This window comes from Diachasmimorpha longicaudata, chromosome 2 (assembly GCF_034640455.1).
Source record: "Diachasmimorpha longicaudata isolate KC_UGA_2023 chromosome 2, iyDiaLong2, whole genome shotgun sequence".
NCBI classification, from domain to species: domain Eukaryota; kingdom Metazoa; phylum Arthropoda; class Insecta; order Hymenoptera; family Braconidae; genus Diachasmimorpha; species Diachasmimorpha longicaudata.
This window is the reverse complement of record NC_087226.1, coordinates 4,814,257-4,876,160: the sequence shown is the minus strand read 5'-3', so window position 1 is coordinate 4,876,160 and position 61,904 is coordinate 4,814,257. Positions and strand designations below refer to the sequence as shown.

General features: G+C 37.4%; 1 protein-coding gene across 2 annotated transcripts; it reads right to left on the bottom strand.

Annotated features, from left to right (window-relative positions):
• Nucleotides 1-3,798: 3,798 nt before the first annotated feature.
• On the bottom strand, nt 3,799-59,124 carry LOC135172630 (homeobox protein abdominal-A homolog). 2 transcript variants are annotated; one of them, XM_064138803.1, is made up of 3 exons: nt 56,456-59,124; nt 52,557-52,589; nt 3,799-12,264 (listed from the first exon to the last, which is right to left on the bottom strand). In XM_064138803.1, the coding sequence occupies exons 1-3, from the start codon at nt 57,201-57,203 to the stop codon at nt 11,873-11,875; spliced, it is 1,173 nt and encodes a 390-aa protein (XP_063994873.1). In that variant the 5' UTR covers nt 57,204-59,124; the 3' UTR covers nt 3,799-11,872. The 2 variants fall into 2 exon arrangements, with proteins under 2 accessions (XP_063994873.1, XP_063994872.1); XM_064138802.1 differs by having other exon boundaries at nt 3,799-12,282; nt 56,456-59,123.
• Nucleotides 59,125-61,904: the final 2,780 nt, after the last annotated feature.

The following is a 61,904-nucleotide window of genomic DNA, read 5'->3' as shown; positions in this document are numbered from 1 at the left end:
GAAGTGATGGAGCATGGGATTTTTTCGCTCCTTTTAGGGGATACTGAGACGCTTGTGACCGGGTTCGCATCATGTGATGAAGGAAAAGTCTGGGCTCGTTGAAGCGTCAATTTATGGGACTTGATTAAGACCGCTACTGGAAATTTATTTACCAAATGCCATACAGATGTGATATTATGTCTTCAAGGAAGGGAGAAACATTGCGAAATTATTACGATTGCAAGAATCAATCGATTGTTGTATCAATTGTGCTATTGCCAGAATCGTAAAATCCACAACAGAATTATTCAGTAGAAAATCAATTCTATCGTTTGAAAGCCACATCAAGTAATAGCGGAACGAACTCTAGTTTCAGAAGGAAAAATTGGGAAAAATTCTAGTGTTTGTAGATTGATAGAACGGATTAGTTGTTATTACCAAATGGATTTTAGGTGTGGATGAGGGTTCTTTTTAGTGCTACAAAACGTTCACTTGTTAATTACGAACTAATCGCATTTGGAATAAATTAATCTGTCCATTCGTCTATTTGAATAAAAATAAAAATCGAAGTTCTAAATCAAAACAGAAATTATTTATATGTTGCTGTAAATTGACGGTCATTTTGCACGTTTCCTGCTACCTCTGCGCGAGGGTACGAGAAGAATTTTAAAACTAATGCCAGAATTTTTTTGGGAGTTCTATAGATACTTCAATAGCGAAGAAATAAAACGAAATAAGCGACTGTTGACTGTCGATTATTTTTTGATAAATATCTCGAAATCTAGGGGAGACAACAAAATTTTCATCATAACTTTTTTTATCGAGCTAATTGGGTACTACACCAAATGTTATTACAAAAATTCCGCTATCTGACTTAGATTCGGAGTTATTAATCAAAAACTAGCCCCAGAGATAAGTCAACTCGTCCCGCTTTACCACTTCGCTACTGAATCCTCAGAACATGTTAATTAATTTGTGAAAATGTGCGAAAATCTTCGTACGTGTCCGCTGTACATCGGCAATGTTCGCCAGGCCGAAGGAAGACGAACAGCAGTCCGATATCCGTACTTGACAGTTATAAATTCGCTCCGAATGTCAATAATCCAATAATGCAATCCCAATAGTAATTTCAATCAGTCACTTTTAATTTGCTCGATTAATACCTTTAATTCACTCCATTCTTGATTCTTCCCCGATCAAAGTCTGTCAAAAGACTGATAAAAATAGCGAGAGAAGGAGTCACCAACTACCGAACCATTTTGACCCCACAACAAAATGTATCGGCATTTTGCGATAACAATCATCCCAGTCGTGACAGCAATACGAGACATTTATATCCTGTTTAGGTTATTAAATGCATCGCCGAGTATACCACAAAGAGATAGAGAAAGAGTTTGACTCGAAAAAATGAGAGGTAGATACACACATACACACACACACGTAGGTGTATGTGGAGCTGAGGAAGCGCCACCCCGTACACCACAGGAATGCCTGATAGTGCAGATATTACCTCTCGGCACGCCATGCCAATTTTAACTTCTTCCATCTTTATTCTCCTTCCTCTTCGTACCTCCTCACGTAGGATGTACTCCTTCATCGCTGTACAGAGGGGCTTGATCCTCATCGTGACGTTAATTACTCCTGCCTCTTGCACGAACGCAGGGGGAAGAAAAAATTGAGTAAGTGAAGGGTGATTTATTGAAAATTATACTTTACACGCTCCAGGAAATGTTCTTCGCAGAAAATATTTTTTTCACGCACAAAACGATTGTCATGGAAATGAAAAATAGGACAGGAATTTTTTTTAAAAGAAAAATTGTGGTACGATATTTTAGAAATTTTTTCAGGTTCAAAATAATTACGTAAATATTAAGAGGGGAATGCCTGATGTTTTTGTCAATATAATATATTTTTTTAAATAGTAATAAACGATTTTCTAGACGATTGGATTTTATTGTCCGAAAAAAGTATTATATTGAAATGAATATTGATATGTAAAATGAATTTATGAATATATTTATGCAAAGTTGATATATAAATATATTATATTGATATGAATATGGATTTTTTACACGACTCCGAACTTTTTTGGTTTACACATAAAGAAAAAATGCAGGAATCGCCCAAGAATTCTTTCAAAAATCACTCCCCCCATTTCCTCCCAATTGTCTCTCCACACGAGAGAAAAACCGGAAAAGTTGGAACGCGAATATAAAAGTATTCGAGTCACGATAGAGTATTTGTAAACTATTATCGACGTGCTTTGAGTCTTTCATCACCCACTCCAACGATCGTAAATTCCACGGAACAACCTCCCCAAGGCACTGCACTGTGCGCTTAACACTGTAATTTCGTGGTATTTTTCATACCGAACTTATGTGGAATGAATATGTGGTGCTTTTTGCGCATATCGTTTCTCTCAACTCGCCTTTTCATTTCCATCTCAGTTTCTTTTATTGCTGGTAATTTTTGCCCATAAAAATAAAATTCATAAAAATATGAAATGTGTGATGAAAACACCAGTTTACCAGTTAGATTGACATTATCTCATCCATTAATTTTATTATTCAATATTATTATTATTTATCTAATAGCGAGGAATCGTATCTTTTTATCGGAGGCATAACTTCTTCATTTTATTGTACGTGCAATTTTATTTTTTAAAGATTAATGTTTAGCAATCGATTTTCCAAACGTCATTATTTAACTGTCTGATGGGATTCATCAATCAATTGACTAATTATTTATTGACTTGGCGTTTCATTCTTCCAGAAATCGTTTTTGCAAAAAAGAAACCATTTTCCTCGCTTGAGAAATATCGCTGAATTTATTTGTTTTCTTTCACGAAAGATTTTTTTAAGCCAGTTTTACGCACATTGGGGCTGAAGGTAATAACCCGAAGAGGCTACTGCAGTGTTACGACATACCCCAACCTACCCTGGAACGACACCAGCATGAAATCCACATAACCAGATACGGTTATACCAGAAATATCCGCAAAGACCATCCGGCGATCGGTGTGACGTTTCCATTTCAATGTTCCGCCCGTCCGAGTGTGAAAGTGGTGAAAATGTGACTTTTCTTTTTGTTTTCGCCGTGAGAGAGGATAACATGGGGTTGGGCCACCGGGGGATGATTCAGAAATGCACGTGCATTGTCGTCAGCGAGGGATTTTTCATAAATGGACGGAGATCAGGCGGATGCCTCACTCAGTTTTCCCAGGTGCGTATCGTGATTGGGAAGGATTTTCAGGAAAAAGGTGGAGATCGGTAGGGGGTGCATCGACCTTCTGTGATCACAGTACTTTAGAGGGGGGAAGTTCAGTTGAATGGAGGGAAAACAATTTTTTTGACGACCGAATCGAATAAACAAAATCATTTTTCGCAATTTTCTAGAAGTTTTGAAGTAATTTATTTCATTACATTTTCGTGAACGCTATTTTATCTTCAGGGGACATCATAAGGGTTGTTTACCCCCCAGAAAATTCGGATCATCCTCATTTGGTAGGGACAAAGTAATTCGACCTTTGTAAGCGGCGATTAGTCTTCTCCTGACCCTTGCAAAGGTCCTCAAAATATTATTCAACGCACACGAAATTCAGGAATTTATTTATTTATCAAAACAAAAGAGAGAAATTAATGAACTCGTGACCAAACTTCGTCACGATTTTTTTTAATTTTTTCAGTCGCTCGGTGATCATCATCCAAGAAAGACATGCCGTCCATTTGTCAAGATTAATTAAAGATAATAATTAATAAGTGACGTAAACATTTATTTTCACCACCTCGGAAATTCAAATAAAACTCAATAACAAGTCAATTAATTTATGGTACGTTTTTATTTCGTTCTTGTATATCATAGATATAGCTTATGAGTATAATTCTACATCAAGTTTTCGAAAAAATGGATACATTTACATTCATTGTCAATGGGTTTTACTCGTCATCGTTACCTCGCACATAACACCTCCCTTATCACTCATTAACTTTTAAAACTCATAGAGATAATACTAATTTTTTTTTTCAATAAGTCAGCAGATACGAGATTCATCGTTTTTCCCCCTCTCAACTGTTGTCTATTTAGTTTCACCCTCGTAATCTCCACAATCATTTGCTACTCCGTTATATTTACGACTTAACGCGGTATGGTATTGTAGAACAGCTACGGGTTTTCCTCTTAAAAGTAAATTGCATTACATTTAATTAGGTTTTTTTTTTAAATCGTGGACTTGTGAGGTGGAAATATTTCAAGGTAGTTTTTGTTTCACATCACTAAACGACCCTTTGTTTCCATTCGCAACACCACATTATCGTTTTTAATAGTACGTAATGTCAATATTTACACCGAGAATTATGAAGTTACACGGGGCCTCGTCCGTCTAGTTTAGGTACAGCAAAGACAAACACGTAAGACGAATCCACGTTTGGACAGAAATATTTCATTGCTTATGTTGTTTTAAATTTTTTTTTTTTCATTACTCCTATACTTGTGTTCTCGTTTGAATCTGTTTATTTGCATAGCAAATTTTATATCGAGGGTAGTTGTTTCATCATCATTCATCTAACATACGCTACATTTTTTCTTAGATCTCTCCCACCGAATATTTTGTCACTGAAGTCAATGATTAAATCTACTATAATTTATTGAGCTGCTCACTTTTCAGTACGGGAGGAACAAATTTTTATTATTTAAAAATATGCATGGGATTTTAATTTTTTTTCGATTAAAGCGAGATAATCTAGCGATCGAAGAAAAAGCCAAGCAAATTAATAGATCTCATGTGTTATTATCTCATTTTTTTTCTCGTAATTCCTGTGTAATTCGCTATCAACGAACAGCTGCCTAGTCAAATGATAATTAACTAAATATAACACTCGCTTCACGCATTCTCACTAACGAAATGTTTATTTTACAACCGGGATGATTTTGGCAAGAAACGATGAAAGTTTTCGTATCGTTTGCGAGAACAATGGACAATTAAATTAATATCTCAATTAACAATGACGAGTTTTAGTTACGTATATGGTATGTTTGTTTTTAATTACTTGTTTTTATAAATTTTATTTATAATGATTTATCGTCGCCTCGAAATATCGAATTTAACAGATTACTTAACTACCTGATTTCACAAAAATCATATTGAAATAACGAACACGAAATACAGTCACTGGTTCTTTCCTATTTTTTAAAAAATATTAAAGGTTTTTCTTCCATAAACAATACTTGATTAATTTTCAAGTTGAATAGCTCACACTAACACTCGAAGGAAAGTAAATCACTCATCATTTTTCACAATCTCACACATTTTATCGTAACAAAAGTAAATAAAACAAATACGACAAAAATAATACGTAAATAAACAGTTTTCATAAATAAACAATTATCTATAAGTAATGAAATAAAAATATAACAAACAATTTTTCATCGATCGAGCGCTCCGTGAGACGGATTTCGACTATTAAAATTTCTAATTGTTATAAATTACAGGGTTTTCTATACATTATCTTGGATAGAGATAGTTCACTGGATTGATGACGTATTCTTTTGTTTTAAATCTATATTTATAGTACGCATCGACAGCTAATGTGCTCCGATTCAATTTTTTCCGCATTATAATGAGAAAAATGAACAGTTTTTTGAACGAGTTTAGTTTGAACCAAAAATTGCACATTGAAAATTCTAAAGATGGATAATATTACAGCAGATGAAGCTTTTTGTATGAAAATATCTCTCATAAACACGTCAGAAATAAAGAAAAATGTCGTTTCTTGTGACTTTGGAAAATCCACGAAGCAAGTTGAACTTTATCTGAAGAAAATAAATAATTATATCAAGTGTCTCAAAAGTGACTGACGTCTGTGGGCGCGGCCATTGTAATTGAAGGCCCTCGCCCTCTACCGCAAGGGGCGGAAAAGATGGCGGCCCACCCATCTCGCCTTTTTGAACATTTTTAAAAATTATTTATTTTCGGCAAAATCCTTTCAACTCGCTTCACTCGGTTTCTGTAGAATGAACAAATTTTTTAAGCCATTTTGTGTGCTTTTCCGTCCATTTTTGGTCCAGAATTCGTGATATAAAATTTTGATAATTTCTTTTTGTACTTCCGACGCCTTTAAATCGCGAAATATTTTGATTTTAAGCCACAGAATTATGATTATTTCGCTATTATTGGTTTTGTTCAAATAAGACTCGTTCAACAACACGTTTTTCTTTCTCTCAATGTATAATCCATTTACGCTCAATATTGATCACCTGTTTATCAGTTTTATCGGTTATTTGTATTTACTGCTAGCTCAATTACCTTTAATTCGAATGAGAGAAGTTCTCGCGTCACCTCCAACTACTCGAGTATTAATAATAAACTCTTTTAGCTGTGAGTCACGAGGTTTGGCAAGTCGGGCACGTTGTACTATATTAAACGCATCTCGCTGGGTCTTTTCTCGCAGTTAATTACTTAAATTTACATGTTTATATCCAGGTTGATATAATACATTCATTATATGGGATAAAAGGTTAGAGCGAAGATTAAATTTTTTTTTTTATTCTGGGAGTTGGTTTGAATTTTAATGAAAAGTGAGGGGATGAAATTGTAATTTAGGTGTCTGAGAATTTCGGAGAAATGATATGGTTAGTGCGATGCTTTTAACGATTTACTTTGAAAAACTCGATTTATTTTTTGTCTCGGGTGATTTTCAGGACTGAACGGGCCAATTGAAAGTTCAAATGTGGACGGCGCCCGCTTCATTAATTTTTTATGAAAGAATCGTTTGAAGATGTTGATGTTTTTCTGAAGGAATTTAGGGGGAGAACGGTTCACTGATCCATTAATTTGACCATCGAATTGTAATTTCGTTAACATAATCAATATGAATCAATTTTAACGCGTCGATAGTTCACTAAAAATCGATTGTCAAAATAATTTTAAAATATTTGACAGAAAAACACGATAATTTTTGCCCTTTTGAATACACAAATCCAATAGAATGAATGAGTCACCTGTAATTGAATCGTTCGATTCTCATTATTTGTGAAAATACAGAAATTAAATTGATGATTGAACTCATTTTCGTAATAATAAATCATTAGTTTTACAAAATCGTCAGGGATGCAGTTTTGTGCTTCAGCCTCGTTGGGCGTTAATTGACAATGTGAAAAATAATTTTTCATCTAAAAGTCTCAAATGGGAATGGAACAAAGTAATGATTATGTCGAAGAATTTGATTTCCTAATTTTGTTCCTCGTGAACAGCGAAATTGTAACCGATTTTGAGACAACGTCACGAAAATTGACGTTTACTGAGTAAATGACGAAATTTAGAGGAAACCAGCTGCACAAATAGAACTCTTATTTGAGTTTTAGTCCCCTAGGGGCATATTAAAAAATAACTACTCATTTTTCCGATGCTTCGTCATTCAACTCAATAAATAAAAAACCAAACACTTAATTTTGGCGGAAAGAAAACGTCGGGGATTGTCCCCATTGTGAAGTCTTTCAATTAAGGTCTATTTTGGTAACCCTAATTAATTCCTAAATTTGAAAATCCTCCGCTCCCCCAAACAAAGAGAAAATCCGAAAACATCAGACCCAAAAGTCAACGCTGCATCTCATCATCATTATTTCACGTGTATTTTTCCTAAAAATGGCATAACATCAAACGTAACGTCAATAATTGATCATAATACATTATCGATATACAAAGCTTCCTAGAAATAGTGGTAGTATCTAATATCAGCCCTCAACCCCTCGTAACAAACTATTCCTCCTGGTTAGAATTTGACCTGTCTAGTGTTTTTTAAAAGAAATTTTAGTGGAAATTTCTTCAAGATCTTTACATCAATTTATTGACAGTCGTGCAATTTTCATCGGCATTTATTCAGTGGCTCGGCCCTCAAGACACATTAAAAAATGATTGAAAACTCTTTAACAAATTCAGAAAACTTGAATCCATTCCCAGTCGTAAATTTCCTAATTTAATTGTCATTTCGAATGATTTAAAACATCATTCGAAAGATCGCTGCAAAGTTCTTTAGTTTAAACAATGAATGTTCATCTGATTTGATGAATTATCGCTCGTAACTTCTATAAATAAATATCTTCTGAAAAAAACACCGAAAATTGCACAATGTCGATCGGAATTAATCCTCGAAATCACTAGAATCCCACGAAATTCCACCAGCAATTCCAGTTCTCAACGAAACAGCCAGGATTTTCGCAAATTGTATTGAACTCGTCACAATCGCTCAATTCGATTAAAGCCGTATACATTTTAGAGTGGGTCAGGCAGGCGCGATCACACTTTTTGACACTTCGAAAATTTCGAATTGATGAAATGCAACTGAAAAAACTGAATAAAAAAATGACATCTCATCTCCAACTATACATTTTCACGCTTACCATTAACTGATAGAGTGCGCAGAGCAGAATCGATATTTCCTCATCATACTACAGTAATAATTATGCAATAGTAATTTAATCACTATATTTATACGTACGCGATCAACCGGGTATGTAGCAGATACTCAGAGGAAATTTCCATGTCCCTTAGTTTATTTTTGTTACTTCATTCATTCAATTAATTTAATTCGTCCCATTGTCTCTGTCAAACCCGTTGATTACGCTTATTCTCTCGTCTATGGTAATTATTTGAGTATATCGTGCGGAAATGACACGCGCAGCTTAATTACATTAGGGATTAATTTATTAATTAATAACAGTTATGGTTTACGATCACTCGGGTGAGTGATTTATTTCGAAGGATACTCAAGAACACAATGTTCTTTTATGGATACTTTTTTTTCATGGTATATGCAAATATTTTTAACCTCACATGGAGAAAAAATATTACGAAAAATTACTGCATAATTTGAGTAATTGCCGAGCAAGATTGTGTTTTAAGATTTTTTTTTTTAAAGAAAAATTAGTGAAAGGACATATTTTTTGCTTTGCAGTATTTTTTTAGTAATGATTAGTGCATTTTTAAAAATTATTCTTGGAAATTGTTGTTTAATCTTCACTCGTTACATCAATTTTCTCATAATTTTTCGCTCATTTTTTCTCCGTTCACTTTCCTCGCTTCGGTTCATACTGTATCAGCACGAATTACCGTGTTTAATTTTTTTTCGTTTTTCTTGTAATATAAGTGTTATCTATTATTTAGTTCATAATATTCTTATACCGGCAAATGTTGTATCTCAAAACGCGATTGAATCAATTTATGGTAATTGTTGAAACGGCAGAACTGCTGCTTGTAATCAGTGGATTATTTTATAAAAGCTCATAAAATAGTATTTATTTATTTTTCTATTATAAAAATGATCTCCAATAAATCTAAATTTTGCTCAAGAATTATTTCTTTGCCAAGATAAAAATTTTATCTCTTGAAAGTCGCTATTTTTGAATGAGTAAATCAAATAAATAAGTTGGACCGAATCGAGTGGAATATTTAATTTGGAATTTCAATTTCAATAATTATTTCCGCTGAATTTTCATGGAATAGGGCCCAGGTTCCGAGTTTTTCTAATTATTATTCAAGATTTTGAATTTTGGATAATAATTTTGCTTTCAATAGATCTTATCTTCTATTTCATTACGAAATAATTAATTCAAAAGCTGTTGAGATACACCTCTTGCTCTTATGCCGAAAAATAGATAATGATTTCATTAGAATTCGAAATGTCTCCATTAAATTTGTATCTCATCACTGAATCGTAAATCGTTAATTATCAATAACAGGCTCTCTATGACTACTGAAAAGGTCTACCCTGACACCAAATTACGTATTTAATGTACTAAGAGTAAATATACTCGTCCGGTATTTTTTTTTGTGCCACGTCGGTTCAAGTTAATGCAATGGATATCCAAGTGCTCAAGCGTGGGAAGTGAGAGTCCAATAGTGCAGAACCGTTTGGAAAATAATGAACTTGTAATAATCAAGATAATTAACTTCTACAAAGAAAAATAATAAAGAAGCTGTGCGTGTTACAAACCCCAAATTTTCTCAAACAATTGTAAATCAACGGGTTTTCAACAAAAACTACAACCAATTCATCTAATAAACAAAATAAAACTTGAACACAATAATTCTCTCGGTAACAATATCATCCAAAAAATTAACAATCGTTGCAAAAGAAATTTAAAACAGAAACAAAATTGGAATTTTTTTTTGCTATGAGAAGGAAAAATTTGTGCCCGCGCGCACACGGAAAAAACAGTCCATTGAATGCAGGGAAAACTGACGTCATGAATTCGCAGTCGAAAGTGCATGAAAAAAATTGTAACGATGACTTGAAGTATTTGTTCACTTGAAAGGAACTGAATTGAAAAAGTTGCACGTAGTCTGGAACGAATTCACTGTTTTTTCAGTATTTAAAAATACGAGGTGGAGACGCCGCCATTTTTGGAGGTTGGAGTGACCGAGGGAAGAAGCATCCAGTCAAGATGGCGACCCCTACTGTTCTCCGTCACCGCGTACGTACTTTTGAACATTTTTTAAAATCAGTAATTGAATGTGAAACCATTTATTTAATAATAATATCCCGTCATTTCTCAGAATTTAAGGTAGGTAGCGAAATTTTCGTAAATATATTTTTAGACCCGGTTCAGAGATTTAGATATTAACACATAGGCAACAGTTCAAATGGCCTCAAACCGTTTGACTCCTGAAATGATTTATCCTTTCAAAAACTTCAAGTCATTTCGTCAAATACGCAGAGTTGTCCCCACATTCTAATAATCTTCAAAATCAAACTGTTCAGGACTCTTCGTAAAAAGTGTCTTAATTTAAGACACACTTCATCCCTGTGCGGACGGAACTCCATTCAAATATATTTCAACATAAATTGAAGACTCATTTCAATCATATTTTACGCATAATCATAATTGCGGATGACGATTTTTTCTGCATTCATCAAAAAATACGTGTGAAACATTTCCCGTAAATTCCCTAACACAAAAGCAAAACGAGCTTTTCTTGCAATTGAATAAAAAAAAAATTCAAAATACACCCGAAAGAACATGGAGGGATTGTGTCGTGTAATACAAATCGATGTATCGTGTGATATAATTCTTCCCTCATTGGCACGCTTATCAATGACTCCTTAGTCTCTCAAAAATCTTCCAGTGATTTTTCGTTATTCTCCATGTGTACACGTTCCCCCCGATGCAGGCGATATCGATGTCAGTTCTCTGGATGTCAAAGAAGCGGCCCACCTTGAAAGTCGACGTTTACACACCACGAGAACTCGCGTAATCGATACGACCTTCGAGATTCATGTCCACCTCCCCTCCTTCCACCCCCTCCCCACCTTCTCCCACATTTGTTTTTCGTCTTTCCATTTCTGTACACATGTATGGTCACGAAAAAAAAAAACATATACACACACTGAATCGTCAATCCATTGGACATTGCCGAGGAAATTGGCCGGAGAACACTTCCAGAGGTGTTTTTTTAGGGGTTTGGGGGCGAAAAAAAAGAGAGGAAATTGTTTTCCAGACACGTGACACGTCGCGACGTCGCACTAGCCACTGCATCGCACTCATTAGGGCGTCGCAGTAGCCACGGCGTCGCAGTAGTCACAGCGTCGCACTGATTTCTCCACTAGCCCTAGTGTCACTCTCATCGGCGCCGTGATCCATTCAGTACGCGATGCATTCGTTTATCTGGATTTATCATTTGTCAATGAAACTCTCCACTCTTTCTTATTTTTCGATTAAAAAATACATTCTAAGAATCAGTCAGGCGTGGCTGTCAGCCTTTTTATCGAAACAATTAACAGTGGATTTGTCTCGAACTGAACAGCCAGGTAAGTACGTAGATCGAGGATTTACTCAGCTTGCGATTTGGATCGGCATTGAGGAGTTATATCGCTGCCATTGTCAGTTGTCAACTTGACACCTATGTCTGAACTTTGCTGACAGCTTTAAGGAGATCACTCTGCGCTTTGTCAAGACCAGACACGTGATGCTGTTGATGCTGAAGGGCACTCTGTTGCTCCTGCATTTTTGCTTGTTTCTCAGCTTGTTGTTTCTTCATCATGTCCTGCTCCTCCCGCTCTCTTCTCGCTTGTTCGTTAATCTCTTTCACAGCACGCAGTTCTTTTTTCAACTTCATTCGTCGATTTTGAAACCATATTTTAATTTGTCTTTCTGTTAGACACAGGGCGTGCGCTATTTCTATTCGCCGCCGTCTCGTAAGGTAATGGTTGAAGTGGAATTCCTTCTCCAATTCGAGAGTTTGAAATCGCGTGTAGGTCTGTCTACCTCGGCGTCTCGGACATCCGTTTGGACCTGGAAGGAAATTATCAGCTATTATTCTTAAGTCAGACACGTGTTTGTTTTGGAAAGGCTGTAGGGGTTGGGCTTCCCCGTTTTTCGAGTCTTCGTTCTTATTTTTGAATAGGACAATATTTTTTGAGAGGAATTTCTGGACTTTTTCGAGTTTAGTTTACACTAATTTCAGCAACATCAATGTGAAGTATTCCCTTCATGGCTTGGGAGCTTTGTGATCTTTACGAGACCAAATTTTTTATGAAAAAATATCTGATCTGATTACTCATCGCTCAAATTTTATTCTAAATGACATGCCATTGAATTATAAATCAATAGATTCAATGAGTTTTTGCTGCAAATTTTCGCTGAATCAGGATTTTTCTTCATCGTAGACGGTGATTTTGAGAAAGATTTTTTAAAAGTCAAGAGGTGCCACGGGCTTCTCTTATTTTGAAAAGGGAAAATATTTTTTTAGAGCCATTTTGAATTTTAATTTACAAAAAATTTTACAAAATTAATGTGGACTACTCGCTTTATATTGTGAGGGCTTTATGACCTCCAAAAAGACCATCACAAGACCTAATTTTATATAAAAAAAAAAATTAGTATCTGATCGGATTCCTTATCGCTCAAATTTTATTCTGAATCACGTGCAATTCAATTATAAGTAATGGATAGATTCACCGGATTTTCCCTCAAATTTTCTCCGATTCAGAATTTTTTTTCATCGCAAAGGTTGATTTTTCTGGGAAAGATTTTTTTAAGCCCAAGCGGAAGTGCCACGGATTTCTCCTTTTAACCAAGGCACCCCTTGATGAGTGTCACAAATCTTGCGCATTTTTTGTCATGCCCTGGGCCCTTTAACTTTCTCTCGAACAAAAGAGTAATTCCGACGGGTCAGTTTTATTGCAGGGGTTGAGAGAGTTTGGCCGAGTGCCTTCCGAGTGCAGTGGTAAAAAAAGGGAAAAAAAGAAAGTTTTCTCTGTAGCCGGTCGGAAAAAAAGGTTGACCATTACACGGCTCTAGTGAACCCTTTCCAAAAAATGCAACGTTCCTGGGAGGAAAACTTTCACTACAGGGTATAGCTATAAGAACGAGGGGAGGGGGAGGGTAGTCATAAATGGACAGTCGACTAAGTTTATACGCACGGACGACGTTTTTATGGTATTTGGGTGACAAGCAGAGGTAAACACGAGGAAACTATGGATTCAGGTAAAAAATTGTGTATCTAGGGATATCGCCTGCAATTGCTCAAAATTCAGGTGGTAATTATTGAAGGGATGTTAACAATATTCGTGAGATTTTCAGTCGACTCGACTGTATTGAGGAATTATTATCGAAAAATATTTTTAAAGTCAATGAAAACAATTATGGAGATTTGAACAAATAAATATTATAATTTATTAAATAAATATTAAATATTGACTTTCTTTTAATTTGTTTATAGTAAAGAAAAATTTAAAAATCCTAAAACATTCATTATTTCAGAATCCGATTTTTTTTGTAATTTCTTAATTTGAAAGGAATCTTTAAAATTTAACTGAATTTAATATTTTATGGCACGTCATGTTTTTTTTTCATTGAAATTTAGTAGAACTCACATGGAATAGAACAAAGTTTATTTTATAAACTTATTTCTACACTGAATCCAAAAGTTAATTTAATTAAATTATTGATTTTTCTCGGCTATATTTTAGCGCTATTTTTTTTCTGGACAAAATAAGGGTGGAAGGGATGTGGTGAGGGAAACAGAAAGTCCAGGGATTTTTTACTGGATTTAGCCAAGTCAATGATTTTTTGAAAAAAAATACTGAAAAAAAAATAAAACACAACTTCCTCCGTGCAATTACATTTTCTCTGTTTCATTTTGCTTTTCGCCTCCTCCAGTAATTTTCGTTGAGAACAAAAGAGCGAGGGGGAAAGCCAAGATCCGCGCCATTTCGTTTCTCTTGCGGCGAGTTAACGCCCGTTTCATTCTTTCCCTCCACGAAAAACCGGTTTTCGTCTTATTTATTTTTTTTTTGTTTTCTACTCTTTCGTTCATTTCTTTAGCTGGATGGTAGATGGGTGCCACACAATGGCGCAGGGAGAGAACGAAAACATCTCGGGGATTTTGATCCCCATTGTTCTGAGTATTTGGGATGAAACAAAAGGCGTGCCACAAGAATTATCACAATTTGTGGAGTTTTTTTAACCCCGAGAAATTATTAACTGATAATTAATGCAGAGCTGACATTCCATTGTTGATCATTATTATCTATTTATCAAACAGTTCAAGTTTTAGTGCATTGACAACATTCAATTTTATTTAACAAAACCTAACAGATTTCAAGATCTCGATATAACTGAAAAATTCATGAAATATTAAGTTTCTCTTCTAATTACAATGACAATAATTTCAAATGATTTACCAGCAAAATAATAATAATTGATAATAATGAATGGGTGTAAACTTTTCATGGAAATTCGTAAAAATTCCAAATTATATTCATCGAATGAGAAATTTTATTATTTCTTTCTTATTTAATTTCATATTTATCCATCAATTATTATTATTATTATTATTATTATTATTATTATTATTATTATTATTATTCTGAATGTATCAGTTGGGTGATAATTTTTAAAATCGAATTCTAATGATCTGTGGATTAATCTATAATATCTACAATTGTCATTATCGCTATTAATTGTCATCACTCATTTTTCTTTGAATATATTTTAAAAAATTGTGGATTTTTTTTTCACCGTGTGAAATACCTCAAATCGGTTGAGTTGTACGACAGCTTCAAAGGACTCCATCAACGAATCCAACAAAGACATTACCATAAAGGAATTCTATTTTAAACCAAAAAAAAAATGGCAGAATTCTAAGTAACGTTTATGCGACTCGTTCAATATCGAGCGTTGACGATGGAGGGAATAACGTTGAAGATGTAAATTGTGAATGATAATGGTCTTCCGGAGTGTCAGGACAACCATTACGACAGGCAGGTGATGAGAATTGCTTCCAAGACTTCCCAGACATGTTTTTATTGTTCATTTTTTAATGGAGAGAAATTCTCAATATCATTGAAGTGGTTCTCAATGAATAAACGCGGAGAGAAGTAATTAGTTATATCGAAGAATTATATTTTTCTCTGAGGAGATATTTGTCGTTCTAAATCGGTTTATTTGCGGAAAAAGTTAACGGTTTCAGGAGAATATGAGATGTTTAGTTGGGGAGTAAATGTTGTCGTTAGATATTTACATTTTTTGAGTAAATGCATACATTTTTGGTTAATTAACAGTGATTTTTATGAAACAAAAGATAATTTTAGGAGGAAATGCAAATTTTCTGACTTAAATCGGTTGTTGAGGAAATTAAATAATTTCGAGGGGATAATATTCGATGTATTCATCTCTCTCTAATCAATTAATTGTCATGAGATTGATTTTTTAAATTTACGGTTATTGTTATTTTGATTACATAAATTTATTTTTTAAGGATGGGAATAATTTTTTTTAATTCGCGCAGTCATTCGCCATTTTCATAAATTTGGCGTCTGTTATCACAATCGCATTAACAAAAATATATAAATCATGGATTTCCATTTCGTTCTGAAATTAATGACCTCATTTCCATTTAATGTGAACGTTTTTTTTAATTTGTGAGCGCAACATTCTGCTCATCTGAATTTATAAATTGGCAGCTGCGACTGCATTGACACGTGAATTTGAGGATTGGGGGTACGAATGCGAGGATCATTTCCATGGAAATTGGCAGAATTAATTGAAATTTTTGGAATATTGTTGCAGTGGATTCATTTAAGGACATAAATGTCCAATTGAGGAATTACAGGAAAGGGAAAAAAATTACAAAAACTAACAAATGCAAGCTGTCATTGACGGAAAAAAATGCAATGGTCACATATACCATATAAAGGGAAGTAATTATACTATACAAAGGAACAAAATCTTAGTCGCCAAATCGACGACACAAAGAAAAGATATATACTTCTCTCAAGTAAATTAATATTTTGCAAAAAGATTTGTCTCTCAATATACACAACCAGAACATTTGTTATTCCTCATGTAAATATCAACATGAAAAATTCTCTGCGCAGTTTTATAATGGTTCCTAATATACATATAATCATATGCAATAACCGTTAACTATTGCAGTGCTGTAGACTAAAATTTGAACAGGAAAAATTTCCGTCAGAATAAATTTTTCTCCCATAGTTAAAAATAAATCCAGCGTAAAGAATAAAATTCACTAAAAATGACCCAATCATTCAGCAATCGTACCGTATTTTGACCGTTCGTTACAAACTACCCTGCCACTAGATAAGATTTAATGGTGCCTTAAACAATTACACTATTTACTCCCTAAAAAAAACCCAAACTCCGCAATAAAATTTTTTGTCCACTCAATAAATATCTCCCAAGTGTAGTAATTTTTACCGAACCATTTCCCCGTCTCCATTTCCCAGGTACAAAACATGAAGCACCCAGTGCTGGTCCAGTGCTCTCAGTCTTGCCCCAACGCTCCGCCAGCTGTATGCCAACACTGGCCCGTTCCTCACACCCACTGTTACCGATTTTCACCGAAAAACCGCGATCCGACACACAAAAACCGCATATTCCAACGAAACCGGAAAAAACTACTAAATTTTTTTTCCGCCATTGTTCTCTCCACATCCCCATTCATCCTTTTCCCAACAAAATCCATTTCACCCGCGCCCATAGAAAGGTCAGTTACATTCACCATTCGTCGGATCACCCTAGGAAACATCAAACTTCACGGTGCTCTGGCCATTTCCATATCACCTAGTCTCTCCGTATTAACGAGTGCCAGGATCGCTGAACGATGGCCCTCAGAGCGAAAGAGAGAGAGAGAGAGAGGAAGAGAAAAAAAATCATCCGGAATTCGCAGAATGCCGATATTGAATTCAACATGGCCGTACCCTGGAGTAACATGTACACTGGGATTACACGGTTCGTGGGCTTTTCCCCCGCGAGTGAATGTGTATTCGTGTATTTCGGTACATTTGTATTGGTAATACGTAGATGTAATGGGGTGCGCTGCCCTCGGATCCGGGGGAATGCCATAGTGGGGTGGTTTGTGCTAGTGGAAAGGGTGAACGGTTGCCCTGGCAACCCAAGGGGAAGCCATTTCGTACTGCTGACGGTGTATCACGGGGTTGCGAGGATGAAAATGGTGAGAGTGAGGGGGAGAGAGATAGAGAGAGATGTCCCGTGAGGGTGTGCTCCTCCTGGTGTCTCACCCGACTTCAAGAGCTTCCTCACAGCAGTCTCTTAATACTCTCGTAAATATTACCGTGAGTTGGCATATCATTGCACCAAACATGTAATACTCATCCCCAGTGCCATGTGTATTCACGAAAATTAGCCTAATGCCAGATTTATAATACGAAGAAGGTTGTAAGGTCTTTCAAGATTCACCCCAAGGGCTTCCCCGAACAAAGCCATTTTAGAGTGTAATGAGAATGAATTGTCATTGTTGAGAGCTTAATGGCCAAGGGTAATGAGATTTTTATTTGATTGGAGTTTCATTCGGGTTTGAAAGTAGCAATTTTTTTTGGATATGGAAATTTATCGTGCGCGAAGAAAATTGGATTTTTAAACAATTTTTTGAATTACTTGTGGATAAAGGAAACGTTTACGCACAGTCTTTGGGGTTTCTATACGTTGGGAGGAGAAATAGGGTGTGACAGGTGTGAAAAAAGGGACTTCCATTTGGAAGGAAAGACTACACACATTTTTTAATGGATAAAAAGATTCATTTTACGCACTCGTTGGAGAATGGACTATTTTTCAAGAAATATTAAATTTGGAAGACTCGCAAATTTATCGCAGGGTAGCAGATGGTTGTGGATATGATTGATATTCACTGACAATGATGTTTGGAGCGTTCTTAGAATGTAACATTTTCCGCACTTGTACGCAATGAAGAAATACTTTTCAAGCGACTGTTTCGAAAAATTAATGTCCATCAAACAATACATATATCCAAATGATTCGTGCCATGGTTTCCAGTGATTTTCTATTACAATACTACCGCGTAATGAAGAGATTATATTACTAGTCCGTAAAGTATTCTTTTGCCTCCCACACACACCGAAGTATTTGCGAGAATATATTACGGATGAAGGATTTTTTTGCATATTTTTTCATCACTGCATTGAGTTTTTCAGCAATACCTCCGAATCCAAGAGAGATAGCAAATTTTTTGTTATGACACTTTTTGTAGAACTCAATTCGCTCCATAAAAAAGATAATAACAAAAATTTTGCTACCTCCCCTAGATTTCGAGATATTCGTAAAAATCCAAACAGTAGTCCCGAGTGACTTATCTCGTTTTACAACTTCGGTACTGACATGTGATGCATCGGATTAATAATTCTCCAAGAAAATTAACGATGCATTATTTACCATCGTCCATGTGCATCCTCTCGAAAAATCATACAAGTAAAAATCAACTATATGCGAGATTTATGGAAGGGCGAGGGGCAACCCCCAATGGACACCGACAACAACCCCCCACAAGCAGGCTGTTTCGCTACGCGCTCTTCCTACCCTTCAACACACCCGCCCCCATTTTTTTCGCCGACACACACCAATAGAGAGACCTGCGACGTCTCTTCCATCGTTGAAAATATCCAACGGAGGACTCCCAAGATGATTTCCCCTCGCTGTCTGAGATTTATATCAGCGCAGGCTCTTTTCATCCGGATACCTTCGACCCCTCGATGTATCTCGCTCTTGAATTTTTTTCTTCAAAAACATGAAACATGGGGAAGCTCTTCGTTTTTCTCCACTATCTCGTTAAGAACAAAATTTATTGACTGGGTGAGAGGGAATATTCCTTTTATTAATGTTCTATTCATTTTTTTTAGCACTTATTCATTTTATTTAGTGACGACTGATTAATTATTCGTATATTGTCCAGTCAATAAGATTCACGGTGACAAAAAATAACACGAACATTTTCTTATCGTACGTGGAATACCAAAAAAACTATTTTTTCGGAAGACCATTGTTGGTCCTTTGGTCACTTTTGGTGAAGAAGTGAATTTATTTAAAATATAAAATATTTGAAAAGGCAATTTAATTCAGATTCACATCTTCTGACATTAAAAATCGTCATTCAAAGATCTGCCGAAGAATTTTTTTGAATCATCGAAGAGATCATGCGAAAATCTCTCGATGATTGGTATGAAAATTTCGGGAAAATCTTCACGAGACAAATATTCTTCTACGTGGGAGGTAGGGAAACTCCTCCATATGATTTTCCAGCTGAATTAATAGTTCTCACAGTGTAAATTTTCCATGACGAAAATTATCAGACAATTTCTCGAAAATGTTCCAATTTCTCAACAATTTAATGACTCAAAATCTGAACTTGCTTTCCCAATTGCCAAAGTTTCCTCACGCCTCAAATAACTGCAGCACGACTAAAGTTCCACCCTGCGGTTGAGAGCCAACCCCCTTCACTCCGAGCGTATAGGTACCCCAAGAGATAGCGATAAATCGCTCGTCGAGTGCTTAACGTCCCGGACAGCCCAGCAGTCGCTGCCCCTCGGCCATGTTCCGCCCATGTACACCATCCACTGTACGTACATATGTGAGGGTCACTATATTCACCGGATGCTGCATCGAAAACAGCCATATCTAGCGCGGAAAACCCACACCCTCGGCTATGGCCATAATTTTAGATGGGTGAAACCCTCGCAGATATACTCAGGATTTCCGAATATTCGGACAGACAGAAAATGCCGAAGCGGAATTATTACCTTCCATCATCAAGAATTCCATTATAACGTATGATATATTACGTGATGGGCCTTTCAATATCATTATTCGGTCTATTATAAATAAATCGAACGGAATCGATCGAATTTACTTCTTGAAAAATCTCTGGTTTCAAATATTTTACGAGAGCTAATGAAATTACAAATATCTTTTTCACTAAAAAACATTAACCAACGTGTGACATAAATTATTGTTATAGTTTGGCTATCGAATATTCAAGAATTCCATGAAAATATTGAGAAAATAATTTTGAATATGAAATCAGCCTTTTTTCTACAATTTTCTTGGTGGAGATGATTTTTTAAAATCAGAATCATTAGTTGTCATCCCCCTATGACAATAAACATCATGAGAGACGGTCTGAAGTGGCTATCCCTGTCTAATTAATGTTAATATCGATGACTAGATAAAAAATAACTATTCTTTACGGGTGTTCAATCCTTTATGTGGTTAAGCGGCTGGTCACGAGTTAGACTAACTCACAAATCTCCATTAAAACTTGCGGGAGAAATTCAGAGTCATAAAATACTTCCGCGTAATTCGTTTAGAAACAACATAGACGTCTATTTGTAGATTTCGTTTACAACAAAAGTTGAACTGATGGTTATAATAATACATATTGTGTAGTGCAAGATCGTAAATGTATTCATAAACTGATTGTCAGAATTGACATTTATAAAGAAAAAAATTTAAAGTCACGAACTCATACTGTTTGTTTCTGTTTTTTCAATCTCAATTTTTTAAATAAATATTTCAAAATGTAGGAGACACAGCCAAATGTTCAGAAAAATCTTTTTGATCGCCCCCAGATCATGAACAAAAAAAAATCAAAAAATCTCGCCCCCCCCCCCAGACCCAGAGTTATATCATGACAAAATTCAAAACAAATTCGTAATAAAAAACTTCGTAGTAGTGTAAAAAAAGAAAAGTTTTCTGCAAAGAATTCAGAGATTTTATTTCGACGATTAAATTGACAGCTAAAATTATTGAGGACAATAGAAAAATAAAAAAATGTTCCAATAGATTTTTCCACATTAAAAAAACTGCTGACACTGGAATATTCGTTGACACCATAACTTACAAAATAAATGTACAATATCAATTATTCGTTGGCGAAGAATTCAGGGACATTTGTGGTGTGCTCATGTCCCTGGATATATTGTCCACAGTACGTAAACGCGCGACGATAGGGCCATGGGGTAGAGTGCACAGTCGTAAATCTCCTCGAGGGCGATTAAACGTCGGGTACCATGGCCTCCCCCTCACAGCCGGGTGAGAACCGCTTCTCCCATCACGATTTTGGTTTTCGTACGATGTATCTCCTCATTCCTCCGGTACGTGAGTATGTGTGCGGTCAGAAACAATAACGCGATTTTAAAGGCCATTTAGAGCCATTCGTGTGGACGTTTATAAACTGATGTTTTATTGGCGATTCTGTTGGACGAGAAACCAAATATCCGGTCGCGATTGTGGGAAGCACTTGAGTTGCGATAAAAGCTGGTCTCTTTAATCAATTTAAGACGTCGGAGACGAAGAACTCTGTCGATTTTTGGATTTAGATATTTATGGGGCGTGAAAAAATGAGAACGTTGATATGGAAAAAAGTTTCTATCGGTTCGATGTGGTGGGGATAGGACCGCCTTCAGGATAATCGAGCGAGGACGAAATGTAGGAGATGAGGCACAAGTTAATCTACTATATTTCTTATGAAAACTATTCTAGGAATAAAATAATTTCTTCCTAAACGTGAGGACGAAATTATTCAAGAATAATTCCGTCTCTTTTCGGTAATTCTGGAGCGAAAGTGCAAGTGAAAGTTCTATTAATTCATTTTATTGTTTTAGGAAGTTCTGAGTGTAGTACTAAATTTTTCATGAATCGAAGAATCCGCAAGTGACAGAAAAATATAAATATAAATCCAAAAACATTCAAAATGTCTTAAAATACGAAATGATTTTTGATCACCTTAAGTGTAAAATATTGAACCAAATCCCTCAAAACTTATAGAATTATCAAATACTAATTTAAAATGCCGAATTATCTCTTTTAAATGCCTTGAAATTCAAATTTTAAAACGTCTTAAATTGAGACATTATTATTAAAAAATTATTTTACTAAAATGTTTGAATTTGTCAAATATCTTTATCAATCAAAGAATTTTTATGCAAATAATGATGTCATAATAATTGTGACAGACCAAAATTCTTCATTTTAAGACGTCTTAAATTGAGCCACTAATTTTCGCAATGATCAACCAATAATCGTAAAAATCCCAGAAAAGTTGTAAATAAGTCAAGTGTCTCAATCGGAGAAATGATCCTTCCCACTGAAACTGCCTCAATAAATTTCAAAACCACTGAATAAATCGATTGCCCATATTCCCAACTAACGGTTAATCTGACAGTGAAATTTACTCCCTACATTCGCCGCTACGATTGCAAAGCATAATTCAATCGAGCATTAAGGATAACGTAACTACCCGTACTTTTTCCCGCGGCCTAGTCCTCGCAACCAAGGAGGCACATGAACAACTCTTATCTGGTACATCTCACACTTAAGTAGCGATTCGATTTAATCGTGTGCACCATTCCACGTGTAGATTATCCTTGCTAAAATATAATTACCCGCAAGCGCATAAACGCGGTACAATTGTCGCTAATGAACCCTTCCATACCGCGCACAGCGGAAAAAGAAATTCGATTGCAGTTGAATTTCCCTAATTATTATCTGTCCGATGTCGCAGTTTTTTTTGCTGCGCAATTCATTTCATCGTGAGTTTACGTCTTTAATTGCTCTGGAACTTAATTTTTCGTGAATTTTTATTAGCGTCGGCGATACCAAGCTGAAAAACATTGTAAAAATTACTCTGATGCGAATGAGCAGAGAAAAAACAAGTTCTAGGCTCCAGGCAGAATTCTTCGGTCTTAAAGTGTCTTAAATTGCTTCGATCCGGTGATGATTAGATTATGGTCTCGAAGCAATTAATATAATGAGGATGGGTTCGATTAAACTAATTATCTCACGAAAATTTGAGGAAGATGTAAAAAATATTGTATTTTTAAACAGTCAGATTTTCCGAAGCGTAAAACGGATTTTTGTTAGAAAAAATTCACTCCAAGTTATGTGAAAATGTTAACAGGCAATTGAATTTATCAACTAATGATTTTCCATTGACTCCCACTCGCGATAGCCCAATACAAAAAATTGAACTGGATTCAATGACAAATTCATGACTGAAATTCCCTCAAAACCCAATTTTTTACAATTTTTTATAATTATCAGCTATAAAAACTCCTTCGCAAATTTGCCCACTTGAAATGAGACCAATTAATACACTGAAGACGTGGCTCTGATGAAGATTCAACCAATTGACAACAATTTTCTGCCATAAATTTAAAAGTAAAAAATATTATATTTATAAGCAGTCGGATTTTTCAGTCAATTTCTTCTAAAAAATTAAATTCAACTGCATGAAAATATTTGCAGGCAATTGAACTTATCAACTAATGATTGACCATTGATTCATGCTCGCGAGATATCCCGATAAAAATCAATTCAACTGAATGCAATAAAAATTTCACGTCTGCAACTCTCTCAAAACTCAATTTTTCACGATTTTTTATGATCATCAACTATAATTGCATCCGCCGGAAATTTTTTCCGCTTGGAATTGCATCTCAACTGACCTCCCGCTGGTAATTTCAAAGTTTGCGCTCGACAGTTGAAAAAGTGCATCGTACTTATACATTTAATTGCCCAGAGAAAATAAAGAAATAATATTATTGCCACGCATTACGATGTTTACAACGGAAATAATATTTTTTTCATTGATAATAAGCTAGCGTAGTTGGGTCTGTCGACGAGACAGTCAACTAATCTGAGATGACATGTTCCGATGAACCTGTTGGGTAAAGCACATCATAACCAGCACAACCCGTAGTCCAGAGAAAAAAAAACGATGGGGGGGGGGAGGAGGAGGAGAGGAAATGAATATGTAGGTATTAAAATATCGGGTATGCGAAAAGTTTTTTGCGCGTGTGTGTGGCTGAGGCATAAAGTCAGACGGTATTTTTTACGAGCCCAAAAGGAATGAAGCTGTCGTCATATCGATAAAACATCGAGTCGGTATAAAGTACTTGGCAGATGGAAAAATAATGGGAGAGAATGGAATGTGCATTACTGCGATGGTAGTAATGAACTTCGTTGCAGTAATTATGGGTTTCTTACATTGAAACATTTTTATTCTTCGCGAGTTTTTTCTGAATTTTTCAGAACATGACATTACGATGTATTGAATTTAGGGCATTGAAGAATTTCAAAAATTGGTGACTTAGGACGTCTTAAATTGAAGCAATTTTAAGGCATCATTTCAAGTTTTTCAAAATCATGAGACCCCAAAAGAGAATTGGGAATGTCCAAATGTTCTTCACTAGTCTCTTCATTCAGGTTCAATTTAAAATTCGTAATTTTGCAAGTATTTACATTATTAATTCTCCATGTGTCTCAGAAAATTTTCAAATTGTTTATTATGGATTAAGACTCTGAAGAAATCTGAAAATCGTCGTCGCTAATGATTTTAATTCCCCAGAAATGTTTTTTCCTATTTTCCTTATTGTCCCATAATTATTATATGAAAAAAGTTGTAATTAAAATTGTTAGAATTCCACTCATAATAAGACTTTAAGACCTACTCTGTCTGTACTAGGTCTTCCATGAAGACATTTTCCGTGAATTGAATTGCTCCCTCTTAATATCTCAGAACAATATTTTAATCATCAAAAGGAAACACACTATGTTAGCGTAATTATTTAAAAAATTTTTGGATATTCATTCTTTATGCATCCCATTCTCTTCGAGATTTAGCCAAGCTATCCACCATCTCCATCTTCTCCACGATCGTTGCGTTTTTCATCCTCACTCTCCGAGCGATTTTATTCGCCCGCCACAGCCCGCGAAATTAAGCCGTTTTGAGATATTTATGAATGGATCGAGTGTACCCGTAGTATGCGAACAAAGACCGGGACCGAGAGCAACCACTCACAGTCCTCTATCTTCCCTCTCCCTCATTCCACTGAAGCTGTTTGTCCTCGCAAAATGTCCCCACACCGATATTATTCATCGAGGCAGTCTGGCCCTGGCTCGGAATTCGATGAAGAAATTTACAGAAAAAAAATGACAAGATAGAAAGATATACTACTACAACTACAACTTGACTATATATTACTACAACCTTGAATGAACTTCGATAATTATCAACATTAAAAAAATAATCAAAATCCCTTCCTCTGGAAAATAAAAAAATTAGAGAAATCCAAAATCATTAAGATTCATTCGCATGAGAAAAATGTCAGTCTGGAAATTAAATTAAGCTCTTCTGGATTGTCTTAACCCAAGAAATATAACTTTGAAAGAACAAATGAGTCGATCAAGTAAATAAATATTTTGCAAACATAATTTTTTCTCTCAGTTCATTTATTTTATTAGGAATTGTCCAGAATTCCTAGTTTACCGACACTCCGTGTTGCACATACCAATTGGGAACCGACGTCACGGTCGTATGATAGATTTTTCGTCACGACGGCCCTTCGAGGGGTCGGTGGGCCGCAGGTCCGTGGGGGGAGGGGTGTAGTCCTCGGGAGGGGAAGCAAAGCTCCGAATGAAATCAAAAATTTTAAAACTATACAAAAATAAAAAAAAAATAGAAAGTACCGATCAATAAAACAAAAATGTTTTTTTCCGTACATTCCCACCTCCAAAAATTATTTCCCGACCTGTCTTCAGGTAAAAATAAAATTGATCCTAAAAATAAGTCCCCATTCATTGACGGTCAACGGTACCCACTTTCCCTCTCTCACTCCAACTTACGAGTGGTCATATACGTATTACTATGCCATATAATGGCGTTAAAATTGTCGTATAAAAGCAACGCGTCTCATCGCAGAAATGACCGATAAAACGCGACACTAATTGAGTGAGAATATCCCCATAATATATCGAATAATCGCGATAGTAGCAGAACAAAAAAAAAATCCTCCACTCCCTTTACCACCGGCATTAATAAAAATTTGATCGTCCACGCTCCATAAAATCAAATTAATGTTCCCATTGCAAATAATTCGAATGGCCGATAAAAAAAAGAGTTGTCAAAACACTTTCCACATGGAAAATGTAGAATTTTCGTCGTAAATTCGTGACTATAGAATTAACAGTATAAACAAACAATAAAGCACTCCGATAACATCCACATACCTCGTCAAATGAATTGTCACTGTCTAACACGCAACAAACTCGGTTTTATTTTTAATGCTCCGATAAACATATCTCCATTGGCTCAGTTACGGACGCCATAAATCGCAATTGAAAAGTCTCGAACGACTGGGTAGCAGATACATCAGAGATATTCACTACGACCTCATAAGCTTAACCTAGAAAATCCCCCGAATACAGTTTATAGTTCTGTCATGAATATAGTTCACTGAATAGTGACCTGTGAAGTCCAGACACCGTACATTGAGGCAGTGTTGCCAGTTGAGAATTACGACTGACGTCTTGAGGCCCTTTTCCAATAATTGTTCTCATATTGCGAAACTTGTTGAGAGAAATTGGAGAACGCAAGGGTCAGAGAGGTTTTTTGGGTTCACTTGACATTACAGAAAGGTGAAACAGGAGAATGAAAGGACTAACTGAGTGATTTTAAATGTTTGCAGATGTTAATAATATTCAAGAAGGATCAGTAAAAGGCGATAAGGGTCGTAAGGGTTAGGATTAATTATGTCAGCATTTTGATTCGAAATTCGAAAAGAGAAGATTGTTCAATTTTGAGATTTGCAGAAGGATTTATGGTCTCCGGGTTTATAATTAAGGAGTGTAAAGGTTTAAAAAATTAGGAAGGGTCAGAAATAATTTTGTCAGAATATTAATTCAGGGTTTAAAGAAATAATAAAAAATATTCGGTCTTCGGAAAGGAGGAAATCATGTCTGATTTTATTTATTAAATATAGTGAAGGTCTAGAATAATTCAGAAGGATCAGCAAGGTTGAAGGGCCAGGATAAATTTAGATTCACGTTGAAAACAAGTTAAAAAATCGCCTTCCTAACAACTGAAGAAAATCGTCGAAAATCTTAGTATTCCTTTAACGCTCGTCACGTTTACGTCATAAGGGTCATTAAGGGCCCATAACCTTATTCACAAAACTCCCAAAACCCAACCGAACACGAGTGCCGCATCATCCATCATCAAACTATTATAAAAATCACCGCAATCAGTAAAAACCCTTACTCATCAAGGGCCCTCCCGATGTCCTAAAAACAAAAAATCTCCCTCTTCTTCCAAAAAACCCCAAATGTCAAAACAAAAATGTGATCCCTCACACTATTAACAATCAACATACCTCACATCACTCCAACCTATTCCAACCTCCCAGCCCTTATCAACCCCCCAAGACCCCACTACCCCCCTCCCACTCTTCAAAAACCTCCCTCCCACGCCAAATCTCAAAATCTAAAAAAATCATCCACCTGGCAACACCGATACCGCCGCTTCCATCGTACCTCCCAATCGCCTTAAATCCTGATTGGTTGGACAGCTCATTCCGCGAGCGTCGGCACACACAGGCACGCCTGTACACTCAGCCAACCCGGAACCCGGCATGTGTTCGTGTACCACGATGAAGCCGGCGGCCAAGGGCCGGGTATATACGATGCCAGGTAATAAAGGATTTCGACAAGGATGAATGGCCGGTGTGTATGGCGGGTGGACCACCATTGTTCCCACCAGAATCCAAACACCATCCATAAGGGTGCCTCCCATTATCCCACCAGTATCTGCCCATCTCCCACGAATACACTTTCCCCCCCTCACCACCACCATCACCACCCCCTACACCCCCTCACACCGCTACCAATGCAGCCCAGAATGCCAATGAAACACAGAGTTTATCCGTTAGGCACCTCTGCGGTTCGCCAATGTATTTTTCACATACTCTCTAATACCGCAATGGTATTACCGGGAAATTGTTGAATATGAGTGCGAAGTGCGGATGTATACTGTGAAGAGATATTGGAGTGGTTGGACTACCGTTCGGCTTTTACCAGCGGTGAAACGATGCGAGACGGGTTATTGGGAGCTAATGGGTGCATTGAGAGCCCGGGAATTATGTGATACGCAGCACTGGAATTACATTTAGATTTTAGATATTGGATGAGGGTGGAAGAGGGGGGGGGGTGGGAGCGGGGAGAGGAGCGGTGGTGGTTGGACCGGTTTGGGGATGAGTGGGAGAGAGGCTGGGTTGTGGATGGGGGCTTTGAGGTGGCGGATGGTTGGGATCCATTGGGGTAACGGTGGACTGATTTCGGAGGCAATTGATGGGACGATTTGTTTAGGCTGAATTAAATTTGTTAAGTATTGAGGAATGATGGGGGTGAAGGGTAGAGGGAGAGTTTTCTGGAGATGAGGAATGAGGGGCTGGTGGAGTGTTGGGGCGAGAGGGGTGGGTGATTTTAGAGGGGAAATTGCGGGAGTATTTTTGGTCGGGTTGATATGTTGAAAAATTATTTTTTGAAGTTTGAAATTGTTTAAAAATCGATGGGTTGATTGGTGTGATTGAAATACTGATTTGGCTTTTCAAACGTGTATCTAGGATCCTAAGAGTTCGGGACAAATATAATTGATAAAATGTGATTTTTTTCTCTAAAAATTATGAAAAATTAACAGCCGCGTTAGAAAATAATTATGTGTTACAGAGTAACAATAGACGGATTCAGCAATTTTTTATGTTCAGTGGGATAATTTTCATGGAATGCAAGGTGAATTTTACAGTTTCCAGCAAATAACCATCATTTTCAGTGAATTTTCGTGAGTCAGTTGAGAAAAATAGACTATTTGTCACTCATTTGACCCGATATACGATAAACTCCTGATATTAAATATAAAAAATAAAAACTTAAAGAGACTTAAAGTTCTATAATAATTGAAATTTCTGGCTTCGTGAATTTTTGTAGGGATTTTACTTTTCCGAAACAGCAACTGTCCCATTATTTACGGCTGGTGGTCCTCCATTTCTTGCATACGATCATACTGAATTGCTGTATGAACAGAATGGAGTGAGTTTGAATGAAGGAATGAGAGATAAAAAATTAATCGTTTGGAATGTGAGGTAATCCGTGCACGTTGGACTGAAAAGGAGAGAAAGTTGCTGCATGAGAACTGGGGTGTTTTGAAATGAAAAATTATACTGTGACATGAATATAAAAATTATCATTTCAGATTCATTCCTTTTCAAAGAGTAAATAATTCTGTCAAATCTGCATATGATTTTCTCCAGTAATTGTTAAACATTGTTTCCCTTCAATTAATTTGTCATTTCGTTCATTCGTTCATTTATTCAGCTTCATATCTAATCGCTCTCATCGATGATATTTCCCAATTTATAAAATTATATTTAGGTTGTAAATGATTATAATAATCTCCACTCGAATCGCCGCTGAGGAAAATTCTTGAGCAATAAAATTTCGTGTGACAAAGTTCAAACATTTCAAAACACTAAATGCTTGCACAATTATATTTTTCGATTACATAAAGGATATTACGTCGAGCCCATATTGCGTTAAGAAATATTGTACGTTAGTAAGGAATGTCCCCCTCAAAATATTACAAAGTTTAGATTGAAAAAAGGACTAATCAAATTTGACGCACGGAGAGAAATATTCAGTGAAAATTATGGACCTTAAGTGCGCTCTTACCCATTACAAAAGTGACAAAGCCAATGTACGTAACGATATCGCCATTTTTCACCGGAAATTTAGTTAAAAATGACAGAATCCTCCGAAAATATTCCGTAACGGTTCCATAAACTTCTATGAAGTGACGGGAAAGACACGTAATTAATCCGTGGTTCGAGGAGAGGCATCGCCAACAGTCGGCCGGTGGTAGGCCAACATTGGTCAGCAGTCGGCCGACTGCTGGCTAATGTTTCCTCATCTCCTACCAGAATTATTAAATATTTCCCTCCATGCATAATGACACTAGTTAGAAAATTTGTTTAATATCCTCACAGATATTAAAAATAACATGACTTCAGTGTTTATACTATTCGCAATAAGAGCCCCTCTATTTTTAAGGCTTCTCATGAGGGTCGTTAATGTCATGGAATAGAATAAAAAGTCACAATAGGCCCCCTCTGCGAATAGGGCCCGGCTATCAAGGCATAAAACGGAGCGGAACCCGGAGGTGACCTTAGTTTTATGGATTTCAAAACATTAGTCATATTTTCTCACCATTGGGCCTTCCGAACCACCCAGTCATCGACCATTTAACTAGACTTTCAAACTAGGTAGCCAAACACGACTAGAAAAAATTGTGTGTCGTTCAGTAATATTTTTTTATGAACAGGAGACGTTTTACAGTTTTTACGAGGAATGTCAACAACTTTTCAAATTGAGAAAAATAATTTTTCTCGGTTCTGATAAACTACGGAAAATATTTTGCTTCAACTACGTTGAGGTATCTTTCTCGCACACTTTTGCATGACATTCAAACAGGAATTAGAAAAAATTGTTACTTGAATAATGTTAAAAGAAATTTATCATTAATGACGTGAATATCATTGATGTGTATTGAACTTATTAAATTCTTTTATTGATATCCAGTAAAAATTAAAAAAATTAGAATTCATTAATTCAATTTATGAAAAAATTTTAAAAACTCAACAAAAACAATGAGTTGGAAGCCAACAATGTTAAATAATTTATTACTTAATCAACTTATTTCCTTTTTCTAATTTTCTTCGAATTTTGTGACTTCCATAATTAAGGTAACTTACAATAAAAAATGTAAAAGTCGTTAAACAATCATCCATATGAAATAATCATTAACCTCGACCTGAAAAATTGAGTTCTAGTGTCAGAAAAAGAGAAAAAAAAATATTAACAGCAATAAAAACGAGAAAGGTTTATTGTAAAATAGGTGTGAAAAGATCGCTTCAACTTGTAAAAACTCAAACAAGAATATTCAGGAGAATATACTGCGATGCAAATGGAGAGGTACATCGTCCATTCGCTGTCAAGCGAAACGGGCGTTCATTGGATTGTCCGTATGGGAGAGCAATAGAAGTCGAAGAATAATGGGCGTTAGTCGGCGATGACCGTGAATAGAATAGTATACTTCGATGTAAGTGCGACGGGCTTTCTCATGAGTGTGAAGTTAGCTGCTCGAGTCAAAGCTCTCAACTACTAATCCCACGAGCTAATAAAACGTTGTCGCCTAGGTGTTAAACTATATTTTTCGTGACGTCGTGAAAAAATAGTATATTATGTCCCAAGGCAGCAAAAGTATTTTCTGATCAATGTGTCGTTATGAATCAAGCCGAAGACAAGAATTATAATCACAGGGAGTAGAAAAAGCTTTTTACTGCCGCATTGCATACGATATTTTATGCTCCAAGGCCTGAAAACCACATTTTAACCCGGCGGAGCGAAGTTAGTCTCTCAATAGAATTTTTAACGGGGGTAAAACGATTTATTTATTCCAAATTATTCCTTGACTATTAACTAATGGTAGAGTTGAATACGACCTAAGCAATATTTGTTAATTTGTTAGTTAATATGATTTGATGGACAAAACCATATTTATTAAATAATATATTATATATATAGTCACGTTGACCTATCCCTTAATTTTCTCTTGTTTACAGATCAACGAAAAGTGTTTATTTACTTAACAAGCAAAAGCCATTTTATGGTACTAGAGCGAAAAACTGCGATCCTAGTGCCATAAAATACTATCCAGCGCAAATTATTCAGTGAATTGCCAGAACTAGTTGGTAAACGATAATAACTAATTGAATAATTTTGAATGAAAAATGAAATTATGTGTTATGTTAATGACAACAAAAATTAGATGAAACCAAAGTCCACTCCACTTATGAATTTTTGCCAGTGGTTATCTATGAAAAGCAACTCGAGTCTGTAATTCAATAACCGTAACCCCTGATAACCCTAATTAGTAGTGAAGTGATAAAACGAAATCTCAGCGGAGTTTCAGAGAAATATTTTCTAATCAGAGGAAAAAAGGGAATTTTTGCAGCCACGTTTGTTGTGGCATCTGATTGGCTCTAAAAAAAGACTATAATATACGACAAATTTGACTGCTTGGCGTAGAATCTCAGAGGTTTATTGAATACTGATCAATAGTCAAAATCGACTTATCTCGGTTCACCACTTCACTATCGATATATGCAGTTGGTAATAAACTCGCAATTATTTTTATTTGGATAATGGATCGATGTGCATCCCTGGTAGGAGGTGAGGCATTGCCGACACTCGGCCGACACTAGGCCAGCATTGGTCAATACTGGGCGAGTGTCGGCTCAGCGTTGTCAATTCCTCATCTCCTGCCAGGCATATGGTAAAAAAAACTTCCAGTTTTGTCTGCAGGAAATTCGAATTTCAAATTAATTGACTGAGGAAGTTCACGAACTAGTTAGAGAAATTCAATAATTTGTCGGTAATGTAGTTTTTCAACAACTATCTACTTGAATTGAACAAATAATTTTCTCCGCTCTATAATTATAGTCCGCGCCTTCGGTTCAGTTTATAAAGTTCCATTAGATAATACTTTTATTATCTGATAAGATAATGGACTACTTCGGGACGAGATGAACGCAGCAGCAGTGATAAAAAGTTATATTTCGATACAAGTAGTGAGCCGAGGTGAAGTCAAGGCAGTACATCATCAAGTGAGTGACAAAAATAGAGCAATGAAATGATAGTATCTTGAAGTTGTTGTTAGACTGATGGCATTTCTGACAATTTTAAAAAATTTATAGGACGTTCATAGATAGCACTGGGAAAATTGATGCCTTCGGGACGTCTTAATTTGTGACATTGGATATAAACTCATATCTTATCGCCCAGCTTTGTGACAACTCAAGGTTCAAACGTCTTAAAATAAGAGTTTTTCTCAATCCAAAAATAAGACTTTCGATAGACAGCATTTTTTTGATGTCTTAACTCAAGTTGTTCGAATACTCCCAATTAGTTCAAAAATTATATCTTCGATTTTCATTTTGAAACACAAAATTAGATCATTTAATTTTATCAATTTTGATCCAGAAATGTCTGTTTTCATATATTTTCAATGACTAGACAGAAACTACATTAACCTCTTTCTAATAATTAATATTTCAAAATCGGTTAAGACAGACAAGAAAATAGTTAGTTAATCTATTTTGTTCAATTCTTAATTATTTTCCAAGCTTTACAAATCAGATGAAATTCATAGAATTCGTAAATTTGTAAACTTTATTTCGTCTTGCAAAAGAAAATGTAAAAAAATCTGCAAATTTGATAATCAATCCCATCATAAAATCAACAAACATTGAGACTATCGATGTCTCGATAGTCATTCAAGGTTATTCCCCATTGGTTCAGTCATCTGACCCGCTTAATTTGAATTCAAAACTGCTTTATCGTTGAAATTTTCATAAAAATGGGAGAAAAGTCTTAATTGGAAAATTAAAAAATGTTTTATGAAATTGAACTTCGATATAAGCACACAGGGACGACACAAAATTAAAACCCCATTGATAAATGTTCCTTTGAGAAGCCGGAAAAAGACGACCCCCGTCCCCCTCCCGCCCCCACAAAGTTAAGGCAGAGACATTGACGCCCTCCGTGCGCCCTTTTACGCGGAGAATGCACCCCATTCGTGTAATTTTCTGAAACCCCATGGCTCTAATTACAGGCCTGTGCCAATCCATCCCCTCCGTATATCCGTCGCCCTTAATTCTTGTGGGCTCGTTACATGCAAATGCCGCACCTCGATTTTCCAACAACAAGGAGCGATCCAACCCACGGGAAAATTAACGGTCTACCCATTGGACAGGGCAGAGGTGCCCATGCTGATGTCTAGGTAGAAAAGGGATGCTGGATTGGGAGGGAACCAGTGGGACAGCTGTTCTCACGCAAATTTCCATTGGGAGGCTCTTCATAATTCTGAGCCATGCCCACCAGTCACTGAATACGGGCGCCCTGCAGTCGTGGAATGTTAATGTTTCCATTTTAATAATTATTCCGATGTTCGTTAATTTTATTTTTTCTACTGATGTGCTTCGTTTTTTAATTATTTATCTTGATCAGTTCGCGGAGAGAAAAGTTCTTGAAAAATTACGTACCTGTTCCGTAATCTGCCAGTCAAAACAATATTTGGGAAAAATTACGGAACAGTTGCGCACTTTTTCAGGGAATTTTCAGGGAAAAGTCGGAAATGTTATGTAAAAATTGGGGAACTCGCAGTTTGCTCATTGATTACAAAATCGACGGGGAAATTTTTCGCGACAGTAACGTAATTTTTCACAATCGATTCAACCAAAAATTACAGAACTTTCAGAAAAAATTCTGTGGGGATTCCGTAAAATTTTCAACAACCGCATTTTGCTCCAGAATTACGGAAAAAAGACGTAATTTTTCTGGAATATCTCCATGTGGTCCGTAATTTTGACTGAATACTGTTTGGACTGACAGTAATTTTTCAAGAATTTTTCTCTCTCTATTCAGAAAATATGCTGTGGGAAATAAAATTTTCTAAGGGACAGTAAAATTTACAAATTTGTAACAAAGAAAAAATTGTTGTTCCAGGATTATTTAGTAATGACTAGCATAAGAATTTTAGTTTTTTATCGCATTATTTAGAGGGAAATGGGGAGCAGAAATATCTGAGTGCAGATCATCATTATGATTTTTTAATATTGTTTGTAAGCCCCGACCTTCAGAATAAAATGTTTATGAGTTTCGGGGAAGTTCTATCCATTAAGGCTCACGCACGGCAGTTGCGCCTTCATTGTGAGCATTCACAATTCGAGGTATAGATTAGATAATGGAAAGTAGTAATGGTGGATATAGATTAGAAAACGTTGTGCCGGTTGACCAATTAGAAATGACCACAGGAATCATCCGTACGGTATCGCCATGTCGCTGATGCATTTTAATATTTCTTCTATCAGGAAACAGTACAGGGAAGATAATTCGAAGGATAATTCTTAGATATCACGACAAAATCGATCAGTCTAATGAAAAATAATAATAGAAGAGTTCACTATCAAAAATTTTTGTCAAGATTTTCCACAGAAAATTTCGGAAAATCTCGTTTAACTGAAATTTCAGAACATTTTGGCATTGAAACTTCAGAATTTCTTGGAAAAATCACACGTACATGCGGATTTCCGCATATTTTTTCTTGAAAATGAACCAAAAACCAGAAAATTGTCAACTATCGCATAACAAAGACGGAAAACAATTTTTTTAATATATTGCACCGAAGTTCACAATCAAAAAATTATTCACGACTCGGGTAAAACAAAGAAGCGAAAAAGTTGGTCTCATTTAACTTTTAATCAGGAAAATTTTCAACGGGACTTCTACAGCATAATCACATCACTATTAAAAAAAAATAGTGTTGTAATCGATATTAACAATTTTTTCCAACTCTATTAAATATTAGATGGCAAATTGAAGCCCTGAGTACCTTTGGATTTTCTGTTACGATTCAACTAATTTTGAATTCATAAACTATGATTATTATTATTATTATTCATATTTTTAAAATTAACAATTGCACCTCCTAAACCACCGACTTTTCTCCCAATCCTGAAATTCATCAATTCTACTCACACCAGAAATCAGCATAAAACAATGAATTATTCCCCCGAAAATTGAAATTATTTTTCGTGTTTGGAAATTGAATCAGGACTCGAACAATAAATCTCCCTTGTCGTTATATCCTCCGGAGAAATACACTCGAAATACCTGAATACCACAGCAGAATAGAATTGTAATGAACTTCTTGGAGATATAGTTTCGTTGGAAACGCCCCTGTCCAGCTACTTATATCGGGTGAATGTAACATCACTCCCGAGGAAGTGCCGGAACCCCATAATGTTTAATCAGAGCACGTTGCGGCTTTACGATATTAGTCGAGAAGACGTATATTCAGTTCCACTAACTGCAGGGATACTCACCCTCCTCACGAACTTATTTTTCTTTTTTTTTTTTTTTTCGGGGAAGAGAAACCCAGGGGTCTCGTAGGTGCCGTAGCCCTTCGATTCCATTCGTGGCGCCTGACGACCCTCGGTGTTTGTCTTTCCCGCTTCAATATTCTCTTTTTCACACCCCTCGTTCATCTCGGAAACAGCTGGTGAATAGAATCCCCCCTTTACCCTTCCCCCACCCCGTGAAGATTGTACATATTGGCCGAGCCATTACTGTTCCATCAAAGTGTCGCTACCATGGTGTCTTCATAGCACATGGGGTTCCTTGGAAATTCGGGAGATTCTTCAAGCCATCAATAATGATTACAATAATCTTTGGAATAATCCAATTTTTTCTAGTGCTATTTAATTTAAGAATTGTAGGGGAAAGGGGATGGTTTGAAATTACACCCACGAAGAGAATAATTTATTAAAATTACGAAACTCTGGATTTATTGATTGATTACGTAATCGCTTGGAAAATTTTAGGTGATTGTTCTATGGAGGGTTCATCGACCTCGACAATACGGCCGATCATTGGGCCCAAATTGGCTGATTGGTCGTTGGGACTCTGGTGAATATTTTTGAAAAAGGAACAGTCAATGATCTGTCATAACATATCACCATTAGCTCGTTGATGGATTTGCATTGAAAAAAATGTAATGTTGCAAATTAAATATTGTTCTGACAAAAATTTGGGTCAGATTCTCCAGTGGAATTGTCGGGCATTTGTTTGTCCGAAATAAATATGATTGGCAAAATTATATTTTTCTGTGTGTGGGTAATAAACTGTCGCGTTTCGTTGATTTGAAAATTTATTGGAGGCGATATCAATAGACTTGCGGGTAACAAAATATTTTTAATGTACGTGGAAAAAACTTTTAAATAAAAATGAGACTTCCAGGGGGCGAAACGGGGGACGAGGTTAGTGTTATCACAAAAATTAGCCTCCCAAGTCTAATATTTCCAGCAAAACTTGACCTAAAAAGTGGTTGATTGTCATTTCCTTTCACGTTTCACCCTCCAGTGCTCTAATTTTCATCCAAAATTTCGTTCCGTCTGATAATAACCCCTTTTCACCAAAATATTTCGCTATCCACTCAACTGAGTGAAAACGTTGACACAATAGAATTCTATTTTAATATGAAGGAATACCCATCCGACAGGACATATCTCCTAAAACCTACGATACCTTTATCTCAGTGTACCGTTCCCCCTGGACCCCCTCTCGCTAAATAGAAAAATATTCTTTTCATGAAAAATAAAAAAATAACTCTCATGGACTTTTTCACCTAATCTACCTTCATGTACCAGGGGTGTTCACCTGAAGATTCACACCAGACCAGTTTTCATCTCAATTCGATCGAATTCCCCCATAACGATCATTGAGTTTTCACCGGTATGCCCGAGCACCTGAACCTCGAGTCAAGCAATTTCATACATAACCCGCTTACACGCGTACACCACCAGTAAGCATTGGCCTCAGGAACGTACAAGGGCAACCATACATATAAAATAAAAAAAAAAACTGTACAAGACAGTATAGACCTCAAGCCTGAGCACGCCCTCCACTGTGCCAATGGAATATACACGCGGACAAAGGGAATCCCGCGCGCATGCGTACGTGTCTCTTCCAGCTTGTAACGATTCCATCCCCCTCTCCCTCCACCCCCTCCCCTCCCCCGCTGCCCTCCTGCCGACCCAGCGCCGACGATATTCCCCTTCGTTATGTGGCGCTTGGCTCTGTTGACTCCCTCGCTCTGTACTCTGGGCTGCTGGATATTCCCGCATTTGCACACACTCATACACATGCACACATTCCTCAGATGGCGGCACTAATGGCCCGTAAAAGAAAAATTCTCAAATCATTGGAGTAAAAGGTTACCAAAAATTTCGCCGAATTTTAGAGGAAATTTTAGTGAGAAAAAAAAATGTGAAGACGAGGCTTCAGAGGGCGGGACTCGTAAGGGTTGAAAAAAAATCGTGAAGCCTGTCGTTGCAAAATTTTGTATGCCATCGACAAGTGCATCATAATTTTTACCTCACTTCTTCTAATTGTACTCCTTAATTACATTATTAGGAGTCAAAATGATCTGATAATACTAATCTGATAATAATAATTATTGTTATATCTACAATAATAATAATAATGATCATTGTGGGAGTTACAGTCTTCACATGATCGTAAGGATTAAAAATCGCGAGTTCTAACCTCACAGGGGCCCCCGTAGTTGCAAACTGCCGCGGTGTTGATGTCAGTTGGGCCTCGACTTTCCCACTAGTCAATTATGGCTAGGAAATAATCGATTATTTCGATGAATCCGCCATGTTCAATATGAGCAATGTCTTTTTTGGTTAGTAACGCCGTCGCTCCCCGGCGCTGATATTCTTCACTAATCGATTATCGATTGTCAAATGATCCATTATGACTAAAACATAATCGATATCTCCATGAATCCGCCATATTCGATGTAAGAGCAATATCAATTTTAAGTTGTAGATATCGCTCCGCGATTAAATAATTTTTAGTCTTGGGACTAAACTACTTTATGAAGCAAGGACTTTAATCCACATTAGTTAAACTAGTGCATTCGGCAACCCCCAGGGACTGAAAATCATTAAAAAATTGTGGTGCGGTTGATTCGACCACAGACATCGAGTAAACAAAATCGGAGAGCATTTATGTATGAAAACAGTCCGCATTGATGTGATAAAATATGTAATACATACGTGCGCATTCGGAAGTAGATATGTGGATGATTCAAACGCAGGTCAATGTGTGTGGTTTCAGCCATTGGGATTAAGGGATATGCATGCGCGCGCATTGCTGAGGGGATAGGTTGAGCTCCGGCGTTTGTAGAGAGTGAAAAAAACGAAAAAAAGTAGACAGTGGTAGCTGCATACGAGGGCATTGTAGGCATCCCTGGTTGTAGAGAATCCTGGAAAATGGAGCCTTTAGTTTTTATCGTTGGATAAAGGCTTGATAAGCTACATCATGAGAATGCTGTGAAAGACCGGACCACCGACGTTACCCCCACGTATATGCCATCCCGCTGTGACTATTTCTGCGTCTCCCTTGCTCTCATTGGAGGGATGCTGAGGGGTTGTTGGGCTTGAGGAGATGTAGAATCATTTTTTTTGGCGGAGGGTACATTTCAGGGTGAAATGGCCGGTTTTAATATTGATGAATTTATTAGGATGCGAGTGGAGTTTCCTGGATTCGGTTCAATGTCGGGTCAACACGCGGAAACGGCCAGCGCGTTATGTCGGAGGCGAATGTAGAGACGGCATTGAATGACGGTGACGTTGGCCGGCGGGATGACGGTAATTGTTGGGACGACATTAACTGGCGGGGTAGGATAGACTGATAAAATAGCATGACATATCGAGGCGACATGAGATTGAATGTTGGAAGAATGGAGTGAGGGTTGGAGTGCCGGTGAATGTCGTGATGACGTTACGTAGAAGACGGTATTGAATGGGAAAGTGAATGAGTGAGGGGAGAAATAAGTTTTGGGACGATATGGATATGGAGATGATGCGGAGGGTTAGGACCGTATGAAAAGTCAGGGCGATGTTGAATGACGGAACGATGATGATTATCAGGAAATTCAATATCGCTCCAGCATTAACGGTTAGCGGTATGTCGAGTTTGAATAAAATAGCGGTCAAAAGAAAAACTCAACAGCCGAATGGTTGATGTTGAGTTTTCCAACATCAAGCGTGTTCGGATTATATCACACGACATGACGACATGAAACCGGATGATGACAGTGAATGTTATGAGGACATTAAACTCCAAGGTGACCTTAAACGTCCGGTCGTTATTAAACGTTACGATAACTTGAAGTATGAGAATAACGTTGAATGTCGGACGACATTCAGCGTCTCCGACATCCAACGGACAAGATTATGAGTGAGAGCCTTATCAAACCACTTTTCTTCCATTCCATCAACTAGAAACGGTTAAAATCTTGCTTAAGGAGTTAAACCAATACAACAAAGAACTATCAACATTATTTTTTTTATTTACGTGAGAAAAAAAGTTCATTAATTAAACCGGAAGTTGATAGCCCTGCGTCATCATGCCCTCAATCCTTAATCAGAGTTTCAATCCTTTCCATCAGAGACAATCGAAAAAAATATTAAAAAATTAGAATTCCCCAATCACTTTCGTGAAAAAAAAGTAACAAAAATCCATAAAAAACGTTCTGTTACATCATCTCAATTTCATTAAACATTGAACTGCCTCAATGACGTCTGGTTTTTCGTCGTTATTAACAATCCCTGAGTCCAACTGGAACAATTTCCCAACTATCACTCTCTATCAACCGCATGCGATTTACAGTCAAGTTTTTCTCCCACAGAAGTTTCTCCTCTCCAACATTAACCCGACCAACTCGTTTCATCACCCCGACGCCAAGTTAGTTAACAAGTGCTAACGTCCGCGACCACTCGACAAGGCAAGACTCCGCGAGATATGAAATAATCCAGCCAACCATCCACTCACAACAACACGATACAGTTACATTCAGTATTGGGCCGGATCTTGTGTTAGATTACACTCTAACCCAAGGGACACAAGTCCTAACCCATTCAAAAACCTCTGGTAATTTTCACTGGTCCCCTTCCTCTTCCCTCAACTACTCAAGGTTCATATCGCGCACCGTCAAACCTGCCCGAATTGCTCGTCGTCCTGTTATGCAAACGGCCACATTTGTTACGTTACCGGCCACAAGGGGCTGCTTCAACCCTATGGTATCGTTACCAGAGCTACATACCCATAGACGATGGCTATTTATCGATGTGAAATGGAGAGAACAGTCGACAAAATACGTTGGTACGTGGTGTATACACGAATATTGTAGCATGAGAAATTTATTTTGAGAAACAAATGACGTCTGGGTGGTGAGTATTGTATAATGATGGCTGTCGCCCCTTACCAACCGCAATGGACCATCTTTATGAAGGGAAAACATTTTTGAGAGGCAATCAAATTGATTGATTTATTGTCACGGGTTTGGGAATTTCTGGAGCGTCGCTGGTTAAATATTTTAGGCGACTTCCTTGAATTTTTGAGGTATTCCTCCGAGGGTGGGGTAGAAAAGAATTTTTATCGGGAGGGTTTTCAATGAGTGGTTTGAGGAGTGTGAAATATTATTAGAATTTAATGTCAATACTGATTTTTTGGGAGAAAATTGTCTGTAATCGCTGATTAATTATATGCGTTTTGGTCAGATATTGAGGTGAAATAAAAATATAGCGAGAAAATTTATCGATTTTATTGGAATTAAAAAAAATAGGATAAGTACTTACGTGCTACCGTACTCAATAATTGAGAAAATGATTTTTTGTTAGTGACTTTGAATTTATGAGAACTTTAAGAAGTATCGTCATACAATAAAAAATTTCGGAGATTTTATAAATTTTAAGACTTTCACACTTCATATCACGACAATTTAAATCGTCAATACATTTTCTACTTGTGATGTCTTAATTAAACCACCCTTCGGCCCTTAGTTAACATTGGGAACATTGAATTACGTAATATTTGATTTTAAGACATTTTCACCTCTTTCCATGACACTTTCCACCCATCAAAACATTTCCCTTGTCGAAAATCTCAAAAAAACCACCTGTAAGTTCTTAATTTATGTACCTTCTAGCTAAATTTGGCCACTAAAATACAAAATGGTTGATCTGATTTTAAGACATTTAGTGCACTTCCTCCTTGACCCCTCCAACCATCAAGACATTTCTAACTTCTCACATCTTAAATCACCCGACTCTAAGCCCCCAAATTACGAAGAGATTTGGTTCTACTCATCGTCGAAATAACTTTCGCGATTTTCTTCTCCCAGATCATTATCCAAAATACCATCGTTGCCGGGATTTTTTCGTTTTAGTTCACATTCGAGTTATTCACGAAGTGGCCAAGTGAGCGAGATGATACTGAAGTGAGTAATTGCAGCAAATTGGAGCCTCTGAACGTTGGTAATAATTGCGCGTAATAGTTCGGCACGAACCACGAAAACTGTGAAAATGGCGACTTGAAAGTATGCAATATACCTCGAGCCGTTATTCCCCCCGTTTGGAGTAGTCAACGCTAGGTTTATCGGCCATTAGAGTAATCCGGAGATAGTGAAATTAGGTAGTTACTTACATTATGCAACATGAATGCGGAGAATTATTGGAATGTCTGGGGAGCGCCGGTCGGTGGAGAAAAAAATGTATTCAGACGGTTTCTGGTGGGATTGCAGACTGGAATCACTGGAGAACGTCTGTTGGTGGGATTGACCATGATATTCTCACACTTCTGAGGGCAATTGAGAATATTCAAGTGTTTCGACTGCCATCGGTGACATTTTATTGCAATTGGCCTTTGAATATTCCCGGGTTAAGGACATATGGATGACAAAATGGCCCCTCGCGCCAAAAATACGACTAAAATGGCGGCTCAGGCGGGAAATTACAATACAAATTTTAATTGAGTCACGAAACAATATTTATATGATCATTATTTGACTTTGTAAACATTTTAGTACTGATTGGATAAAAATTGATAATTGGGTGTACGTAAATTGCATTTTTACGTTGTGTTAAAAAGACGATTTGAATTGGCATGATTTTTGTGGTGCGGCAAGTTGTTTAATAATTTAGTAATTATTCATAATTATGATGAAGCAGTCAAATCAAATTATTAGAAAGACGTTTTTATCGTTACAGGATTTACATTTTCATTGGGATTAAATAATTATCTTTACTAAATTTTCTGGGTTTTTCTTCAAAAAATTAGTTTTATATTTCGTATGTTGATAGTAATTAAATTAATGAATTAGATTAATTTATAACAATACATTACTTAGATCCATTAATTTGAACATGAAATCCCACCTAATTTATTCTCAAATCACGGACACTTCTGTCTTCAAATAAAATAAACAACTAAATCCGCAAAATTACCTCGTTTCACGCGAAAAAAAATGAGCGAACACATCTTTCCGATGTTCCTTTCTCGATTGTGGATCAACACTGAAACGTGGGAATGGCCCGACTCGGAAAGACACCCCAAAGCCTTTACTTTCCCCGAGGCCCCGCCATAAACCGGTGATTTACAAACCCCCCAAAAAAAAACAGACGAATTCTCGGGGAATTATTTTTCCCATTTTTTGCTGTGCATCTAGCCGATGTATCAGGTAAGGTTTATTGCCACCCGGAGCCCGTAAGGCACCGGTCAGTGCAACGTCGACAAAGGGTAGTAGTGAAAGTCCCATCGGGTTGAGGGGGAAAAAAAAGGGAAATGTCCCGAGACCGGAAGGCACTCCTCAGGGTTGCACGTCAGTTACGAGAGGAAAAAAAAACGAAAAAGAAAATAGAAAGTAGATGGGTTGTGACACTTTCTAAAACCTTTTCATGCCTTTCCGCATCTTCCACGAAGAATGCAATCTTGAGAACAGAAACGGCATCCTCTCGGAATAATTCCGGAGTTGAACGTTTAATTTCATGGCGTATGTATTCTTTGCGCTCGTGTGGATCTGATGCAAAATAGAAAATTTAATTATACATTCTGGATGCGAATGGAATGGAATGAAGATAGGTCAGCAATTTGAAGTATGTTGCGATGCGTTGCACGCCGTATGAAAGCGAAGTGTCGCGACGAGTGAATTGAAAAAAAAAAGAGAAAATTGATGCTTAAAGTGGAATTGGAGATTCCGATGGGTTTTATTTGGCGTTAAATTGATTTATCGCTTGATAAGTAGATTCCTATTTTAACAAAAAGTATTTTTGAATTATTCATGGTGCACAGATATCGTGGCCATTTCACAGAAGTAATGAATTTTATTGTGAATGGAGATAAATTGATAATGGGGTGGAGGACGTGTCGAATTTAATATTTTTCGGGGAAATTTTGATTCGATTTTATTCTCGTGAATGTGGCAGGTGTTTTTCAGGAAAAATTATCAGGGGAAATTTTTTACTCCAAATTGACATTCGGGAAGCAAAAAACTGGAAATCAAGTGACAATATTTTAAATTTGATTCAGAGAATAAAAAGGAAAATGAACAAATAATTTTTTATTTGCTTCAAACAGGTGTTTTTCACTTCATTAAATTGAATAATTCAATCTATAAAATTTTATTTATATTCAATTTAGAATATTTTTATATAAAAGCGATCAAGTAATTTCTAAAGTTTGTTAGCACTCTCTCTAGACTCAATTGTCTTCAATCATCAAATTTTCGAATTGAATTGCTCTTAGAAGAGGACGAACAATTACTCCTTCGTACGCAAGATTATTCCCACATTCTATTTTTTGTGACCCACCGGGTTCACTGTTCACTGTTTGCAACCGCAGTGAAGGGTAAAGTCGTTGTTTGTACACACCAAGTCCGTAAAGTTCAAGGTCATGCGTTAAAAGAATTTTGAATTCGTGAAGTTTTACGCATGATCGCTACCTTTACTCGCGCTACGGCAATTTCTGTGGGAAATAGAATTCGTAAAATTTCAAATTCCGTGACTTTTAACCCCTACAGCCCATTCAGCGTCACCTAAAATTTCATAGTCAACTGTCCACGAAATTTCTTTTTTTCCAACATTTTTTATTAAATTTTTTGGGCCCATAGCTAAGCTACACATATCAAAGTATATTTTATGTACCATATTATTTTTCTATCAGTATTTTTGTCGTACTCTAGACTAAGGCCCGCAGCCGATGCGCTGGTTATTCAAAAATTGCAATTGGTAGCAATAATAATGCCATCGATTGGTATCTGAAGTGGGTGCGAATAACTCAGGAAGAAAAATGGAATTTGATAGATGCCTCGGGATTTTGTGAGCGGGTATGATGGCCCTGGCACGCGACAACGGGGTACGCCACGGCGGCGCGTCGTATGACCATAAAATAAACGTTTAGGGTGGCACACGGACGCCGGCAACCTGGCAGCACATAAACACTTATATAACGGCAATTAAACTGCTTTTAAGACCCATAAAACTGCAGTTTCAATAATCTCTGTGACAACACGATTCCTTCTGACCTGACCATTCCTCTTGCCTTTTGCTCCTTCACACGTGCGATTCACATCAGTGAGCTCTCGAACAACTCGGTGAGCAGACCACCGTGGATTCTGCTACAGTCAATGATTCAAGAAGGTATTCGCCATTGATGTGACCTTGAATGCTTGACTGAAGTGTGAATATTTTAGGCTGTTTCGATGCGCAACGTGGTGTCTTAAATTTATAATATTTCCGGTAGGTTTTCTGAGACAAGAGGGTATTCGATATTCAGCCGTTTCCTGGAGCCTGAGAAAAATTATTTGCGTTTTTCAGTGACTCGGGAGGAGGATTAATTTAAGACGTCTTAAAATGTGAATTTTCTTGGAATGAAAAGAACTTGCTTGTGAATTTTTTGGGGGTTTTGTAATGTCTGAAGAGGTTTCAGTTGAGATTTTTTCAATTCCCGAGGGCTTAAAATAAGACTTGGCGATTTTTTAAGACACTTCATGAATTGCTAGAACTCAAACAAAACTCGGATTTTACTAAAAAATAATTGATTATTAATTTAGGAATGATTGAATACCGATTTCGAAATTTTAAATATCTTCAATTGACAACCGCTTATTGCGATCAAAACAGTCTGATTAAAAAATTATATAAACGTAATTATCATTCCAATCGGTCACATTATCTACTACATATATCCATTACATATTTTATTTGTATTTACAAATTTATATTTTAATTTTCCCATAAATAACAATTTTCGTTGAAACCCAATTCTTCTATTCCCTTCTCACCTCCCGGCATCTTCCATTTTTAATCATAAAGACATTCCGCACCTATCACGTCTCAGCCTCCCAACTTTAATCCCCGAATTTCCGCATATTTTCTCAATCACCTCCCCCCCATTCCAGGTATCCCAGCCACCCCCGGATGGCAATAAGTCACGCAGTCAATTCCCCGAATTGCGATAGCCCCCTCCGAAATCACTGATTGGTTCCAGACGTTGCCGAATGAGTTCGCGGCCCCTCCAGGAGATTACCCACCCCCCTCCCCCCCACCCTTTCCCCCAAGGGAGGAGAATCTCCAAGTCGTAGTTCAATAAGTCAGACAGAGAAGACCGTCAGATGATAGCAACTGAGCTCGATAGCGAACCATTTCTCCTCCCGTTGTTGAGGGTCGCTGGGGTGGTTCGGAGGGGCGACAGGGGGGGGGGGGGTTGGTATACAGAATAATACGGGAACGTCACTGCAGGACGCGCGGCAGCCATCATCGAATGCTAATGAGGGGTTAGTAGTCCTCAGGCCAGAGGAGATATTCAACCGTGCACCGACGCCGTATCGGTCTGATTATAAATTATGCATTATCTCCACTGCCTAGCCCACGTACGAGCCGAAAATCCGGACGATCGGTGAAATACCCCGACGTTCAGTGGACCAAGTTGTGTTATGACCATAATCTATCGTTCGTACGTGTTCGGAGTATTGGCAGTACGAGAAAATCGAGGGATTGAGGGGTGGAGGAAGTTTAGGAGGAGGGTTGGGGGAGATTTAAGGGGTGGGGTGAGGTAAGGGGGGTCCCTGGTAGGAGATGACGGAAGGCCGACGGTCGGCCGAGATTGGGCCGAGTGTCGGCTCGTCGTCGGCGGACTGTCGGCCACTTGTTATTTTTTGCAAGGGGTTCGGGGAGGGTGGTATGCCTTTTTGGGCAGGTTGTGGGGAGAACTGAACTTTTTGCAAGAGTGGGAGGAACGATATTGGTTGATAGTGAGGGAAAAAGTGGGTTTTATGGAATGGTATTGTATTCGGGACCTTTGGCGCGTGCTGTAACCGTCTTGAGGAGGAACAATAGGTTTTTTGCACTCGGGCGAAACGTTGTGTCTCGCTCATTAATACGGACAGTTCAATTTTATGATTCGTTAATAGTTGACATGGAGAATTGTTTTTAATTGTAGCGGGAATAGTGGAACAAATTACAATCTATCGGTTGTGAAAGAATTTTTTTGTTATTTTAAGATTTGGGGCACAACGTCGTAAGCGAACTTTATAAACCTGATCTCGACCTGAAGAAGTGATCCTCTGTAAACTGTTGAATAAAAAAATTGGTCTCGTCGTACAGCCCAATCTAGGGCCCTTTCATCCGTTTAATGAATAATTCATCAAATTTAATATGATAATGAGGGCTGAGTTTTACGATTTATTTTATATTTTTAGGTTACGCTGTGTATCGTTGTACATCACCACCACCGTCCGGTTTTTATATCGTCAAGTACAATAACCCTGGGATTAGTTGGTGGCGCCCCTTTTATCCACGGACTTTTCGTTGAAAATAATTCAAGCGACGAGAGAAATGGTGATTCCGCGAGACTTCAACTCTCGGTGGGTTTTCCTGGTATCAGAGAGACTCCTCGCTGAAATTCCAGACGTGCCGTGATTGCGAACAAAGAGGAGACAGGATGGAGGAATGGAAGTTGAATAGAAAGAGTCGAGTATGTTGCAGGAGGAGCGAAAAAATGGAGGGGAGGGGGACGAAAATGTGTTGTAAGAAGAGCAGAGAGAGAGAGTGATAAGAAAATTTAGAAACAAGTTACAGATCAAAATGGAGGTAAAAATTGGGTACTTTTGGATGATTATGACAGGTGATTATTCAAAGTTTCGGTTTTGATTTTAACTGACATTTTAAAATTTATTTAAGTTAATGTGAGGAATTCATTTAATTAACTCTGATTTAATTGAATTTAATTCAACTTTAATATTAAATATTGCTGAAAAAATGAAAACTGAAAAAAATTTGAATGAAGCAGATCGAGACCGACTTCCACTTTCTGGCAGCACTCAAAAAAATTTGTTTTCGAATCCCAAATCGGTCAAGTTTAAAGAAAAATCGAATGTGTCATATTTAGAAAATTTTCGTTTTTCCCTGTCATTTTTTTTTTCAATTTCAACATTTCAGGTGTCAGGAAGCAAATGAAAAAATGTACAAAATAAATATGTTGTAATAGGCCACAAAGAGATAAAGATTTTATTTTTTTACTGATTGAAATTGGTTGAATAGTGCAATAATTACGCTCCAAAAACTACGAGAAATCGAGAAAATAGTCTCTCTATAGTAAATCATTTTTAACATTTGAAAAAATGTTGATAATAGGATTTCATGTACCTCAATCATGTAAAAAATCGCCCTTAATTTTTGAAAAAGTCAAAGTTAACGGCCAGTGAATTTGCCATGAAATACCTCAAACATGTTTTACCAAAAAATTCCGATATTTCTCCCCTCAATCGATTTTTTTCAGCCCTGAAGACAAAATGGCGGGATAGCAGAAGATTCCCAAAACGATCCCATGATGAATTATATTAATAATCGAATTTAATAGTACAGCATATTTTTTTTATATCATTTACACGCGAAAAGTTTCAATTTCTCAATCCGTCTTTTTATTATAAATTTTTCTTTCCCAGCATGCATACAAAATGGAGGGATGGAAGTTGAATAAAACGACTATGGAGGATCTCTCACAGGGGAAGAGAAAAAAAAATTAAGGAGACAGAGAGGAAAAACTCAACGAAGCTGGTGGGGAGAGAGTATTGGCAAAGAGAAAAGGCTGAGAGGTGGATTTTTGAAGGGAAGCCGAGACGAAAAGAGAATAAATAAAGGAAACGAGCGCGTTGCGGGCACGAGGTATAATGGGTAAAAGAGGTTAATGGGAACACCGCGAAGGCGAAAGACGCCGCGGGTAGGTACCGTATATTATATGGATCGCGATAAAAGCGAAGAATGCCATTATGCAAATGCCCTCTCGGCGTAGGGCAACCATCGAGTTTCGGCTGATATTCACGTGCTGTATCACGTGCAACCCCCGGCGCAAGCCGATTTACCATTCAAGGAATACGAAAATTTACCAATCCTCTTTGCCTACAATCTCGGGACGATTCTAATCAAGGGTGCATTTCCATTTATTCCATTGGAGTCCGTTGAGATCATATTTTTTACGGAGAAAATGTCGGATTTGTCTGAAGATGTCGCGAAAACGTGTCATTTCGAGGCTTTCGACTTCATTCAGTCTTCATTATAATAATTATTATGCATTTATTATAATATTACTTTTGGCTACATTTCCCAACTGTTGAGGATATCAAGTCTTGGAAACATTTAATTTTAATTTATCAAATTATTTGTAGAATAAACCGGGAATATTTCCTATATTTTAAACAATTCCAATTTGCAGCGGAAAATTCAAACAAAATTTTCTAATCAATGTCAAACAACTATTGTCAGTAAAATGCTTTGATCAAATCATCAAACAATTTATTTGCTAAAAAACATAAAGGTTATTTCTATTTTTTTTAAAAGTAACTGAGGCGAAGTAATTCATGTTTTCCGTTAATAAAGAGGTAAATTATTATTCATTCCACGCGACTATGAATAGAAGTAAAGATTAAATTTATTAAAGTCATTATTTTATTCGTAATTCCGAACATAGGACCTTTGACTTCGCATGAATAATTACGGGCTTGTGTCAAAAATCAGAAGATGCTATCTCCACTACTGTCTGAAGTCAAAACATTCCAATTTTACCCAAAGAAAATATTCGCCAAAAGATAGGACCTTTTGGCTCTGAACATGGGATTTATTTTCTCAATTTTTTTTCAACCAAATGTGGAGATATTTCTGACCGTGCGACAATCTTCTTGTCTGTATCAGATGGTGTTTGGTTCTCGGGTCATAAAATATAGCTAAATTCTCGAGTCTCTCGAGTCCAAACACTCGAGATTGGTTTACAAGGATCAGGTGTGGTCTGTGTTGGTGTAAAGCCCCGGGACGTAATGATTTTATGATCCTGAACGACGTTTTACCCATGGGCACCTTACACCGACCATCGATGGCATCGCTGGCACAGCTACTGCCAGTCATTGCGGGCTTTTGAGTCCTCTTATGGACTATTTTGATCGTTTGGTTTGAGCACCTCCACAGGATGCTATTCATAATTACTATTGGGTGAATAGAGGTCCGGTATTGGAAGACCGAGTCAATTATTTGGGCTGTAATTCACTGTCATCTTGCTGACAATTGTGCATGATATAATTGAAAAAAATTGAGTGACGAAAATTTGAAGATTTTCTCATCTACATTAAACATTAAAAACGAAAATTGTTGGATCGAAAAGTTTTTTTTTTATTTTAAGAACTTACGTCGTTGAGAAATTCTTGAATTGATGTTCAGACCATTTTACTGCAATTTATTGCCTTGAGATTTTCTTCAAAGACGTGTGGGAAAAAAAATTGTTAATTATTACGAATTTTCATTAATTTTGAAGCTTCTGGAGAATTATTTTCTTGGATTGCCAACAAAAATATTGTTCTGAAGGAAAAATTAAATTTTCTTTAAATTTCGTGAGCTTTCTTCCCTCATTTCCAGAAATTTTCGGAAGAAAATTCCTCCCAAGAAAATATTTCTTCAAACAACACATAAATTCTTTCGATATTTTCCCACAGAATTTTAAATAAATTTCAAGATTTTTCACTTTTAATTAAAAAAATAATAATTTCATTCAACTTAATATAACATTCACATACTCAAAATTTCAAAGGCCCACAACTTTTAATCCCCGTTATTTATTCCAAAACATGTCCCTAATATTTTTTCCCTTCAAAATAAATTATAAACAAAGCAATAATACCGCCCGTCCGAAAAAAAGCCCCAAAGCTGTGAAAAAAACAGCGACAACAGTTGGAATTGATGACCACAAGCATAACTTTCGCCTGACATGTCCACATAACATTTATCTGCAATTACAAACTCACGTGACTATCCCCCTCTCTTTACCCCACCGCAACACCTTAACAATTTTCCCCAGAATTTAATGTATACGCTATCTTAACAAGCGCCATTATGCACTTAGACTGGTATCAACCCCAGTAATCTCCATAACTCCTCGAAAAATATTCATGTCGTCTAAAAATTTGCGTCACAAACTCGTTAGCTATCTTAAAATATTGGAATAGTGCAACAATGCTGTCACCGGTGCAATCAAGTTGCATACTTCAAGGCTCGGTTACGATTGTCACCACTTCTCTCTGTCTCCGTTAATCTCCACTAACAACGCATAAATTACGGAGCAATAATTGTACGAGAATCAGTCCGAGAGATGTTTGTACATTTGATATATCCGATGACGGAATTGGACGGACTAAAATGGTACAGGAATGTGGCGTCCATGTGTGCCCCAAACTTTCCGAAAAAAATTTCACTCGGGAGTGCAAACATTTCGTGGTATTAGTGACCTCACGATAAGTCCGGTCATCAGTGCATATTAGACTGGCGTCACAGGAGAAAATTATCAATTTTTGGGTTCCCATTTCTGAAGGAACAAGGGGAGTAAATCATAAGTCGCCGAAAATTTTTGGGGATTTCGACTTAATTTTCAGTTCATTTTGACTAGTAATTTACGCATCAAAATCAGGAAATTAATTTCAATTTTTACGAAGTCCTGAAAGAGAAGGCTTTTGAGTTTCTTAATGAAGCTAATGTTAATTAGACTATTTTAGACACCAAAAGTCGAATTGATTAGTCGAGCACTTAGAACTTGTTCTAGTTTCGAAAAATATTGTGAATATTTTTGCTAGAAAATTGAAACCACTCCAAACACGAGTTTTCATGGAAAGCTGTAAATTCCCCTGATAAGACTTTGAAAATTGATTTTCGAAGACGAAATGGAAGTTCAAACGGCTTTTGGTAATACTATTATCGTCAAATTTGTAATGTTATCACGCAATGTGAGCTTACAATACTTGAAAATGAATGTTCAATAAAAATTAAACCTCCAAAGAGCGAAATTTAGTTTTATCATAACAATTAGCCCCTTAAGTCTAATTTTTCCGAAAAAATTTGAGTTAAAAAGTGATTGAATATCATTTCATTTCGTTTTTTCTTCAAATTTTTATCAAAAATTCCTTTCAGTTTGTAAATTTGCTCAATTGCAAGTCTTCACTTAAAATTGATAATTGCAAAATTAAGACTTATTCTGATTTTTATTTAACTGAACCAAATATTTCATATTAGAATCATCAACTTTTTTCTAATCACTTACCACAGACGATAGGTATAGTTTATTGTTACCATAACTGGTCTGATCTCATATTATGAGTGAATCTGTTTTAACAAAACGGTTTATTTCTGCGAATCAAACTGTTGACGTAAAACTTTGGATTTTCATTTGACTTTCCGTTTCAAAAATGACAAAATTAGAAAATACACTAAACCCAAAGTTTCAACCTCAAACTGTTATCACCAATCCATTTCACTCCGTCCAAATAAACCATAAAATCCTGTTCCATTAAAAGAACAACGCATTCTCCCTCTAAATCCCAATAGAAGATAAATAGAATATCAATGAATCGATATTCTAACCCTTCAAATTCCTCCAAAAAATGACTCGAAAAACGGGGAAGTTAATTATGAATACCGACTTACCACAGACGACTCGCTCGAAAGGGCTCATCCAATCTGAAATCAGAAGAAATAACCATTAACTACAATCTAAAAACCAGCAATAAATGACACGAACTTGTGATGCAATTAAAACAAACTGAAATCGAAGCTTCATAACCGCGGCTATGGGGTTGTAGATGGCGCCCCTGTATCACGAAAAACACATGCTCTCGTACCCGGGGTAAAGGGGGTAACGGCCGGAAACGAGTCGCCGGCGCGTGCCGAACAATTTGAACAAGACGCAATTAGAAACGAGACGAGATATTAGGATAACCAAACGTGGGCTGCTTGACTGAACACAACGCCACTAGCACCCGCTATTCCCTCCTTCCCCTGTTTTGGAATTTCGTAGTGCGAATATTAAACTCGGCGCATTGACATAAAACTGCGAGAGATTTTTCAAATGAGCTCATTAACGAAAAATGGCATCAAAACATTGTCGCGGCGAAAGCTGTTGATGAAGTTTGACTATCTGACCTCTTCTAGAATTCTCACCCGAAGAATTCCCTGAGTGAAAAATCTAATTCTTTCCAATCTAATTCGGCCAATGAAATATTCTCCTGGACAGAATTTAAAAAGAAATTTTTTAAGGGAAATTTCGGGCATTTTTTTGTACATAACAAATGTGATTAGCAAAATGATATTGCTCTGTCGGTGTTCTTCACTGGTCTCTCAATATCGGAATAATGAACAAAGAGACGATTGTGATATCAGGATAGTTATAAAAAGCTACAATACCGAAGAGATAAGATTAAACGAATAAAATGTTTGACGTGTAGTTTCTCCAGAACATCATAGACACCTTCATTGCTGCTTCACGAGGCGTTTGAAAAATGAAAAAAGTTGATGCTCAATGTTAATGACTTCATTCTAATGCCACTGTTAGGGAAATGACCGTCTTGTTCACGATGATTAGCATATCCGAGGGGTATTAAAAGTCAATCGAGATGGAGTTTCTAATTACAGGGAATTAGCGGCTTCCGGTGTTCGTCGTTGTACGTGTTCGATCGCCGGAATTTCGGAAAGTTCTGCAGCATCAGAGACTTCATTTTTGAGGAGAAGTAACGATGAGAAAGAAGAAATCGATTTATCGACGAGATTTGAAACCGAGACAGCATCAGTAGTTCAGGAAATAAATTTTGAATGAAGATTAGACCTTCAGAGGGCGAAGCGGGGAATGAACTGAGATTCAATGAGACTTTTTAGGTTCAGTTTTGTCGAAAAAATGAGATTTGAGAAAATAATTTTTGCATTGAAATGAAAAATTTATAATCTTTCACTCCGGACTCTAAGAAAAATTGTAATTTTGTTTGGAATCAATGCAGAATTGTCGGAAATGTAAGAATACAAAATTTTCGAAAATGTCTGTGGGTGGCCCGTTTTGACCACCGGTCTGTCTTTAGTTAAGAAAACATATAAATGAGCAAAAAATTTCCAAACGGTTCGCAATGCGAAACAAGGAATGAAATGGCACTGAACCAACTTTTTATGTCAAGTGTTGTCCAAAAAATGAGACTTGGGAGACTAATTCTCACGATAAAACGACCCTCTGGAGGTCTAGGTTTATCCAAAAATTCTTTCGGTACATTGATGACAAACTGGTAAGAGGAGATGTTTGCACTGAGTGTTCATGATAGAGGTTGAATGGCAGCTCTGTTCTGGGCTCGTCAAGACGATGAATTCTTCATTGGAATCGCTCGATATACCAACAACGGATAAAGACGCAATTGTGATATCAGGATAATTATGAGTAGCTACACTGTCGACGAAACGAGATGAAATGAATAAAATGTTTTACTTCGAGTGTGGCCCACATCGAAGGCGATGCACACCTTCATTGTTGGCTCATGAGACGCTCCAGAAACGAAAAAAAGTTGATGCTCAATGCTAATGGGTTCATAATAACTCCACTGTTAGGGAAATGGCTGGCTTGCTCGTGATGATTAGCATATCCGAGTGTCATAAAACTTAATCGAGATGCAGTCCATAACTGTGACGACCTAGTAGCTTCGGTACTCATTGTCATTATGGATATTTTATCGCAGCAGATTGGTCCTCTCCAACAGCATCAAAGTGTTTTTCATTTTCGAGCTCCAGAAAAACTGTATGAGAATATAAATTCATCTGTAGATAGGACTTGTGGAGCAGAAGAAAGATTAGGATATCCTAACCTCAATTTCTTAGCGGAACACGGCGCCACCAACAAAAGCTATTCCACCGTTCCGCGATTTTTTTCTTTTTCAATTTTCCCCCGCGAATATTGAGTTCTTCACGTCGGGAGAGGTTTCCTTGCTACACGGAGAGAAATAGGCGGTAAAAATTACGGAACTTGAGTTCGCTGGCCGATTACAGAAATAATTAAGAAAATTTACGTGACGAAGGGGCAATTTTTCACGGAAAATGTTCATAAAAAATGCGGAATGCTCCAGAAATATTATGTAACAGGTCCGTCAAACTTCCCTCCGCTGGATGTCGCTCCGGAATTACGAAAAAAACGCAGTTGTCATTGAATATTTCTCTTCGTGTATGCGATGAAAACCCCGACGACAAAATATCGCGAGAAAATTTTCCAACTGAAAACTGTTGATGGGATTCGAATGCCCGGAATGTTCGAATTTCCTTCGGCCGATTAATTGCTCATTGAAGTCTCGCAACATCGAATCAACAAAGAAGCAATTGTGATCAGTAAGAAAATTATGAAAAGTTACAATGTCGAAGAGAAAATGGATAAATTGTCGACTTCACGTGTGGTCCGCGTCGAAAATATCGCACACCTTCATTGTTGGCTCAGGAGATGTTTCCGAAAGCAAGAAAAAATGTGTTTCAATGCACATGAGTGTGTAGTAAGACCGCTGCTAGGAAATGGTGGAGTTGTTCTTGATGATTAGCATATCCGAGTGCCATTAAAACTTAATCGAGATGCAGTCTATAACAGCGTCGACCTAGTAGCCCCGGTGTTCATTGTCATTATATATATTTTATTGCAGCAAGTTGTACCACTTCGCCGGCGTAAAATTATTCTTGATTTCCGAGTGAAAGAGAAGTGAAATGAAAAAGAAAATTAATCGTAAGATATGCCAGGAAAATGGCCACTAAGGCGTGGATCTTCTTGATGAGGAGGCTTTCGTCCGAGTGCAATCGTAAAAGACAAATTGCCGGAAATTAATAGATTCCGGTGAAGATGTGCTTTCTTTTCTTTGGAATTGCCTTTCATTTCAAATGATCTTTTCAACACGATCAATGGATGATGATGAAGGCTATGCTTTCACGATTTATCCATTGGCTGAAGAATGTAAATTGGTGGAATTTATTTTTAGTATTGCAGTTGATTTCCCTTGATTGTGGTACAACGAAATTTTTATGCTTCAATGGGATTCCCATCCGGATGGATTTATGCAGCTGAAAGTCGTGGAATGATTCAACGAATCATCGGTAAGTGGTGAATTATAAATAACCAAAATGAAACATTCCAATTTCAAAGGATTTTTGGTTTGCCACGTGCAATAAATTCCGAGTAATTGATGCCTCCTACGTAGATATTCAAAGATATACAATTGTTTGAGAGACTCAAAGTGTCTGAATTGAAGCGACGCCAGCTGATGCCACCTCCCGACGGTTCATCTCTGTCGCTAGGAACATCGTGAATTGTCCGGATCGAGCAAAAATATTTATAGATTTCTATCAAAAGTTAACTGTAGGTTTTGACTGGGAATTATCAAACAAGTGGACAATGTCCATTGACAATGAATGTGATGAAGCGTCGGTTACGTCTACATGACAACAGAAGTTGCCCGACGGCAAACGAAAATGAAAAACAACCATGCAACATCTCTTTGGTCTAACATGCTCAATGTATCACAACTCACTCCAGACAGACTCACCGGAGATGGTCATCCACGGATATCTAGGAATATCAGGTATACCGGGTTGTCCAGGTGTTGGTTGTTGACACGATGTGAGTGGATCAACAACACCAGAGGCTGCCGCCGCTTGATGATAGAATTGTGCAGCGGCGGCCATGGAAGCTGATGCTGCTGACACAGCTGATGATGCTGGTGCTGATGATACAAGACCACCAGCAGTACCACCATTCTGATGATGATGAGATAGACTATAGTTGACCATTGGATCTGTGGAACTAGGTGCTACATTTCCAGTGAGACTGGCTGTGTAACGGCATGATTTATCACCCGTTGCAGCATCAACAGCAGCAGCAGCAGCTAATGCTGCACTTGATGCAACTGATGAGCCAAAACCCGGTACCATTGATGATGTAGCACCAAAAGCCGCTGCTGCAACAGCCTGTTGCTGTTGATGATGATGATGTGCCGCCGCAGCGGATACGTACGGATACATACTCGTTGTTGTTCTTGCCGCCGGTGATGTTGATGCTGAACTTCCCGAATGTTGGGGACTTGAACCTGTCGGTGATGGTGAACTGTGTTGGGCGTAATTAACAGCTGCAGCGGCAACAGCCGCTGCTGATATACTTGATTCAAGACTCGCTGTTGACGAGCCACTGGAGCAAGCTTGAAGTGAATTTGGATTGGCGCTGGCAAATAACTGTTGATGATGAATTTGTTGATGATACTTTGGTAGCATACTATCAATTATAAATTTGGAACTCATCGCTGCACACAGCGAAGCTAACACAATACCCCAATGGGCAAATCAACACCCACACTGATAACGCTCAGTTCTTGCCATTCTGTAGCACCTGTACTGTTGAACTCTCTGAACAATTGTTAACAAACAATCATTTGTGATGAACCCTTATGCACTGTCGTATGTATACACTTCCTTTCTGAGAATTGTCGTACGGCTAATGATTGATGTCTTAAACTACATGGACCACACGGTGTATTGACAAATCCCCCTCCTGTACTTTCCGGTAGTTCATACCAACAATGTTACCTCGTCCCTCTCCTAAGGTGGACGCCTCTTTATCGGTGCTTTACCCTCACTTTTTATCACCACTTACGCAACCGGGCACATCACACTCTGCCAAAATAACCGACGACCTTGCGACTCAATCCCTCACTGACCTGCCAAAATTCCAAGACTAGAAAACACTGTTCCTCTACTTTCTAGGTATTTATTTATCATCACCACTTCCAGATGTTTAAACTTTATTCTACCCCAGACAATCACTAAATATCGTTCATCTCACAAAACTGTCCACCACAAAACAATAGGCCAAACAAGAAAATAAATGAGTTTCGATGATTACAGTAGAAGAAGTCAGGTAATATAATTGACCCGGGGGGCCCCCCACAAGACCCCACAGCTGTTCAATGGATAACCGAGAGCAGAAAATTGGGGCTGGATTGGGACACGGGACAAACGGGTGATCCGCGGCCTGTCAGGTGTTAGAAGCCGTTTCTTGCGTACTTCTCGGATAGTCGACGAATCCTTTATGGGCCATGCATGAAGGTACTATAGCCCCCTATCCCGAACGCCGGGTACTACACCATGGCCAGCTAAATGTAACCCCTTACAATAATGGCGCCGCACGTCTCCTTCACTCCCCTCTCCATGCTACCAGCACCAGCTGGTAAACAGAGTTAACCAATCGGGTTACGGCCTTACCAAGCACTGGCCAATCGTACGCCTTCTAGGTGCGCCAAGATGAATGGGTCTCCCGTACCTTCACTTTCTCACTCCATCACACAAACTAGTAGTGTACTACTGTCTCTGTCAGACATCACAGTCTCTCCTTCTTCAACACGTTGATTCTTCGGGGCTTTCAACTTTATCGCGTGCTCACTTTTGTATCACGCCTGCCGCCACCACTGGCGCTCCTGGTGGCGCTGCTATACCAACCACACTATCATCATCTCTCTCACACACATTTGAGTTTATATTTATCAACAGTGTCACACTCAGTCTCATCCTCAGCACGTTGTTATGCCATGCGTTTCTGTATTACTCCTGAAGCTCTAAATTTTGGATTATGATCACAAGTACATTATTTGAGCCGTGACGAGGGCTTTTCGTCTGTTACTGTCACACTTAACTGTATTTTCGTGGCGATACCGAGACTCGGATACTTTGAATGTACAATATTTAAGATATATTTTCCGTCTGTTGATCCAACGACATCCATTGTCATGATGTACACACCGGGGTGGGGTGAAATATTTTTAGGAAAAACTTCACTCGTCGGGGGCTCTCAAGCTCCCCAGTCGTCACTAGTTCTTCTTATTTTTATTCGGTTTCATGAGATACACTGTAAAGATCTGCTCTCGAGCCCTCACAACTCCCTGTCATTTCAACTGTTTATATATATATTTTTTTGCACTTTCTTCTTACTTGGCGGAATATCTGCTCTTATACGGACTTCTCTTTTTATTCTCGCAAGATTCGCTCGGTTTTTTTTACTCTTTGTCTCACTCCAGTTGTCGTCTATCTATCCTTCCCACTTCAGCTCGCCGGATCGGCACTCTTCCATATCAGAGCTGTTTTTTTTTTAGAGGAAGAGAGAGAGAGAGGGGGTCTCTCTTACTCGGCCTTGGGGGGATAACACTGTCTTTATCGCGCACATGACGACGGCCTGTCACGTTGAATGCGGCGCATGGGTATCTTTGCCTCATCGTTCCCTTCTCTCCGAGCATCCCTCGTTTCTTCCACCAGCCCCTCCCCCGCCCCTAACCCCCCGACACCCTCCGACACACCACCACACGCTTCGGGAATCGAGCGGTGCCGCACTTCCCTTCGAATTCGCTCCTCGACGCTGATCTTCCAACGACTCTCTCGATACGGTATCGCCCGTAGAATTCTTTCAGATACGAACGGAATTTTTGTTTTTTTTTTTGGGTGGATTTTATTCGTCGTTTTTTAGACGTTGGACGGCCGCGGCTTTTTGGAATTTCAGGGGGGAATGGATGTACTTTGGGTAATTTGACGGGTATTCGGAGGGGTGGGGGAATACGGGACAGAAGCGTCACGGGAAAATCGGGGGAAAGGGTCATCGGTTCAGGTGATTTGATTGGTCAATTTTCAATGAATAGGGGGAGTCGCAGGGAAATGGAGAAAATTGGGGGATAGGGGTTTTTGGAGAATACATTGAAAGCTGTAAAATGAGAGGTTAAGGAGGTGGGAAATGTTTCAATCTCTCGTGAATTTGGAGATATTTATTGAAAGATCGTGGAGAGGGCAGGTGGATTTAAAGTGTATGGTGGAAGATGAATTTTTAAGGGTGAAATGGGGAGGGAATTAGGAATCGAAAAATTTGGACGGTTTTCGATAGGTTGGAGTTATTATTATTGATAAATCGTGTAGAAGTGTCGGGGAAGGACAGAGTCTTTTGAGAAAATTAACTTCTCATGGATTGGGAAGAAATCGAAGTCTGGAAAAATTAGAAAAATATGTGGAAAATCGGATGAAGGCCTTTGGGCAATGGCCAGTTGCATCTTGTAACGAATTACGTTGAATATAAATATAATTGGAAATTTTATTGACGGTTTGCGTTGAGATAGTCTAGACAAATGAGAGGATATTGGTTTAGAAAACCTGAAGACCAAAATTTTATTCTCATTCAAATTATAAAAATAATTAGGAATGATAAATAATTCTGTTGGACTTTAAATGACTTTCATCGTATGGTAGTTCCTATCTTGAGGCTGAGAAAAAAATATCTAGTGGCAAGAATATTTGCTAATCATAAGAAAATTTAATTGACATTAGCATGGGTTGTGGAAATATTTATGTAGATTTACTAGTGGCAAGAAAAGATACTTGAGAAACGAAGTTTTTAGTGCTATTTTAAGGGATTTTTTTATATGTATAGTTTTGGAGAGGGAGAGGGAAAAAAGAGGTTCCTCAACGATTTTCTTCCTTTGAGAGGAATGTCTTCTTAGGGCACTCATTGGGAAATTTCAAATACATTGAACCCGTCGCTGATAGAGCATCAGAGCCTCTTCACTTGACTACTTGAGAAACCCCCCGTTCGGGCGGAGAACAGAGGCTCGGTTGTACCTGGCCAGCAGAGCTGAAGGGCGAGGGGATTGGACTCGGAGAAAATAAGGGGCGGCGAGAGAGAAAAGCTGCAGGGACACGACTCGCCATTAGGTGCCATCGGGGTAATTTGGACAAACAATTTTCAAATTGTTTGAATGTAATAGTTATTATTTAATAGAAAAATCGAGGGAAATTCTTTAGTTATCAGGGATTCCCCAAATTTATGGTAAATCCTTTAATCGAGATAAATAATTAGCTGTGCCGAAATAGATTATTAATAAGTGAGAATATTTGATGGAATGAGACAGATTTACTGGAGGGAATTCCACTGACTTTATTAAATAATTATCATCACTAAATATTAATAAAAACTACTAACTTATAACAGTGTTATTATTACGACTGATAAAGTATTAATAATTATAACCGATGAATTCTTAATCTCTCATTTATTTAGAAATGAACAGAATATTATTTTAATTTTTTCCTCCAAGGAAATCAGCAGCAAAGTGGTAGAACGAGATAAATTGACGCGTCTTTGAGGCCAGTTTTTTAGCAATATCTCCGAATCTAAGAAAAGTAACGAAATTTTCCTCATAACATTTATTATAGTACACTATTTTCTCCACAAAAAAGGTTCTAATGATAATTTTGATATCTCCCATAGATTTCGAGATATTTATTAAAAATTGATCACCAATCAAAAGTGACTTATCTCGGTTTACCACTTCACTACTGAAACATGAAAATAAAAATCAAATTTGCCCCAATGACGTGTGTTATCTCTTCTCTCCCCCTCCCCCCTTGCACATCGATACAGCATTTAACCCTCTTTCCACCTCCTCGCCCCTCCCCTAACCGCATAATTTATTTTTTTAATTATTTTCTAAAACTTATGGAGAATTCTAATTAATCCAATCCTCTCCATCATTCGAGATTTTTGGTCTTGACCTTCGAATTTGAAGTCAGAATAATCAAAATAATCAGTTCCACCGTCAAAATCAGAAAACTGATCTCAACCGTGAGGACCTCTTCAGTAATTTATTTAATCAATCAATATGTTTTTTTAATTTGAACCTAAAGGAAAAATTGATGCAAATTGAAGAGAAAAATACAAGTAATTTATTGATAACTTATAATTATGACTCACCACTTGTTGTCTCATCGATCCAGTCTGAAACAAAGAAAGTATCCTCATGTAAAGTCATGTAATCAACAGTGTTTCTTTATCGTATCAATTACGTTTACGACCCAGAAGGCCTTTCTCGGAGGCATATCGAGGCCTTAATTTCAAGGGAGGATCGTTAACTCCCCACTTGGGATACGATTCTCCCTCCACCATGGTTGTGCGTCGAAGAAAACGCCACGAGC

Bases quoted from the DNA above. Each gene is read 5' to 3' on its own strand.
- LOC135172630 (XM_064138802.1), bottom strand. From the start codon at position 57,203: ATGAGTTCCAAATTTATAATTGATAGTATGCTACCAAAGTATCATCAA. The intron at 52,590-56,455 runs GTGAGTCTGTCT...TTCTGATTTCAG, and splicing joins TCCGTGGATGACCATCTCCG to ATTGGATGAGCCCTTTCGAG. The intron at 12,283-52,556 runs GTAAGTCGGTAT...TAAGAATAATAG, and splicing joins TTTCGAGCGAGTCGTCTGTG to CTGATAATTTCCTTCCAGGT.